At 46.0% G+C, this 70,870-nt stretch overlaps 3 protein-coding genes across 7 annotated transcripts in view; 1 reads left to right on the top strand and 2 right to left on the bottom strand.

Moving 5' to 3' along the window:
* Window positions 1-16,630, bottom strand: part of arhgef15b (Rho guanine nucleotide exchange factor 15b) — a 25,457-nt gene extending 8,827 nt beyond the window's left edge. Inside the window, exons 1-6 of the mRNA XM_042298294.1 lie at window positions 15,949-16,630; window positions 8,919-9,482; window positions 1,937-2,917; window positions 1,763-1,817; window positions 1,098-1,159; window positions 62-339 (exon numbers count right to left, since the gene is read on the bottom strand). Coding sequence (XP_042154228.1) covers window positions 62-339; window positions 1,098-1,159; window positions 1,763-1,817; window positions 1,937-2,917; window positions 8,919-9,378 — 1,836 coding nt within the window. The 5' untranslated portion in view covers window positions 9,379-9,482; window positions 15,949-16,630. The remainder of the gene's footprint in view (window positions 1-61; window positions 340-1,097; window positions 1,160-1,762; window positions 1,818-1,936; window positions 2,918-8,918; window positions 9,483-15,948) is intronic.
* A 1,100-nt stretch (window positions 16,631-17,730) lies between these two features.
* hdlbpb (high density lipoprotein binding protein b) lies at window positions 17,731-36,194 on the top strand. 2 transcript variants are annotated; one of them, XM_042298291.1, is made up of 28 exons: window positions 17,731-17,979; window positions 19,205-19,284; window positions 19,777-19,870; window positions 20,235-20,389; window positions 20,487-20,705; window positions 20,991-21,197; window positions 21,707-21,922; window positions 22,672-22,878; window positions 23,049-23,156; window positions 23,589-23,693; window positions 23,957-24,035; window positions 24,121-24,260; window positions 24,380-24,484; window positions 24,586-24,699; window positions 24,787-24,873; window positions 25,010-25,141; window positions 25,860-26,078; window positions 26,280-26,501; window positions 26,796-27,014; window positions 32,330-32,474; window positions 32,900-33,069; window positions 33,245-33,349; window positions 33,673-33,807; window positions 33,878-34,021; window positions 34,614-34,793; window positions 35,033-35,149; window positions 35,539-35,685; window positions 35,826-36,194. In XM_042298291.1, the coding sequence occupies exons 3-28, from the start codon at window positions 19,795-19,797 to the stop codon at window positions 35,916-35,918; spliced, it is 3,846 nt and encodes a 1,281-aa protein (XP_042154225.1). In that variant the 5' UTR covers window positions 17,731-17,979; window positions 19,205-19,284; window positions 19,777-19,794; the 3' UTR covers window positions 35,919-36,194. The 2 variants fall into 2 exon arrangements, with proteins under 2 accessions (XP_042154225.1, XP_042154226.1); XM_042298292.1 differs by having other exon boundaries at window positions 17,748-17,979; window positions 32,945-33,069.
* Window positions 36,195-40,921: 4,727 nt separating this feature from the next.
* Window positions 40,922-68,465, bottom strand: LOC112214690 (neuralized-like protein 4). 4 transcript variants are annotated; one of them, XM_042298289.1, is made up of 30 exons: window positions 68,281-68,465; window positions 61,352-61,555; window positions 60,784-61,066; window positions 60,575-60,640; window positions 60,011-60,441; window positions 59,373-59,484; window positions 59,145-59,233; window positions 58,997-59,069; window positions 58,353-58,626; window positions 57,664-57,866; window positions 56,910-56,995; window positions 56,544-56,706; window positions 56,132-56,342; window positions 55,926-56,017; window positions 55,750-55,828; window positions 55,408-55,583; window positions 53,434-53,562; window positions 53,152-53,297; window positions 51,150-51,368; window positions 50,700-50,798; window positions 50,365-50,508; window positions 49,914-50,084; window positions 49,613-49,771; window positions 49,276-49,455; window positions 48,581-48,674; window positions 48,234-48,341; window positions 44,953-45,097; window positions 44,570-44,682; window positions 43,772-43,949; window positions 40,922-43,434 (listed from the first exon to the last, which is right to left on the bottom strand). In XM_042298289.1, the coding sequence occupies exons 1-30, from the start codon at window positions 68,443-68,445 to the stop codon at window positions 43,230-43,232; spliced, it is 4,797 nt and encodes a 1,598-aa protein (XP_042154223.1). In that variant the 5' UTR covers window positions 68,446-68,465; the 3' UTR covers window positions 40,922-43,229. The 4 variants fall into 4 exon arrangements, with proteins under 4 accessions (XP_042154223.1, XP_042154224.1, XP_024229376.1 ...); XM_042298290.1 differs by having other exon boundaries at window positions 55,941-56,017; XM_024373608.2 differs by having other exon boundaries at window positions 57,685-57,866.
* Between the last annotated feature and the right edge of the window lie 2,405 nt (window positions 68,466-70,870).

Here is a 70,870-nt window from a genome sequence, read left to right as displayed (position 1 = left end):
TTCTCTTTTATTGCTGAATTGCCTCTCACTACCCCTTTTCCTCTTTCCCCCTCTTTCTCACCTCCTGGTACTTGCACTGTTCAGGGCTGAGAGTCTCCAGCACCCCACTGTCCCGTACTCCTGGTATGTCCTGCCACAGGGTGCTCTGGCCCGGGGTGGGCAATGGAATAGTACCACTGCCCACCGCCCCCATGCCACCCGACCCCATGCCCACGCCAACTCGGCGGGCAGTCCAGTCCATGTGGTAGTCGGCACTAGTCTTGCTGATGTTGCGGCACACCGTCTGGCGCCGGATCTCCTTGGTGATGACAGTGGCGCGGTACGTCTGGTACAGAGGCTCTAAGGAGGTCACAGAGGGGTCAAAGGGCAAACAATCTCTTAATACAAATAGATTAGGTATTAATATGTGGGGTATTACTCTATGGGTGACCCTCAAACAATGATGACATACCAAACATTTTCTGTTTCTTTTATACCTACATTTGCATGTCATTTGTCACCTGATTCAGCAGTGTCTGATATTTTGGGTGTGTTATGCTTGTGTCAGGTAACCTTATCATCCTGCAGTCTGGACTCCCAGTCAATATAGGATCCTCTCCTGGTAACCTTACCGTCCTGCAGTCTGGACTCCCAGTCAATATAGAATCCTCTCCTGGTAACCTTACCATCCTACAGTCTGGACTCCCAGTCAATATAGGATCCTGTCCTTGTAACCTTACCATCCTGCAGTCTGGACTCCCAGTCAATACAGTATCCTGTCCTGGTAACCTTACCGTCCTGCAGTCTGGACTCCCAGTCAATATAGGATCCTGTCCTGGTAACCTTACCATCCTGCAGTCTGGACTCCCAGTCAATACAGTATCCTCTCCTGGTAACCTTACCATCCTACAGTCTGGACTCCCAGTCAATATAGGATCCTGTCCTTGTAACCTTACCATCCTGCAGTCTGGACTCCCAGTCAATACAGTATCCTGTCCTGGTAACCTTACCGTCCTGCAGTCTGGACTCCCAGTCAATATAGGATCCTCTCCTGGTAACCTTACCGTCCTGCAGTCTGGACTCCCAGTCAATATAGGATCCTCTCCTGGTAACCTTACCGTCCTGCAGTCTGGACTCCCAGTCAATATAGGATCCTCTCCTGGGTGGGGCTACAGGCGTACTGGGACAGGAAAGAAGGGCAGGATGTTAGATAACTGACTAAGCTGGGAAAGTGTTAATTAGTGAAACATAGGCCCGGTTCTAACTCTTTGGAGGCGAAAGAAACGCACACCTTTTTAGGCGAGGTACTGGCTATCGGAGTAGAGCACGTGAAAAAGAAAAGGAGAGCCGCACACTCTAGGAGGTCAGATGCAATAATTGAATAACGTTTCTCATCAACGTATAATGACAAACTCTGCGGGTCACCCGTTTATATAGTTTGAAAAGACACACAGGTGTCTGTAATCATGGCCGGCTGTGGCTTGATTTAATTGGTTGATTTACAGATATCAATAGAACATCTAAAAAAGCATGAATGGAGAATATATGATCATAGATACAACATGGCTAAATGCATCCTTCTTCCTTTCCTTCCATGAGGTAATCACTGATATGTGATTGGATAAGTGATACCCTATCACCTCCATTGATCCAACCCACACTGATCTGTGGTAACTTACAGGAAGGGAGGAAGTAAGATTTTCAACAGGGCCAAAACAAAGACATATGAGATGAGAGTAGAAGAGGAAAGATGGACGTCAACAGAAGAGAGACAAGAACTTACCAGTCTTCCTCTTTGTCCTCCTTCTCTCCTTTAGTGCGTCCATCCTCCTCTTGTTCTAGAGGGAAACACAAAAGAATGAACAATATACCCTTCCTTTTATATTGTATATATCTGACCTCTCACGAGAAAAGATGCTAGAAAACAGGTTTATTGCATGTTTACTTTTATACCAACCTTTTATAGCTTGGTTGATGGAATGGCCGGAGATGTTACTGAGTCTCCTGTCGTCCCTGCCCGTTTTGGGGGGCTGAGGTGGGGGGACTCTGTGGGGCAGCAGGGGGCTGGTGGGGGGTGGAGGGGCCACCCGGTGGGGTACTATGGGGCTAGAGGAATGGTTGGGGGATGAGGGGTGCAGGGAGCGCCACTCCTCCGCGGTGGGCTGAGGTAAGGCGATACCCCCCCTGTGAACAGGCGTTAGGTTGTGGCCAGGTGTTTTGGACTTGTCCTGGGCAAGGGGTACCCGAGGTGGGATGGCCGGAGGGGCGTCCTCGGTAGTCTGGGTTTGGGATGGGTCCGAATCGGACTGGATCGAATTGTTTTCCTCAGAGTTGCTAGAGGACAGTTTTGACCAACGGACCGGTTTCTTAATGTCCAATTCTTGACAGATCTTTCTGGGTGTTGGCTCCACCATTAGTAGAGTAGCTTCATATATAGAGTCCTCCTCCTCTATGAAGGCATTCAAATGGCTTGGGGGAGATTGGGTTCTTTTAGGAGGGATTGGGGGTGACTGGGAGCGTTTTAAGGCCAAGGAGGCCAGAATGACCTGGGATCCTGGGTCTGACCTTCTACGGTTCCCTTTAGCTATCATCACATCCAGAACCTGGTTAAACTTTGCCTTCTTGAATCTCTGCCCCGCCCGTTCCTCACTCAACAAACCGCTCCCCCCCTCCTCCTCCTCCTCATCCCCTGCCTCGCTCTCCCCCTCCCTTCCTCTCTCCTCCTCCTCTGTTTCCTCTTCCAGAACAATCTCCTCCTCCTCCTCCTCTTCTTCCTTGTTGATGGGAACCCATATCAGCTTCATGCCGGGCCGGTGGAGGTGGCACACACAACTGCAGTCCTGGTCGCAGCATGGGCTAAGGGGCGTGCCTGAACCGTGCTCCGGCTCAACTTCCACTCCTCCAATCAGCTGAAGCTCTACCTCTTTTCCGTCAGGTGCTGGGGGAGAGGGAGGGACACAGAGTTAGATGGTTTGGGAGGCCATAACATGTCACTAACATAACCCATCCCTTTTAACATCCACTGCCCCATTTTTGCTTATATGTTCGCAGTAACAGGAAATTAATAAAGCATCAGAAAGACACATTTTTTGTTCTGTTTCATTTGGCTTTTATGTTACCAAGAACTCCAAGACTTTGGGATTACTTACTCCATTCCAGGCCTGTATTGACCCTTGAACCTTGGCAGATTGAGTTCACTGATCATTGTGGTTGCTTCCTGTCTAGTCTGGTCCTGTGGTAACAGGACATATCACTTTCACTGTGTGTGTGTGTGTGTGTGTCCTAATTGACCTCAGTTTTAGGAAAGGTCAACATTAAGCCTTAGGCATTAAACACAAACTGGACTGACCAGTCAGCACAAGTGCAATGCAAATAGAGGAAGTCTCCAGTGCCTTGACAGTAAAGACTTGACAAGGTAAAAGCTGTCTGATGAGCATGCCATAAAATATTTATGGAAATGGAATGCACATCAGTCAAATCGTGTGTGTGTGTGTATGAGAGAGAGAGAGAAACTTCACTGTTTAGGCAAATTAACATGCAACCTTCCTATTTTTATAATACTTTCAATTGTTGCTCCTACTTTCATGATTTGTTTTTTGCTTTGTCACAAACTTGGGGAAGAATTCTTAAGTTGTTTAGCCTGATGAGTGTTTAATACTACATCTATTTTGATATTTGTTTGTTCTTTTCTGCAGTCAGAAATGCTACTAGTTCCTGTTCCTTATTTTTCTTGCAGTTTTGGACATGAACCCTCTCGCTTTCTCTCAGTCAGCTCTCCCCCTCTTTCTTTCTCTACCACTCTTCTAGATTTCTACTCAGCCTCTTCCTCTCTTTGCCATTCACTCACACACATACATGCACGCACAACCACACGAACGGACGGACGGACAGACGCCCGCGTGGGATATGTTTATTTATTTTTTCCTTTACTTAACCTGGTTAGTATCATTGATGAGTTAGACGCTGTCTGATGACCATGCCATAAAATGCTCATCAATCGTTATCTGGCAGAGTTACTCCACCTCAAGAATTCCATTTGGTAAATCACTCGGCACACGCATACTCAGGCTGACTGGCTCTCGTTCAGGCAAGTAGTATTGATGTCTCTGAGGGGTCTTTGGCCTGGTTTACTAACTACCTCCCTCAAAGAGTGCAGGGTATAAAGTCAGAACATCTGCTATCTCAGCCACTGCCTGTCACCAAGGGAGTACCCAAAGGTTCGATCGTAGGTCCCACATTCTTCTCAATTTACATCAACAACATAGCTCAAGCAGTAGGAAGCTCTCTCATCCATTTATATTTGTTGTTGTTTTATTGTTTAAAAAAAAACTTTTTACCCATTTTTCCTCCCCAATTTTGTGGTATCCAATCGGTAGTTACAGTCTTGTCTCATCGCTGCAACTCCCAAACGGACTTGGGAGAGGCGAAGGTCGAGAGCCATGCATCCTCCAAAATAGGACCCAACCAAGCTGAACTGCTTCTTGACACAATGCCCGCTTAACCCGGAAGCCATCCCCACCAATGTGTCGGAAGAAACAGCGTACACCTGGCGACCGTGTCAGCATGTATGTGCCCGGCACTCCACAGGAGTCACTAGAGCACGATGGGACAACGACATATGTGCCGGCCAAACCCTCCCTTAACCTGGACGACGGTGGGCCAATTGGGAGCCACCCCATGGGTCTCCCAGTTGTGGCCGGCTACGACAGAGCCTGGACTCGAACCAGGATCTCTAGTGGCACAGCTAGACCAATGCGCCACTCGGGAGGCCCCTATCATCCATTTATATGCAGATGATACAGTCTTATACTCAGCTGGCCCCTCCCCGGATTTAATGTTAAACGCTCTACAACAAAGCTTTCTTAGTGTCCAACAAACTTTCTCTGCCTTGAACGTTGTTCTGAACACCTCCAAAACAAAGGGCATGTGGTTTGGTAAGAAGAATGTGTGATTACTACCTCGGAGGGTTTGATTACTACCTCTGAGGGTTTAGAGCATGAGGTAGTCACCTCATACAAGTACGTGGGAGTATGGCTAGATGGTGCACTGTCCTTCTCTCAGCACATATCAAAGCTGCGGGCTAAGGTTAAATCTAGACTTGGTTTCATCTATCGTAATCGCTCCCCTTTCACCCCAGCTGCCAAACTAACCCTGATTCAGATGACCATCCTACCCATGCTAGATTACGGAGACGTAATTTATAGATCGGCAGGCAACGGTGCTCTCCAGCGGCTAGATGTTCTTTACCATTCGGCCATCAGATTTGCCACCAATGAGGCTTCCCGTGTGGCGCAGTGGGCTGTGCCACCAGAGACTCTGGGTTCGCGCCCAGGCTCTGTCGCAGCCAGCCGCAACCGGGAGGTCCATGGGGCGATGCACAATTGGCCTAGCGTCGTCCGGGTTAGGGAGGGTTTGGCCGGTAGGGATATCCTTGTCTCATCGCGCACTAGCGACTCCTGTGGCGGGCCGGGAGCAGTCACGCTAACCAGGTCGCCAGGTGCACGGTGTTTCCTCCGACACATTGGTGCGGCTGGCTTCTGAGTTGGATGCGCACTGGTTTAAGAAGCAGTTCGGCTTGGTTGGGTTGTGTTTCGGAGGACGCATGGCTTTCGACCTTCGTCTCTCCCGAGCCTGTACGGGTTGTAGCGGTGAGACAAGATAGTAACTACCACGAAATTGGGGAGATAAGGGGGTAAAAAAAAAAATTCAACAACAACAAGAGATTTGCCAACAATAGGACACAACTGCACTCTATACTACTGTACAAAACTGGTCATCTCTGTACACTACACCCATCGCAATTTTGAAAATGGAGCAGACAGAGAAGATTGCCGTGATTCTAGCTCTCAGGCTTCGGCATCCCTAGCCGCATACTCAGAGAAGACCAGATGGCTGGAGTGTTTACGGATATATTCAATCCCTCCCTATCCCAGTCTACTGTCCCCACATGCTTCAAGATGTCCACCATTGTTCCTGAACCCAAGAAAGCAAAGGTAACTGAACTAAATGACTATCACCCCATAGCACTCACTTCTGTCATCATGAAGTGCTTTGAGAGACTAGTCAAGGATCATATCACCTCTACCTTATCTGACACCCTAGACCCACTTCAATTTGCTTTCCGCCCCAATATATCCACAGACAATGCAATCGCCATCGCACTGCCCCATAGCATATGGACAAGAGGAATACCTATGTAAGAATGCTGTTCATTGACAATAGCTCAGCATTCAACACCATAGTACCCTCCAAGCTCATCATTAAGCTTGTGTTCTTGGGTCTAAACCCTTCCCTGTGCAACTTGGTCCTGTACATCCTGACGGGCCGCCCCCCAGGTGGTGTAGGTAGAAAAAAATCACCTACACTCCGCTGATACTCAACACTGGGGCCCCACAAGGATGCGTGCTCAGCCCCTTCCTGTACTCCTTGTTCCCCCATAACTGCGTGGCCTCGCACGCCTCCAACTCAATCATCAAGTTTGCAGATGACAACAGTAGTAGGCCTGATTACCAAAAATGACAAGACAGCCTACAGGGAGGAGGTGAGAGCCCTGGAAGTGTGGTGCCAGGAAAATAACCTCTCACCCAAGGTCAACAATACAAAGGAGTTGATCATGGACTTCAGGAAACAGCAGAGGGAGCACCACCCTATCCACATCGACGGGACCGCAGTGGAGAAGGTAGAAAGCTTCAAGTTCCTCGACGTACACATCCCTGACAAACTTAAATGGTCCACACACACAGACAGTGTGGTGAAGAAGGAGCAACAGCACCTCTTTAACCTCAGGTGGCTGAAGAAATTTGGCTTGGCACCTAAAACCCTCCAACTTTTACAGATGCAAAATTGAGAGCATCCTGTCTCGCTGTATGGTACGGCAACTCTGTACCAGACGGTCTGCCCAACGCATTGCCGGGGGCAAACTACCTGCCCTCCAGGACAGATACAGAACCCAATGTCACAGGAAGGCCAAAAAGATAATTGAGGACAACAACCACCCGAGCCACCGCCTGTTCACCCCGCTATCATCCAGAAAGCGAGGCCAGTACAGGTGCATCAAATCTGGGACAGAGAGACTGATATGTATCTACTGTATTCTATCCTATTAAACTGTAACTAAGTCTATGTCGCTCTGACATTGCTCACCCAATATTTATATATTATTCATTCCTTTACTTTAAATGTGTGTGTATTGTTGTGAAATTGTTAGATATTACTGCACTGTTGGAGCAAGAAACACAAACATTTCGCTATACCCGCAATAACATCTGCTAAACACGTGTATGTGACAAATCAAATTTGATTTGAAGACCCACTGGATGATGCTTATTTATAAAACCTTCTTAGGCCTCACTCCCCCTATCTGAGATACCTACTGCAGCCCTCATTCTGCCAATCACATTCTGTTAAAGGTCCCCAAAGCACACATACATCCCTGGGTCGCGGCTCTTTTTAGTTTGCTGCAGCTAGCGACTGGAACAAGCTGCAAAAAACACTCAAACTGGACCGTTTTATCTCCATCTCTTCATTCAAAGACTCAATAATGGACACGCTTACTGACAGTTGTGGCCGCTTCGCGTTATGCATTATTGTCTCTACCTTATGGCCCTTTGTGCTGTTGTCTGTGCCCATTAATGCTTGTACCATGTTTTGTGCTGCTACCATGTTGTGTTGCTACCATGCTGTGTTGTCATGTGTTGCTGCCATGCTATGTTGTCATCTTAGGTCTCTCTTTATGTAGTGTTGTGGTGTCTCTCTTGTCGTGATGTGTGTTTTGTCCTATATTTTTTTTATATTTTTAATCCCAGCCCCCGACCCCGCAGGAGGCCTTTTGCCTCTTGGTAGGCCGTCATTGTAAATAATAATGTGTTCTTAACTGACTTTCCTAGTTCAATAAATATAAAAATAAAAGAAATTGAGATAAAACACCATTCAAGGGAAACCGGTTTACCTATACAGGTGCACTGACAGAACCGGTTTCGGGCTGTTTACGGTAGTCGGTTTGTCTCTGGGTAAAGGGGAAACGTGTCACCCTCTAGGCCTCAGGAATGAGGCAACACACCTGAGCACAGATTCCGCTCTCAAAGGAACATACCGCACATACTGCACTCGCATGTGGCATGCTGCATATGGTATCAAACTGGCAAAGAAACGTGTCAATGTTTGTAACACTCAGATACCGGACAGATTTTTTTTCTTAACTTGCCACCCTAGGGCTTGTTGGGTTGGGTTGGGTTGGGACGACTGTTAGCGCTTCCTGATGATTAGGTCATGTGTTACCGTTGGCAACACTTGATTAACGGGCATCCGTGGGAAAGCTGACCTGTAGAAATACAATTCATTTTGTTGCCCTGTCTGCATTGCTTGCCTTAGTAGATAGGTATGCTACATTGCTAATCATAACAAATGATCAGTCCCTATCATAACATAGTTTTTTCGAGAGGACATTAATACTGATTCATGAATTGATCAATCGATATACTGACTGGCTGGGTCCAAAATCCGTTTTGCCTACAACTTACTAAAACTACATACTGTGTACTAATCGTACTACATACTATTTAGAATGTACTGTTTAGTAAAAACTAATACAGTAAGCAACAAATATCAGCCTGCTAGTCTCATCCTACTGAGAATGCATCATCTAATACACAGTTGTGTTGATTCCCTCCATTCCTTCATTTGGTACAGAGCATCCCCTCAGCTGATTATCAGCTGTTGTTGTCATGACGACTCTCTTCCTCAATATTGTGCAGTGAATTCTACTAGATAAAAAGCAGAAATTAGTATGACATCCTGGCATTTAAAGTATACTACATTTTTTTAAATGTCATATACTAGAAAACATATTTTTTGCATACCTAAAATGCCTACTATTTAGAATGCAAGTACAGATATTTCAGACACGGCCACTATCTGATTGCATTGAAAACAAACTCCACCTGATCGACTGGCTGGGATGCCCTCCTCTCCTCCAGGGGTGTCCCTGTTGGCCTGGTCGCTCTGCTGCCGCAGGATCCGGCTCCTCTTCATGGGCAGTGGAGGGGCCTGGTCTGGACTCGCAGACTGCTGGATGGAGGCACGGGACGGTTTGGGCTTGACCGTGGGGGCCCTCCTGGGCCCTCGGGTCCGGAGAGGAGGATTGACGGTGGTGCCATTGGCAGTTGGTGTAGCATATCCTCTGGTGGTAGGTGTAGTCTCCGGGTGACTGAACTTGCTCACTATGCTCTTGACTTTACCTCTGGAATTGCTGCCTGTGCTGCCCCTCTCCCCAAGTTGGGAGGGGGTGGAGGGGGATCCGTTGGAGGGAGGGGGTTTCCTAGAGATGGGGGGCCGGGGTTTGGCCTCTGGTCTGGGGGGTAAGGGGGACGTGGGGCGTATGGAAGGTTCCGGGAGGGACATATTGGAGGGTGGTCTGTATTTCCGGGAGTATTCCAATCTGAGCTCTGACCTGTCAGGAGGTCAGGCTTTCAGGTCAAAGGTCAGTTTGGGTGTGACATTTTCACCTGGAGAGGACAAAGGGAGAGAGAGAGGGAGAGAGAGAGACTGAATACAGCAAGTCTGAATGAGGACAGTCTGACAGAGACTAGTTTCACACTACTAGTGTCATTATACTGTTTTATGTTCTCAGGTCTAATATGCGGTAATACAACCATTATAAGTATTTAATATGACAGTAATAAAACTTCACACACATCATAAAACACAGCGCATCCATTAGCAATCAAATCCAAATAATTGAATAGAGTTCTCTTAGCTATGTCGCTGCATTAAAGATCCCTAAGACAGGAAAGGTAACTTTGTCCTGGTGAGAGAGAGGACTGGAACTTTGGACTGGAAGGAGGAGACACACCTTCGAAGACATACAGCTAACCACAGATGAGGAACCATGAATCCAGTCAATTCAGTGAGTGCCATGTCCCCCAGGCATGGCGTAATTTTGAACGTATTGCAAGCATGCCACCTAGAATAATAAATATACGGTTTCCATCTCGGGAAAACAGGTTACGTAATGCGTTTCACAACAGGAAGCTCAACAACAACAGAGCAAATCTCCTTAATGCTTTATACCAGAGTCCATTCAGACATTTCAAGTTTGTTAATGAACGACAGCAAAGTAACGGGGAGAGAGAGAGAGAGACAGAGAGAGAGGCAGAGAGAGAATTATATTTGGAGGGGAATGGGGAGGGAGATAAGGAAAACGATTGGAAACCGGGAAATTACTGTACCGTTTTGGAATGGCTCATGTGGTCAAATCAAAATGCATTCATCACATGCTTTGTAAACAACAGGTGTAGACTAACAATGAAATGTTGACTTACTTACGGGCCCTTCCCAACAATACAGAGAGAAAGAAAATAGAGAAATATTTGAAAAGTAAAACATGTAATAATAAAAGTAATAATAAATACACAATGAGTAACGATAACTTGGCTATATACACGGGGTACCCGTACTGAGTCGATGTGCAGGGGTACAAGGCAATGGAGGTAGATATGTACATACTCTATAACTAGGAATAAAGTCACATATCGTAAACAATTAAAAAAACAGCATATGTGATAAGTCAAAAAAGTTAGCGCAAAAAGGGTCGATGCAGATAGTTAAATAGTCCAGGTAGCAATTTGGTTAACTATTTCGTAGTCTTATGCCTTGGGAGTAGAAACTGTTCAGGGTCTTGTTGGTTCCAGACTTGGTGCATCGGTACCACTTGCTGTGCGGTAGCAGGGAGAACAGTCTATGACTTAGGTGGCTGGAGTCTTTGATTCCGCCTAGTATAGAGGTCCTGGGTGGCAGGGAGCTCAGCCCCAGTGATGTCCTGGGCCGTACGCACTACCCTCTGTAGCGCCTTGTGGTCGGATGCCAAGCAGTTGCCATACCAAGCGGTGATGCAGCCAGTCAAGATGTTCTCGATGGTGCAGCTGTAGAACCTTTTGAGGATCAGAGGGTCCATACCAAATCTTTTCAGCCTCCTGAGGGAGAAAAGGCGTTGTCGTGCCCTCTTCATGACTGTGTTGGTGTGTTTGGACCATGATAGATCCTTAATGATGTGGACACCGAGGAACTTGAAACTCTCGACCCGCTCCACTACAGCCCTGTCGATGTGAATGGGGACGTGCTCGGCCCAAAATTTCCTGTAGTCCACGATAAGCTCATTTGTCTTGCTGACAGGGAGAGGTTGTTGTCCTGGCACCACACTGCTAGGTCTCTTTCCCATAGGCTGTTTCATTGTCGTCATGATCAGGCCTACCACCGTTGTGTCGTTGGCAAACTTGTTGATGTTGGAGTTGTGCGCGCCCACGCAGTACTGGGTGAACAGGGAGTCCATGAGGGAATGAAGTACGCACCCCTGAGGGGCCACCCGTGTTGAGGGTCAGCGTGGCAGATGTGTTGTTAACTACCTTCGCCCCCTGGGGGCATCCCATCAGTAAGTACAGGATCTGCAGCGGGAGGTGTTCATTCCCAGGGTCCTTGGCTAAGTGATGAGCTTGGAGGGCACTGTGGTGTTGAACGCAGAGCTGTCGCCAATGAAAAGCATTCTCACATAGGTGTACCTTTTGAACAAGTGGGAAAGGGCGGGTGTGGAGTGCAATAGAGATTGTATCACCTGTGGATCTGTTGGAGCGGTATGTGAATTGGGAGTCATGCGCTTTGGCCAATAAAAAGCTAACACACTGAAGACATTACAGTTCCATGCAGTCAATGCACTCTGAAGCGATCTTCACCAGCACGTGGTAAGTTACAGCAAATTTTATCAGCATATCGATTGCGCAACCAGGGGTGGAAAGACCTTGGATCATTGTTACTCTAACTTCCGCGACGCATATAAGGCCCTGCCCCGCCCCCCTTTCGGAAAAGCTGACCACGACTCCATTTTGTTGATCCCTGCCTACAGACAGAAACTAAAACAAGAGGCTCCCACGCTGAGGTCTGTCCAACGCTGGTCTGACCAAGCTGACTCCACACTCCAAGACTGCTTCCATCACGTGGACTGGGAGATGTTTCGTATTGCGTCAGACAACAACATTGACGAAGACGCTGATTCGGTGTGCGAGTTCATTAGAACGTGCGTTGAAGATGTCGTTCCCATAGCAACGATTAAAACATTCCCAAACCAGAAACCGTGGATTGATGGCAGCATTCGTGTGAAACTGAAAGCGCGAACCACTGCTTTTAATCAGGGCAAGGTGTCTGGTAACATGACTGAATACAAACAGTGCAGCTATTCCCTCCGCAAGGCTATCAAACAAGCTAAGCGTCAGTATAGAGACAAAGTAGAATCTCAATTCAACGGCTCAGACACAAGAGGCATGTGGCAGGGTCTACAGTCAATCACGGACTACAGGAAGAAACCCAGCCCAGTCACGGACCAGGATGTCTTGCTCCCAGGCAGACTAAATAACTTTTTGTCCGCTTTGGGGACAATACAGTGCCACTGACACGGCCTGCAATGAAAACATGCGGTCTCTCCTTCACTGCAGCCGAGGTGAGTAAGACATTTAAACGTGTTAACCCTCGCAAGGCTGCAGGCCCAGACGGCATCCCCAGCCGCGCCCTCAGAGCATGCGCAGACCAGCTGGCCGGTGTGTTTACGGACATATTCAATCAATCCCTATACCAGTCTGCTGTTCCCACATGCTTCAAGAGGGCCACCATTGTTCCTGTTCCCAAGAAAGCTAAGGTAACTGAGCTAAACGACTACCGCCCCGTAGCACTCACATCCGTCATCATGAAGTGCTTTGAGAGACTAGTCAAGGACCATATCACCTCCACCCTACCTGACACCCTAGACCCACTCCAATTTGCTTACCGCCCAAATAGGTCCACAGACGATGCAATCTCAACCACACTGCACACTGCCCTAACCCACCTGGACAAGAGGAATACCTATGTGAGAATGCTGTTCATCGACTACAGCTCGGCATTCAACACCATAGTTCTCTCCAAGCTCGTCATCAAGCTCGAGACCCTGGGTCTCGACCCCGCCCTGTGCAACTGGGTACTGGACTTCCTGACGGGCCGCCCCCAGGTGGTGAGGGTAGGCAACAACATCTCCTCCCCGCTGATCCTCAACACTGGGGCCCCACAAGGGTGTGTTCTGAGCCCTCTCCTGTACTCCCTGTTCACCCACGACTGCGTGGCCACGCACGCCTCCAACTCAATTATCAAGTTTGCGGACGACACAACAGTGGTAGGCTTGATTACCAACAACGACGAGACGGCCTACAGGGAGGAGGTGAGGGCCCTCGGAGTGTGGTGTCAGGAAAATAACCTCACACTCAACGTCAACAAAACTAAGGAGATGATTGTGGACTTCAGGAAACAGCAGAGGGAACACCCCCCTATCCACATCGATGGAACAGTAGTGGAGAGGGTAGCAAGTTTTAAGTTCCTCGGCATACACATCACAGACAAACTGAATTGGTCCACTCACACAGACAGCATCGTGAAGAAGGCGCAGCAGCGCCTCTTCAACCTCAGGAGGCTGAAGAAATTCGGCTTGTCACCAAAAGCACTCACAAACTTCTACAGATGCACAATCGAGAGCATCCTGGCGGGCTGTATCACCGCCTGGTACGGCAACTGCTCCGCCCTCAACCGTAAGGCTCTCCAGAGGGTAGTGAGGTCTGCACAACGCATCACCGGGGCAAACTACCTGCCCTCCAGGACACCTACACCACCCGATGTTACAGGAAGGCCATAAAGATCATCAAGGACATCAACCACCCGAGCCACTGCCTGTTCACCCCGCTATCATCCAGAAGGCGAGGTCAGTACAGGTGCATCAAAGCTGGGACCGAGAGACTGAAAAACAGTTTCTATCTCAAGGCCATCAGACTGTTAAACAGCCACCACTAACATTGAATGGCTGCTGCCAACACACTGACAATGACACTGACTCAACTCCAGCCACTTTAATAATGGGAATTGATGGGAAATGATGTAAATATAAACAATGCTACCTTATTTAATGTTACTTACCCTACATTATTCATCTCATATGCATACGTATATACTGTACTCTATATCATCGACTGCATCCTTATGTAATACATGTATCACTAGCCACTTTAACTATGCCACTTTGTTTACATACTCATCTCATATGTATATACTGTACTCGATATCAGCTACTGTATCTTGCCTATGCTGCTCTGTACCATCACTCATTCATATATCCTTATGTACATATTCTTTATCCCCTTACACTGTGTATAAGACAGTAGTTTTGGAATTGTTAGTTAGATTACTTGTTGGTTATTACTGCATTGTCGGAACTAGAAGCACAAGCATTTCGCTACACTCGCATTAACATCTGCTAACCATGTGTATGTGACAAATAAAATTTGATTTGATTTGATTTGATTTAAGAGCTCTTTTATCTCGGTGAGACATGATCAAGTGTAACGCTGTAAGAATGTAAGTCATATGTGCACAATGTGAATGCTTGCTAAGGGTGTGTGCAGCGCAGACATTCTGAACAGATGATCTGGCATCCCATCTGATACTCTGTACGAGCTCGGAACATGACATTCAATACCCTTCATTCGTTGCATTCACTCCATTCATACAAAACAGCCGAGGGAAGTGGACCTCCTTTTCTAGTTCCCTTCCTTCTATAAAAAAAGGGGAAAAAGTTGATGTCATGAACAAACTATTCATTTCATTGCGAGGTCATTCAAAAATAGACACTAAAACGGCAGGTCGATAGCCACAGCGCTTGCTGTATTAAACCAAAAGAGAGATTAGGTTAGTCACCATACCAATACTCATCCCCCTATACAGCAAGGCTTCTCTATAGGGAGGTTATTGCATTGCTCTCTGTAACTGCAGAAGTGAGATCATACATCTGTACAGATTCCAATGGCACACCTGTATCCATATTTCTGCATGAACGATTGACTATGGCACACTTTCACACTTGACTCAAAAAACCCAGAGACTCCTTCACCACATAACACCAACTTGGACTTGTTAACGACTTTCAGCTTGATGCGTCAGTGTGGGTCAATTCTGGTTCCAGTTTTAGCCTCAGGTTTTGATTAACAATGTAAGTACGGGTGGCTGCTTGTTGGTTGTGAACATACACAAAGAACTCATAGACAATGCAGTATGCATTATGTCTCCTTAAGTGTACAACCCCCTCTGCCTGTTTATGACCAACCATCAGTATGGATAACTATTGTCCACCCTTGCTTTCTGACCTGTTTCAGTCAATAGCAGCGTTCTTCTGTGTTTCAGGCAGGCAGGCAGACAGGCTACATGCTATCATGTCTAGGTCACTAGGCCAGTCTTTCACTCTGTCAAAACGTTCAGCCATTGTATCTCTCAATCAATCCTGGAGAGCCCCAGTGTGCACCGACCCACTCAGTTTTTTAAGATTGATTTTCATTGTGTTATCCATCCAGTTTGGCAGTCCAGCTGACGATCCTAAGTGCTTTAGTGGACCTTCATCCATTAACTACAGGCATGTGTGTGTGTGTGTGTGTGTGTGTGTGTGTGTGTGTGTGTGTGTGTCTCTATTTGGCCATCTGCTCTTAAGTGTCACAGGACGGGGGCTTTAGGAAGAGAAATCTAGAGCACTGGACACAGCGTCTAGGGAAGAACTGACAATAGCCATTATAAACAATATCGTCTCTCTATGTCTGTTTGTCAGGAAGAGCGGAAAAAGGTGTGTTTTGACAGGAAACACACACACACAAACACTGCCTCGTAGTTGCATTTTTACACCCCCCAAAAATATTCATATTCATGTTTCAGACCTTTAAGTTTATGAAAATTGTTAATTAATGAAAAACTGTAAAAGAAAAACATATATATACTGTGTTGGACCATGTATACAATAAAATCTTGCAATCTGAACTGAAGTTCCACAAATGTAACTACAACATTTGATATGTCAATTGATTTTGTCAAACTACTGTCAAAATCGTAGGCAGCCAGACAGTGAATCAAGTGCATGCTACTCACCAGTAGATTCGCATCCACGTCCGTAAACAATCATCCAACGACAATCCAGTTCATGTAAAATCGTTGCCTTGACAAAACCCCTGTCAACGATTATAAATCGTCCTCCTCCGATTAAAAAAACAAGTATATTTAATCAGTCGCGGCTACACTAGTCAGGTTATGCATCAACTTCACTAGTTCAACAAAAATGGGAAATCCATAAAATACAATGTAGTCTAAACATACACGATAATAATAACACAACGAACGATAGTGTTCTTTGAGTCTTTATTGTTTCGCTGTAGATCCTAGTATGCGGTTCGGGAGCGATTTCATCATTGCCAGTTCTTTGTTTCCTGCTTGCGTTCGCGTGCGTGGGCCTGCCGGTGTGGGGTTGTGCCCCCCCGAGATTTCTCCACCCTCTCTTTCCTCTGTCTCCCTCTCATCTCACACAACACAAACTGAACACAACTCGCTCGCTTTCAAGAGTAAACGCCCTTTCAAAACAACACACTGACACACTGGTGGAGAGATATTATAATAGAAGTGCTTGAGAAGCATTGTCAGGAATTACTAAATAGCCTAACTCCTTTTAAATAGCCCTACTTTTTATAATATTGATCTTCTCTTTCTTTTTGTATGACTATAGGTCTCTTATTGCCATAATTCAGAATTACATAGACGCAGATGATTTACTGTGTAACGCTTATTCATTTCCTTCCATACAGGTGCACAAATTGACAGGTGCTCAAGAGGGAGTTCCTCGTGACAGTGTCTGTCTCTTGTCCCGCCCCTCGACATTGTCTTTAGCCACGATTAATTTTTTGTTTTGTTTACTACTCTCTTCTAGCGACAATTTTTTGAAACAATTCAATAATCTGGCGTCTGTAGAAACGTTTACACTGTACACTGTTTACACGTTTGACTGTCAAATCATACTCATAATAATCTATTGGGTTATAGTCCAGTCTTGGTCTTGTTTTTTTTTTATTGAATAGCCATTACACTTGTTATTGTCACACTTTAAACATTGAAACCATGTTTTCCAAATATTACAGTGCTATTAATTTATGCATTTTGTGTTTCAAATAAAAGACCGTTTGCCATGAATGAGAAGTAGATCCGGTCACTTACAAAGCAATCTGAATGTGGATGCAAAGCATCTCTACATAAAGTGCTGTGGGATTTGTGCATTTTCCTAATCATAAATGATTTGATCACATACATTGTATATGCAATGGATAATTTATGAATGGAGAGTGAAAATGCAATACGTAGCCTAGTACGTATGTAATGCATTTTTTCCATTGCATAGAATAAAATACGTAGTTAGGCAGAGAAGGGTCTATTTAACTAGCGTAGCTACTCCTGCCGCGAGAAGATACTGCGGCTTTTCAGTGGTGAGGGAGTGGTGTTTACTTTGGTTTGACGTTGTGTGCGTGAAAGGAAAAGTCTAAACGGCATTCTTGGGACGTCCCAACTCTGACGTCACTCCTTTGAAGTTGACGTTTAAAACGGTTACGTTAGGGTTACGGTTCAAGGTGTTATTTAAGCAATAAAGCCCGAGGAGGTGTGGTATATGGCCAATATACCACGGCTAAAAGCTGTTCTTATGCACGATGCAATACAGAGCGCATGGATACAGACCTTAGCCGTGGTATATTGGCCATATACCACCTTATTGCTGTTATGAACTGGTTACCAACGTAATTAGAGCAGTACACATAAAATGTGTGTAATACCCGTGGTATACGGTCTAATATACCACGTCTGTCAGCCAATCGGCATTCTGGGCTCGAACCACCTTGCTTATAATGTTAGGATAAGGTTTAGGGCAAGGGTAACGATAAGGGTTAGGGCAATGATAGGGGCAAGGGTACGGTTAGGGTTAGGGTAAGGACGTCCCAATGATTCCTTATAGCACTAACCGTACGTGGAAACCCCTCCGCCGCTAGGGAAACGCTTTCAGACCAATCAGTGGTTGAATGTGTGAGGAAGCGTGTGTTTACTTCACCCGTCAATTTGAAGAGCATTTAAATTTCGTCTTACAAGGTACGATTACTTACATGTTAGAATATGTGTGTTGTTATACAATATGCCATTTCAATGTAAGAGATTGCAAGTATTGTGGAGAACATGATCACAACAGTACAGTACAGTACAGTAGCTATAAAATGTGTAACAACACCAGCTATAGTTAGCTAGCCAGCTAAAGTAACAGTACAGCTAGCGATGCAAAATACTGTTACCGTTATCTGTCTGGCTAGCTAGCTAGCTAGCTAATGGTAGCTAGCTAATCCATATACATTATAGCAGGCTTGTTAGCCGATTATCAGTCAACGTTAGCCAGTCAGCCTGACTGTTAGTTCGCTGAATGCCTAACGTTAGTTACTGTAGCTAGCTTATGTTCATTATTTGGCTAGCTATCGTGGATGAAACAATAAATGCTTAGTTATGCGCATTATTCAGCAATGTACTAGTTCACTATCCACTGCGTGCGTGTGTGTGTGTGTTACACGTACTGAACAATGTGTTTTGTGTTGTTGGTTGGGTTTATCATGACCCCAATCCTGTTTGTTAACTCTGTTTGCATGTCAACAATTCTGTTGATCAGGTTTAAGTTTAAAGCTCAGAGCTGTGTGTGTGTGTGTGTGTGTGTGTGTGTGTGTGTGTGTGTGTGTGTGTGTGTGTGTGTGTGTGTGTGTGTGTGTGCACTGTGAGTCTCATCCCAGCGGAAGGTAGTTGGTGCTCCTTTCTGCTCCCAGGCAGAGGGGCCAATTAGGCTGTCAGGTCTTCAGGGCACACACACACACACACGCACAGGTGTCCAGGGAAGGAACCAGAACAGGGGGAGAAGAGAGCGGGAGTCTATCCATAGTACCATCTATTTACTGCTGCTCCTGCCGGCCCCTGGACATGAACCACCACAGCAGGGGCCTGGTTCCTACTCTTGAGGGCTAACAAAGTCACTGGGGTTGTGGGGTGAGGGAGCTTGTTGTTTTGGTGTGTGTGTCTGAGAGAGAGAGAGAGAGAGAGAGAGAGAGAGAGAGAGAGAGACACAGAGAGAGAGAGAGAGACAGAGAGAGAGAGATGGGGAAAGAGAGAGAGAGATGGGGAAAGAGAAGGGACTAAGCCAAAGAGGAAGATGAAAGGTGTATTTGATAAATCTTTGCTTGTCAGTGTTTTCCCCTCTGTGTTTGTTAGTACTGTTTTGACCAGCCCCCACACTGGGCTTTTGATTGTTCTTTCCTCTGTATGTCTCTGTCTTTCCCTCCAGGACCAAACCCGCAGACTTGCACTGAAGCGATTACGGTAGCCACCAACAGGACGGACTCTCTGGTAACCGACCTTTTGCAGGTGAGTGCCGGTCTCTCTGGCCAGGAAAGGTGGATAGCTATTGGCACAAAGTTTAAATGCATGTCTTCCCATTATACGTTATCTCTGTTTTGAGATCGAAATCGTAAATCTGTTGTAACTCAAGGTTTAGCCTATAGATGTGTTGTAGTCGATGTATTTTCCATCAAGGTGTATGTGGTTTTAATTGGTGCTGAATCTCAGGTGCTAAACCACTACCCTAGTGGGAGTCGCTCTCTCTTCTGGGACTAGTAACCCACTGAGGATATAATACTGGAGAAGGAACCGTAGGCCTAAATTATAAAGAGAGTGCAGTATATGAGGAGAGGGGTGGTCTAGAGAGAACTCTTATCAGGCTATTAATGATCAAATAATTGTCTCCAGTCGGTATTTATGGTAGGCTGTCACACTTGAGGAAGCAGTTTGGGACCACAAACGTATGGCTCAGCGTTTAATACTATCCTCTTTCGGTGTCTCCTTCACCTTCTCTTCCAGTGGAATAACTCTTGAACCATGAGCTCTGTGGCTGTGTTGACCCCGGAGAGCTTTGCCGAGCACCTCAGCGGAATCAAAGACCAGGAGATGACAGGTATTATACTGGTCTGGGACCAGTGGATAGAGTTCTATTTACTCACCCTTATTGGAGTTGCCTACAACCGAATGCGTCCGGTTTTCAGGGATACAGCATTCTTCAACCAAGCTTCCTTTTCCGCTTAAAACAGAATGTGGGAACTTTCTTTTACACTTTCTACGTTAGGAATGTAACCTCTGGTCAAGAAAACGCTTTAAGGCTATAGCTAAGTCTGTATGGATTTTGGATTGTGTTTTGAGTGTCGGTTTGGCATTTTCTGCCTTTGAGGTTGCATTAATCTCTCTTTCTGCCTTTGTTTCTACCCCTCTATTTCCATGTCTCTGTCGCTCTCACCGTCCATCCATCCCTCCGCTCCTTCAAGGCGGTGTACCCGAGGATGAGGCCTATATCCCCACCTACCTGGAGGCCTTCCCTCCGCTCCCGGAGAATAAGGGAGCTCCGGGGGACAAGTCTGGAGAGCCTGCCGGGGCGTGGGGCTCCAAGATCAGACCCATCAAAGCCTCTGTCATCACCCAGGTAACGGGCACATATGTCGAAGCACACGTACAACACAGTCTGTTGTGGTCTCAGCATCACACCACCTTCTCCCCCCTCCTCCCTCTCCTTCTCCCAGGTGTTCAACGTGCCCCTGGAGGAGCGGCGCTACAAGGACAACAGCCAGTTTGGTGACGGGGGCGAGGAGGCCAAGGTGTGCCTGGACATCATGCAGAGGACGGGGGCTCACATCGAGCTGTCGCTGGCCAAGGACCAGGGCCTCTCCATCATGGTCACTGGGAAACTGGACTCTGTCATGAAGGCCCGTAAGGAGATCGTGTCTCGGCTGCAGACACAGGTTCAGATTTTAGTTTTTCAATTTTAGTTTTTCAATCCAATCTCCATTCCCAGGGGCATAACGTTATAAAGGCTCTCCATGTTCAGTGTAGGGTTGGACGATATATCAAATGTCATACCGATCATATTTATTGTTATTGCGATATACATTTGTGTTTCTCCCTCCCTCCCTCCCTCCCTCCCTCCCTCCCTCCCTCCCTCCCTCCCTCCCTCCCTCCCTCCCTCGCTCCCTCCCTCGCTCCCTCCCTCGCTCCCTCCCTCGCTCCCTCCCCTCCCTTGTTCACAGGCTTCGGCCACGGTGGCCATCCCCAAGGAGCACCACCGGTTTGTGATCGGTAAGAACGGTGAGAAACTCCAGGAGCTGGAGCTGAAAACGGCCACGAAGATCGCCATCCCCCGACCTGACGACCCCAGCCTCAACATCAGAATCACAGGCACCAAGGAGGGCATCGAGAAGGCTCGTCACGAGATACTGCTGATATCAGCCGAACAGGTCAGAGGGGGCCAGGGGTCAAAGGGAAAAATGATGATGATGATGATGATGACAGAGACGCTTCAGCTTTGAGCGATATGTTCATTATTTTTTTACATACTAATTATTAGGGCCGGGACGATGCCAGTATCGCAATACTTGTTAGTATCGTGGACAGGAAACAGAACACGAAGCGGCTTTAACTTTTTTATGAAAACAGCCCTAATGTTGGAAACAAACATCATTATGTTGTCATCTAGAGTCACGTTTATTTACATATTAGCACACAATATTTTACATACAGCAGGTTTTTAAAGGACAAGAAAGAGAATGGTCCACGTCGTGTTTTCATTTTTTGCCATGGAATAAAATTGCGTTATCGTCACAGCCCTACGAATGATATGGTATGAAACCCAGACAAAAAGACCCATGTTGATATGGTTACGTATGGTGTAGATATGTGTGTGTGTGTGTGTGTGTGTGTGTGTGTGTGTCATACAATACATTTTTCTCCATCTCCTCTCCTCCAGGACAAGCGAGCAGTGGAGCGTCTCTCCCTGGAGAAGGTGTTCCACCCGTTCATCGCTGGGGCCTACAACCGTCTGGTCCAGGAACTGTGTCAAGAGACGGGGGCCCGCGTCAGCATCCCCCCGCCCAGCCTGCACAAGGACGAGATCGTCATCACCGGGGAGAAGGAGGCTGTCGCCCTCGCCATCAGCCGCATACGGGCCATCTACGACGAGAAGGTGTGTGTGTGTGAGAGCGAGAGCTGACCCGAACCCGACGTCTTCACATAATATCCAAGCAAATGTATCGCTGAATGACATTGACTTACCTTTTGTCAGTGTTTGATGTCAAGGTTGGGTTTGAGAGGGAGCGGGTTGCTTAGGAACCACTATACAATAAACTACACAGGCGTGCTAGCTAAACACTGTAGGAACCTACAAAACAGCAGTCAATCACAGAACATCAACACTAACGGATTCCCCCCCTCTGTGTGTGCCTGTGTGCGCACAGCCTGGGGGTGTTGTGGTTGACGCTGGACTGTATGGATTTGTGCGTCTTAGACACGATTTCACAGAAGCAGACGGTGTTAGACAATAGAGGTTCATGGTGAGGGAAAGTGAGTGTGTAAAGGATGGATGGAGGACCGTGCAGAGAACCATAGAGAGGACGAAGAGAAGGAGACATTGTGCTACAGTGGAGCCGTTTGTGGGTTGGTGATACAGAGCAGGCAGAGATAATGGGTATGGATTCTAGTGGAAGGGAAAGACAATAGGATGGGAATGCTAATGGTACTTTACTGCATAATACTGTACTGTACCTGAGACTCTCTACTCTCCACTCTCTCTCTCCACTCTCTCTCACTCTCTCTTTCTCTCATGCACACTTTGTCTCTTTTTTTGTCTGCCTCTTTCCTTTCCCCTCTGTCACCCCTCCCCTTTCCTCTCCCTTCCTCTTCCTCCCCCTTCCTCACCTTCCCCACGTCCTCCAGAAGAGAAAGACCACCACCATCTCAGTGGAGGTGAAGAAGTCGCAGCACAAGTACATTGTGGGGCCTAAAGGCAACAGCCTGCATGAGATCATGGAGACCACCGGGGTTTCTGTGGAGATGCCCCCACTGGACTCCTGCTCGGAGACCATCATCCTGAGGGGCGAGCCGGACAAGCTGGGCCCTGCACTCACACAGGTCTACGCCAAGGTGATTGGAGGAGGAGGAGGAAGTGGGGAGAGGAGAGGAGCGATTGTCTTGTTTGCTGATTTGTTGTCTGCTTTTAATCAACAAGTCAAGTAGTTTATTAATCACGTTGTGTGTGTGTGAGAGAGATATACAGCGTGTGTGTCTGGTCCTGATTGCCTCTCTGTCTGCAGGCCAAGAGTGTGATGGTGGTGGAGGTGACGGCCCCGGCCTGGCTCCATCGCTTCATCATCGGAAAGAAGGGACAGAACATCGGACGCATCACACAGCAGCTACCCAAGGTGTGTGAGAGTGAGAGGTCAACATGAGAGAGTGAGAGACGGGATAGGGTGGGACAGGGGAGAGAGAGAGAATTGGGGAGAGAGGCGGGATAGGGGGAGAGATGGAGCGAGGGATATGGCAAAATATTTGGTTGCAGACAGAAACATTAGTTTATATGTTTAGGTGGTTAACAACAACACTCACCCGCCTGGGAAGTGCTTGGCTCAGACACATGTCTGTCAGTAGCGCCAACCAATCCCTGTATAGTGCACTACTTATGGATTACTCTTAAAAAGCCTGATATACCTGCTGTACTCCAGGGATTCAAGCTCTTTACCTCCCTAGCTACATTGAGACACACTTAGCTCACTGAGCTGACATGTGGAGGGAGCCAGAACCAGATGACCCCTTTAAGTGGCTTGACCCCTGACCTTTAACCCCTGTGTGTTTAGGTTCACATTGAGTTCACAGACGGCGAGGAGCGGATATCCCTGGAGGGCCCCACGGAGGAGGTGGAGCAGGCCCAGGTTCAGATACAAGACATCATCAGAGATCTGGTGAGTTCGGGCCCCCACCGCGGAGCTGCGTGACGGCACCTCGTTCCCACCGCAGAGCTGCCTGTCGCCGTCTCACACACACACAACTGATCAATATCGATGTATCGCTCAATACGTTTTGTTCAAATGACACCTTTTCCAAATGCATTAACAGCAGCCCAGTCCTAACCCACCAACGTACAGAAACTCCCTAGATATGAGGACATCTTGCAAGGAACCAGGCCGTCTACTCTAACATGTAAACCCTGTTTCCTGGTGTTAAGCTGGTGAGGATGGACTACACTGACGTCAACATAGACCAGCGCTTTCACAGACACCTCATCGGCAAGAACGGAGCCAACAGTGAGTAAGCACACACACGCACAAACGCACACACACACACTCTTTCTAATATATAGCCATGTAAATCCCATGCTGTGTTTTTCAGTTAACCGGATTAAAGAGCAGTACAAGGTGTCGGTGTGGATCCCACAGGAGCCGGATCGAAGCGGCCTGGTCCGGATCGAGGGTGACCCCAAGGGGGTGCAGCTGGCACGCAGGGAGCTGATGGAAATGGCACAGAGGATGGTGAGGACTGCGGGGGGGGGGGGTGTGCCATCCTCTCCCATTAATTTGGTATAATGGCCCGGCAACTTGGATGGAGTCCATATTCAATGGTGACAACTGTTCTTTCCCCACCTGGGCAGGAGAACGAGCGTACCAAAGACTTGATTGTCGAGCAGAAGTTCCACCGCGCCATCATCGGCCAGAAAGGGGAGAAGATCAAAGAGGTCCGGGATAAGTTCCCAGAGGTAACAAGGTTCAACTTTTTTTTTTATCCCTTTATGATATTAGGAGTATAACTTCCCATTCTAGTGTGAAATCGGACTTATTTTGGACGCTCTCTTTTCAGGTCATGATCAATTTCCCCGACCCGGCTCAGAAGAGTGACATTGTGCAGCTGAGAGGGCCCAAGAACGAGGTGGAGAAGTGTGCCAAGTTTCTGGCAAAACTCATCGCAGACCTGGTACGACCTCACTGATTCATGCATTACTTCCTGTTTACAATGGACCACTTCCTGGTTACTCACCGCTCCTTTTTGTTTTTCTCTCAGATGGAGAACAGCTTCTCCCTCTCCATCCCCATCTTCAAACAGTTCCACAAAAACATCATCGGCAAAGGAGGCGCCAACATCAAAAAGGTACGAGATGAAATGTGTGAAGAGTAGGACAAAAAATTGGTCTAACTTTAAAGTGTTGACACATGCTTGTAACTAATAACCTCCATTTAAAATGTATGCCATTCTTATGATGTGTGTTTGTGCGTGTGTCCCACAGATCCGTGAGGAGACCACCACTAAGATTGACCTGCCCACAGAGAACAGTAACAGTGAGATGATAGTGATCACTGGGAGGAAGAACCACTGTGAAGCAGCCAGAGACAGGATCCTAGCCATCCAGAGAGAACTGGTGAGAGAACACTGTGTGTGTGTGTGTGTGTGTGTGTCTCTCTCAAGTGTCTCTCAAGTGTCTCTCTCTCTCTCCAGTGTCTCTCTCTCTCCAGTGTCTCTCTCTCTCTCCAGTGTCTCTCTCTCTCTCTCTCTCTCTCTCTCAGTGTCTCTCTCTCTCTCTCCAGTGTCTCTCTCTCTCTCTCCAATGTCTCTCTCTCTCTCTCCAATGTCTCTCTCTCTCTCTCTCCAATGTCTCTCTCTCTCAATGTCTCTCTCTCTCTCTCTCTCCAATGTCTCTCTCTCTCTCTCTCCAATGTCTCTCTCTCTCCAATGTCTCTCTCTCTCTCCCAGTGTCTCTCTGTCTCTCTCTCTCTCAGTGTCTCTCTGTCTCTCTCTCTCCAGTGTCTCTCTCTCTCTCTCTCTCTCTCTCCAGTGTCTCTCTCTCTCTCTCTCTCTCTCTCCAGTGTCTCTCTCTCTCTCTCTCTCTCTCAGTGTCTCTCTCTCTCTCTCTCTCTCTCCAGTGTCTCTCTCTCTCTCTCTCTCCAGTGTCTCTCTCTCTCTCTCTCTCTCTCTCTCTCTCTGTCTCTCTCTCTCTGTCTCTCTCTCTGTCACTCTCTCTTTCTCTCTGTGTCTCTCTCTCTGTCGCCCTCTCTTTCTCTCTGTCGCTCTCTCTCTCGATGATTCAACCATTCCCCCTCCCTCCCTTCCTTCCTTCCTTCCTTTCTCTCTCTCTCCAGGCCAACATCAAGGAGTCAGATGTGACCATCCCGGCCAAGCTCCACAACTCTCTGATAGGCTCTAAGGGCTGCCTGGTGCGGGCCGTCATGGAGGACTGTGGCGGGGTGCACATCCACTTCCCCTCTGAGGGCTCCGGGTCAGACAGGGTGACCGTCAGAGGGCCCGCCGGGGAGGTGGAGAGGGCCAAGAGACAGCTACTACAACTGGCTGAAGAGAAGGTGAGGGAGGAGGAGGTAGAGGAGAAATGGCAAGGAGGTCTGTCCCCCACCACCACCACCCCCGTCCTCCCCGCCTTCATGAATTAGGCAGAATGTGGAAGAATCGGTTTCACATTTTTGGGTTTAATTGAATAGCACCAGTCTCTTACACCTCCTTTTTTTCTCTCCTCTCTTTCTCTCCTCTTTCTCCTCGTTTTACAGCAAGTGAACAACTTCACGGCGGAGCTGCAGGCCAAGCCGGAGTACCACAAGTTCCTGATCGGAAAGGGCGGGGTGAACATCCGTGGTGTGCGGGACAGGACGGGCGCTCGCATCATCTTCCCGTCTCCCGACGAACCGGAGCAGGAGCTCATCACCATCATAGGCAGGGAGGAGGCTGTCAGACTGGCCCAGAAAGAACTGGAGACACTCGTCAAAAACCTGGTACTAGTCCGGATGATTTCTGTTGGAACAGATTCCTGTTCAGTAGGTAGAAAGAGAAGCAAAAGCTTTTAAACAGAGGCGCTCGTCTAGTAACTTAACATGTTCAAGATTTGAAACTGTGGATATTAACAGCATAGAGAAAAGCATATATTTTTCGTTTTTTTGTTGGTCTGTAATTTACGAAGCTCAGAGGGGTCACATTTTTTTCTACCTCTGTTTTACTGATCCCCCATCTTCCTACTCCCCCACCCCCTCCTCTGCTCCTCCCTGCCCCTTCTCCCCCCTCTCTCTCAGGACGACGTGGTGGAGGACAGCATGGTTGTGGAGACGCGGCACCACCGGTACTTTGTCTGCCGGCGAGGCCAGGTGTTGAGGGAGCTGGCGGAGGAATACGGCGGCGTGGCGGTCAGCTTCCCCCGCACCGGGACTCACAGCGACCGCATCACACTGAAGGGGGCCAAGGACTGTGTGGAGGCAGCCAAACGAAGAATCCAGGAGATCATAGAGGATCTGGTAGGTTGGTGTGTGTGGGGAGTGTGTGTGGGGGTCTGGGGTGGTGTGTTCCATTCTGTTTATGTGTTCTGAAGTGTGTAGTCTTATATTGACTCAAGCCAATGCGTGATATGTAAAATAGTTTGTAATAACTTGTGAATAACAACTCAACTCTATGCAGTAATGACAACTACTCTATACAGTAATGACAACTACTCTATACAGTAATGACAACTCTATGCAGTAATGACAACAACTCTATACAGTAATGACAACTCTATGCAAATCAAATCAAATTTATTTATATAGCCCTTCGTACATCAGCTGATATCTCAAAGTGCTGTACAGAAACGCAGCCTAAAACCCCAAACAGCAAGCAATGCAGGTGTAGAAGCACGGTGGCTAGGAAAAACTCCCTAGAAAGGCCAAAACCTAGGAAGAAATCTAGAGAGGAACCAGGCTATGTGGGGTGGCCAGTCCTCTTCTGGCTGTGCCGGGTGGAGATTATAACAGAACATGGCCAAGACGTTCAAATGTTCATAAATGACCAGAATGGTCGTATAATAATAAGGCAGAACAGTTGAAACTGGAGCAGCAGCACGGTCAGATGGACTGGGGACAGCAAGGAGTCATCATGTCAGGTAGTCCTGGGGCATGGTCCTAGGGCTCAGGTCCTCCGAGAGAGAGAAAGAAAGAGAGAAGGAGAGAATTAGAGAACGCACACTTAGATTCACACAGGACACCGAATAGGACAGGAGAAGTACTCCAGATATAACAAACTGACCCTAGCCCCCCGACACATAAACTACTGTAGCATAAATACTGGAGGCTGAGACAGGAGGGGTCAGGAGACACTGTGGACCCATCCGAGGACACCCCCGGACAGGGCCAAACAGGAAGAATATAACCCCACCCACTTTGCCAAAGCACAGCCCCCACACCACTAGAGGGATATCTTCAACCACCAACTTATAGCCCACAAAGATCAGTTATGCAGTAATGACAACTACTCTATGCAGTAATGACAACAACTCTATGCAGTAATGACAACAACTCTATGCAGTAATGACAACAACTCTATACAGTAATGACAACTCTATGCAGTAATGACGACAACTCTATGCAGTAATGACAACAACTCTATACTGTAATGACAACAACTCTATGCAGTAATGACAACAACTCTATACAGTAATGACAACAACTCTATACAGTAATGACAACAACTCTATGCAGTAATGACAACAACTCTATGCATTAATGACAACAACTCTATACAGTAATGACAACAACTCTATACAGTAATGACAACAACTCTATGCAGTAGACAACAACTCTATACAGTAATGACAACAACTCTATGCATTAATGACAACAACTCTATGCAGTAATGACAACAACTCTATGTAGTAATGACAACAACTCTATGCAGTAATGACAACAACTCTATGCAGTAATGACAACAACTCTATACAGTAATGACAACAACTCTATGCAGTAATGACAACAACTCTATGCAGTAATGACAACAACTCTATGCAGTAATGACAACAACTCTATACAGTAATGACAACAACTCTGTGTAGTAATGACAACAACTCTATGCAGTAATGACAACAACTCTATACAGTAATGACAACTCTATACAGTAATGACAACTCTATACAGTAATGACAACAACTCTGTGTAGTAATGACAACAACTCTATACAGTAATGACAACAACTCTATGCAGTAATGACAACTCTATACAGTAATGACAACAACTCTATGCAGTAATGACAACAACTCTATACAGTAATGACAACAACTCTATGCAGTAATGACAACAACTCTATGCAGTAATGACAACTCTATACAGTAATGACAACAACTCTATGCAGTAATGACAACAACTCTATACAGTAATGACAACAACTCTATGCAGTAATGACAACAACTCTATGCAGTAATGACAACAACTCTATACAGTAATGACAACAACTCTATGCAGTAATGACAACTCTATACAGTAATGACAACAACTCTATGTAGTAATGACAACAACTCTATACAGTAATGACAACTCTATGCAGTAATGACAACAACTCTATGCAGTAATGACAACAACTCTATGCAGTAATGACAACTCTATACAGTAATGACAACAACTCTATGCAGTAATGACAACAACTCTATGCAGTAATGACAACAACTCTATGCAGTAATGACAACAACTCTATGCAGTAATGACAACAACTCTATGCAGTAATGACAACAACTCTATGTAGTAATGACAACAACTCTATGCATTAATGACAACAACTCTATACAGTAATGACAACAACTCTATGTAGTAATGACAACAACTCTATGCAGTAATGACAACAACTCTATGCAGTAATGACAACTCTATACAGTAATGACAACAAATCTATGCAGTAATGACAACAACTCTATGCAGTAATGACAACAACTCTATGCAGTAATGACAACAACTCTATGCAGTAATGACAACAACTCTATACATTAATGACAACAACTCTATGCATTAATGACAACAACTCTATGCAGTAATGACAACAACTCTATGCATTAATGACAACAACTCTATGCATTAATGACAACAACTCTATACAGTAATGACAACAACTCTATACAGTAATGACAACAACTCTATGCAGTAATGACAACAACTCTATGCAGTAATGACAACAACTCTATGCAGTAATGACAACAACTCTATGCATTAATGACAACAACTCTATGCAGTAATGACAGCAACTCTATGCAGTAATGACAACAACTCTATGCATTAATGACAACAACTCTATACAGTAATGACAACAACTCTATGTAGTAATGACAACAACTCTATGCAGTAATGACAACAACTCTATGCAGTAATGACAACAACTCTATGCAGTAATGACAACTCTATACAGTAATGACAACAACTCTATGTAGTAGACAACAACTCTATACAGTAATGACAACAACTCTATACAGTAATGACAACAACTCTATGCATTAATGACAACAACTCTATGCATTAATGACAACAACTCTATGCATTAATGACAACAACTCTATGCAGTAATGACAACAACTCTATGCAGTAATGACAACAACTCTATGCTGCAGACATTTTTTTGGTACCCTTCCCCAGATCTGTGCCTCAACATAATCCTGTCTCAGAACTCTACGGACAATTCCTTCAACCTCGTGGTTTGGTTTTTACTCTGACATGCACTGTTAACTGTGGGCCTTATATTGAAATCCTGTTTTTGCTTTGTCATTATTAGAGGTCGACCGATTATGATTTTTCAACGCCGATACCGATTATTGGAGGGCCCAAAAAAAAGCCGATACCGATTAATCGGCCATTTAATTTTTTTTTAATGTATTTGTAATAATGACTATTACAACAATACTGAATGAACACTTATTTCAACTTAATATAATACATCAATAAAATCAATTTAGCCTCAAGTAAATAATGAAACATGTTCAATTTGGTTTAAATAATGCAAAAACAAAGTGTTGGAGAAGAAAGTAAAAGTGCAATATGTGCTATGTAAGAAAGCTAACGTTTAAGTTCCTTGCTCAGAACATGAGAACATATGAAAGCTGGTGGTTCCTTTTAACATGAGTCTTCAATATTCCCAGGTAAGAAGTTTTAGGTTGTAGTTATTATAGGAATTATAGGACTATTTCCCTCTATACCATTCGTATTTAATTAACCGTTGACTATTGGATGTTCTTATTGTCACTTTAGTATTGGCAGTGTAACAGTATAGCTTCCGTCCCTCTCCTCGCTCCTCCCTGGGCTCGAACCAGCAACACAACGACAACAGCCACCACATCGAAGCAGCGTTACCCATGCAGAGCAAGGGAAACAACCACCCCAAGGCTCGGAGCGAGTAGCGCGTGCTAACTAGCCAGCCATTTCACTTCGGTTACACCAGCCTCATCTCGGGAGTTGATAGGCTTGAAGTCATAAACAGCGCAATGCTTGACGCACAATGAAGAGCTGCTGGCAAAACGCACGAGAGTGCTGTTTGAATGAATGTTTACGCGCCTGCTTCTGCCTACCACCGCTCAGTCAGATACTTAGATACTTGTATGCTTGTATGCTCAGTCAGATTATATGCAACGCAGGACACGCTAGATAATATCTAGAAATATCATTAACCACATGTAGTTAACTAGTGATTAGAATTGATTGTTTTTTATAAGATAAGTTTAATGCTAGCTAGCAACTTACCTTGGCTTACTGCATTTGCGTAACAGGCATTGTGGAGTGCAACGAGAGAGAGGCAGGTCGTATTGCGTTGGACTAGTTAACTGTAAGGTTGCAAGATTGGATCCCCCGAGCTGACAAGGTGAAAATCTGTCGTTCTGCCCCTGAACGAGGCGGTTAACCCACCGTTTCTAGGCCGTCATTGAAAATAAGAATGTGTTCTTGCCAAGTTAAATAAAGATTAAATTAAGGTGTAAAAAAATTAAAAAATAATCGGCAAATCGGTGCCCAAAAATACCGATTTCCGATTGGTATGAAAACTTGAAATCGGCCCTAATTAATCGGCCATTCCGATTAATTGGCCGACCTCTAGTCATTATGGTGTATTGTGTAGGTTGATGAGGAAAAACATGAATTTAATCCATTTTAGAATAAGGCTGTAACGTAACAAAATGGGGAAAAATTCAAGGGGCCTGAATACTTTCCGAATTCACTGTAAATATACTGTGTGTACAAAACATTAAGGACACCTCCCTAATATTGAGTTGTACCCCCTTTTGCCCTCAAAACATCCCCAATTCATCGGGGCATGGACTCTACCAGGTGTCGAAAGCGTTCCACAGCGATGCTGGCCCATATTGACTCCAATTCTTCCCACAGTTGTGTCAAGTTAGCTGGATGTCCTTTTGGCGGTGGACCATTCTTGATTCACACGGGAAACTGTTGAACGTGAAAAACCCAGCAGCGTTGCAGTTCTCGACACAAACCGGTGCGCCTGGCACCTACTGCCACACCCCGTTCAAAGGCACTTACATTTTGCTGTCTTGCCCACTCACAATCCACGTCTCAAGACTTAACCTGTCTCCTCCCCTTCATCTACACGGATCGAAGTGGATTTAACAAGTGACATCAATAAGGGGTCACAGCTTTAACTACAACTAAAGACACTCATTGACACATTTGAAATGATATAGCAGTGTGATGCCTGACGGCACCGTTGGTGACGTGGCACGCATCCCTTGGTTGACGTAATGCAACGCCTGCGCTTCTAGTCGGGGCAGGAAGTCGACCATTGTGTAGTCTGTTTTGATGACCGTCTCCCTCCCTCCCTCCAGGAGGCCCAGGTGAGTGTTGAGGTGGCGGTCCCCCAGCGGTACCACAGGGCTGTGATGGGGCCTAAAGGCGTCAGGATCCAGCAGATCACCAGAGATTACGAGGTGCAGGTCAAGTTCCCGGAGAGAGACGACAACAACACAGCAGGTCAGCCAAGGCAGTCTGGAAATGAATGGAAGTACTGTGTATATGGAGGCTGGGGGGGTGTGTGTGTCTGTTGTTTCATGTAGTGACTCTGTTATTCAATGTGTTTGCATGGGCTAATAGCAGTAAGGTCAACAACAAAAAATGTAATCCAATATGTATTGATTTTTTTTTTGTATACATCCAGGGGCCTTAAAATTCCAAATCAAATAGCTAAATGATCCTTGGTATGACCTTAATAAAATCCATATAGTTTAGTAGAACCCCCCCCCCCACCTCTCCCCTGGTTTAGACAGGGCTTAGACTGTAATGGGTTAACCTACACCTATCCGGCACCTTCATTTCTACCTAAAAAAAAACATGACCCCATTTTTGTTGTTTGGTTCAAAACACGTCATCTTGAAATTGAACATCCGGAGTTTCACCAGAAACTCCAAAAAAGCCAAGTTCTTGTTGCCATGGTGACGCTGCAGGACAGGAGCCCCCTCAGGAGAACGGTGACGCCAGCCCGGAGGCGGAGTTTGTCCTTCGCAAGTGTGACGTCATCACCATCTCAGGGAGGACGGAGAAGTGTGAGCTGGCAAAGATCGCCCTACTGGTATAAACTGTTAAGATGTTAACTTTTCACACTCTGTTGGGAGAGTGTTGTGTCCTTTATTTTTTCCCTCACACTCTTTCTCTCCTCTCTTTCTCTCTTTCTCTCCTCTCTTACTCACTCACTCACTCGCTCACTCACTCACTCACTCACACACACACACACACACACCCTCCAGGCTCTGGTCCCCGTCACGGAGGATGTTGAGGTGTCCTTTGAGCTACACCGTTACATCATTGGTCAGAAGGGCAGTGGCATCAGGAAGATGATGGAGGAGTATGAGGTATGGAGCTCCATCGCCCTCCTTTGGTGGACGTGTAGAACTGCAGCTCTGATGTTCAATCTTGATGTACTGCACACTGCATTTGCTCATCATAGCCTTTTTGACACGCAAACTACTGTCGTCCCTGATATTCAATTCTGCAAATAATTTATATTTTAGTGCGTTAAGTCATGTTAAGTTGGTCTTGATCAGATTGCCGTCAAACTGATAGTTGTTCTACTGTGCCTTCTCAAAGAAACCGTGGGAAAATCGGACTAAATTTGACTCTGTACTGTAACTCCCTGTGTGTGTCTCTGTGTGTTTGTGTGTGTGTTTGTGTGTAGGTGAACATCTGGGTACCCCAGCCGGAGCAGCAGTCGGATGTGATCAAGGTGACAGGTCAGGTGGCCAACGTAGAGCGAGCCAAGTCAGGCCTGCTGGAGAGAGTCAAAGAACTACAGGCTGAACAGGAGGACAGGGTAGGAACACACACTAAATAGGGAGACACACACACACAGTACTGACTAGTTTATCTCCCTGTCCCTCCAGGCCTTGAGGAGCTTCAAGGTCTCCATCTCAGTAGATCCTAAGTTCCACCCCAAGATCATTGGCCGGAAGGGAGCGGTCATCTCTCAGATCCGCAAAGACCACGACGTCAACGTCCAGTTCCCAGATAAAGGGGACGAACTGCAGGTCAGGAGAGTGTGTGTCTTGCTCTTTTCTGTTGTTCTCTCTCTCGCTCTCTTCCACCACTCCCTCTCATCTTTCCTTTGTCATTTTTGTGTGTTTACAGTTCTTCTCTCTCTTCTCGCCCTGCCATGTCCTCTTCTCCTCTCTGTTCTTTCTTGTGTTCTCATCCCTCCCCGTCTCATCCTCTCCCCTCTTGTTTCTAAACTCCACACCTCCCTCCTGCACCTAATTCTCCTCTACATCTCCCGTGCTGTCTTTCTCATTTACACATCCACTCTCTTATTCTCTTTTTCCCCCTCCTCTCCCAGGTGATCTCTCTCTGTTATCCCTCTGTTCTCTCTCTCTCTCCCAGGATGTGATAGTGTTCTTTCTCTGTTCTCTCTCTCTCTCCCAGGATGTGATAGTGATCTCTCTCTGTTCTCTCTCTCTCTCCCAGGATGTGATAGTGATCTCTCTCTGTTCTCTCTCTCTCTCTGCCAGGATGTGATAGTGATCTCTTTCTTTTCTCTCTCTCTCTGCCAGGATGTGATAGTGATCTCTCTCTCTCTTCCAGGATGTGATAGTGATCTCTCTCTGTTCTCTCTCTCTCTTCCAGGATGTGATAGTGATCTCTGGGTATGAGCGTAACACAGAAGAGGCGCGGTCAGCCATCGAGCTGCTGGTGTCAACGCTGCAGGAGATGGTCAGCCATGATGTGCACCTGGACCCCCGCACACACGCACGCATCATCGGGGCCCGCGGCAAGGCCGTCCGCAAGACCATGGAAGAGTTCAAGGTACGGGCGTGGGGGCGGTGATTGAACCCCAGGGTTCACAGCGACGCACGACATCAGTTTGTTTTGTTTTTAGAGGGAGACTTTTTTTCTTTTTCTGTGGCAGTACCTCCGGGAGTCCGTTTGTCAGGCCCTTTATTTTGAAATGTTAACAACTACAGTATGTTGTGGATGCAAATAAAGCCGTGTTTGTGACACACTCTGACGTGGCATGGTTTCTCTCCTCTGTCGTGTATGTTTAGGTGGACATCCGGTTTCCCCAGCCGGGTTCAGAGGACCCAGGCAGGGTGACAGTGACTGGACTACCAGAGAGTGTGGACAACGCCGTCGACCACCTCCTCAATCTGGAGGAGGAATATGTGAGTGATGGACGAGAGACAATTATCAGCATATGGAGTAAACGTGACAAACTGTGCCTCGGCCTATGCCGTCATGCAACGTGTCTCTCTCTGTCTCTCTCTCTGTCTGTCTGTCTCTCTGTCTGTCTGTCTCTCTGTCTGTCTGCCTCTCTGTCTGTCTGCCTCTCTGTCTGTCTCTCTCTCTCTGTCTGTCTGTCTCTGTCTGTCTCTCTCTGTCTGTCTCTCTCTGTCTCTGTCTGTCTCTCTCTGTCTGTCTGTCTCTCTCTGTCTGTCTGTCTCTCTCTGTCTGTCTGTCTCTATCTGTCTCTCTCTCTTTGTCTCTCTCTTCTGCTACTATCTTACTTTCTCCCTTCTTATTTGACTACTGTCTCTCCAACATTCCATGCTAGATGTTGAGTGTGACAGAGACCGAGACGATGGCTGCCTACATGAAGCCCCCGTCCCGCTATGGAGGGGGGGAGGGAGTTGGGGGTGGCGACATCAGCGGGGGGGCAGCCAAGGGCTTTGTGGTGCGGGACGCCCCCTGGAACGACAAGGTGTGTGTCTTGATTCTCGTCCTAATTCTTTGTGTCATCTTTATCAGTATCCTCCTCGTCATCAATAGTCATTATCATGTAGGCCTATATCTTCGTCATCGTGAGGTTGTTCTGACGTTGTGTGTTGTTGTGTGTCTCAGGCTCCTGATATGAGTAATGCTGAGGACTTCCCCACCTTCGGCGCAGGCCTGGCCCCAAAACAGACCTCCGCCTGGGGCCCCAAGAAGTTTTGAGACATCTGGGAAAACGAGAGAGGAGAGGGAGAGAACAAACACTGGACAAATCGCTACTCGCCTTCGCCTCCTCCCCCCTTTTCATTTTTTTGCTCTTTCGCAGCTGTTACCCTCAACCAGCAACCCAGGAAGGCCAGAGGAAAAAAGAGCACGTCCTTATCTCTTCTCCATCTCTCCTCTATCCCCTTCTCTCCATCGCTCTTCCATCCCCTTCTCTCCATCTCTCCTCTATCCCCTTCTCTCCATCTCTCCTCTATCCCCTTCTCTCCATCTCTCCTCTATCCCCTTCTCTCCATCTCTCCTCTATCCCCTTCTCTCCATCTCTCTTCCATCCCCTTCTCTCCATCTCTCCTCCATCCCCTTCTCTCCATCTCTCCTCCATCCCCTTCTCTCCATCTCTCCTCTATTCCCTTCTCTCCATCTCTCCTCCATCCCCTTCTCTCCATCTCTCTTCCATCTCCCTCTCCCCATCTCTTCTCCATCTCTCCTCTATCCCCTTCTCTCCATCTCTCTTCCATCCCCTTCTCTCCATCTCTCCTCTATCCCCTTCTCTCCATCTCTCCTCTATCCCCTTCTCTCCATCTCTCCTCCATCCCCTTCTCTCCATCTCTCTTCCATCTCCGTCTCCCCATCTCTTCTCCATCTCTCCTCTATCCCCTTCTCTCCATCTCTCTTCCATCCCCTTCTCTCCATCTCTCCTCTATCCCCTTCTCTCCATCTCTCTTCTATCCCCTTCTCTCCATCTCTCCTCTATCCCCTTCTCTCCATCTCTCTTCTATCCCCTTCTCTCCATCTCTCTTCTATCCCCTTCTCTCCATCTCTCCTCTATCCCCTTCTCTCCATCTCTCCTCTATCCCCTTCTCTCCATCTCTCCTCTATCCCCTTCTCTCCATCTCTCCTCCATCCCCTTCTCTCCATCTCTCTTCTATCCCCTTCTCTCCATCTCTCCTCTATCCCCTTCTCTCCATCTCTCCTCTATCCCCTTCTCTCCATCTCTCCTCTATCCCCTCCTCTCCATCTCTCTTCTATCCCCTTCTCTCCATCTCTCTTCCATCCCCTTCTCTCCTTCTCTCCTCTATCCCCTTCTCTCATCTCTCCTCTATCCCCTTCTCTCCATCTCTCTTCTATTCCCTTCTCTCCATCTCTCCTCTATCCCCTTCTCTCCATCTCTCCTCCATCCCCTTCTCTCCTCTATCCCCTTCTCTCCATCTCTCCTCTATCCCCTTCTCTCCATCTCTCCTCTATCCCCTTCTCTCCATCTCTCTTCCTTCTCCCTCTCCCCATCTCTCCTCTATCCCCTTCTCTCCATCTCTCCTCTATCCCCTCCTCTCCATCTCTCCTCTATCCCTTTCTCTCCATCTCTCTTCCTTCTCCCTCTCCCCATCTCTCCTCTCCATCTCTCCTCTATCCCCTTCTCTCCTCTATCCCCTTCTCTCCATCTCTCCTCTATCCCCTCCTCTCCATCTCTCCTCTATCCCCTCCTCTCCATCTCTCCTCTATCCCCTCCTCTCCATCTCTCTTCCATCCCCTTCTCTCCATCTCTCCTCCATCCCCTTCTCTCCATCTCTCCTCTATCCCCTTCTCTCCATCTCTCTTCCATCCCCATCTCTCCATCTCTCCTCTATCCCCTTCTCTCCATCTCTCTTCCATCCCCCTCGCCTCCATTGGGGGAAAGACGTTCCCTCTCTTGTTTTCTTGCTTTGTCTTGCCTCACCACGTCACTTCAACATCGCTGGAGTTGTCGTTGCATTTTAAAGGACTTGTTTTAGTCAGTGGACCCCACTGCCAAACCCCAAACCGACAGCCCAGGCATCTTGTAACGGTCCTTTGAACCAACTTAACCCAGCAAGTAGTGAAACTGGAGAGCACCAGCCAACCAACAGCCCTCTTTACAAGACCAGAGGGATGTGGAGGATTTTAGGTTCACAGGGTGGCAGAACTAAACCACGAGTTGGAAAGCGAACACTGCTTAATTTTTGCGGTTTTGGTGATGAAAGGAGATTTTAATGTTCTACTGTGCGAGCTGAGTTTTTAAACGACATACTCCTACGATGTTTTCCGGTGTTTTTTTAAAAACCTGTGTCTGTTACTAGCTGATCCAAGTCCGTTATTACTGAAACTCGTCAGAGTTAGCTTCCATAGTTTTTTTCATGGTGAGTCATCTTTTAAGTCTTAACCGTGTGAGTCCTGTGAGGTCTGTGTACCGCAGGTTGTTTATTTAAGCAACAAGGCACAAGGGGGTGTGGTATATGGCCAGTATACCGCGGCTAAGCTCTGTTCTTAGGCACAACGTAACGTGGACTGCCTGGATACAGCCCTTAGCCGTGGTAAATTGGCCATATACCACAAACTCCTGAGTTGCCTTAGTGCTATTATAAACTGGTTACCAACATACTTAGAGCAGTAACAATAAATGTTGTGTCATACCCGTGGTATACGGTCAGATATACCACGGCTGTCAGCCAATCAGCATTCAGGGCTCGAACCACCCAGTTTATAATTCTTGTTATTTATGTTTTTGTTTATTTATAACCCGTTTTATTTATTGACATTTCTGTGATCTGGCGTTTTCATAAAGCACATAGCAGAAGTGGAATGTGTGTATGTGGGAGGGAGGGGGACCATTTGGTTATGTACTAGTATGTTGTTGTACTAGTATGTTGTTGTGGACAATTTAAGAAGTTGTTTCTATTTTATTTTTCTTCCTCACTTCATTTGAAAGACTGTATGTGTGTGCGTAAGGTGTACGTTCGAACGAAGCTTGACCAATCTTTTACTCCCTCTTATCAGTAACTTTCTTTGTGTTTGTCTTATTTCCAGCTCCGTCGCTCTCCTTTCCCTTTCTATGCCCGACCCCTCCGTTCCGCCACCTGGTGTAGTTTGACTCCATCCATTTGAAAAATAATATATTTCAACTCCCCCAAATACTTGTGCACTCGCAAGTAGTAGCTCAACTTGTGTATCAGTGGAGGCTGCTGAGGGGAGGACGACGACTCATCATAACGGCTGGAACGGCGCACATGGAACGGTACCAAACGCATGGGAATGTGTTTGATGTATTTGATACCATTCCGCTTCAGCCATCACCACGAGCCTGTCCTCCCCAATTAAGGTGCCACCAACCTCCTGTGTTGTGTATTGCTGGGAGAATAGGACTCCAAAGCTCTGCTGAATCAAAACGTTGCACTTATTTATATCATTTGTAGCACAAACTGTTTTTACTTGTCTATTTATTTGACCACCCACTGGCCCTTCCCTCATTCCGCGACCGAGTCGGGGTGGTGTTATTGATCAGGATGACTTTCGTTCCATTGAGGCCCCTTTTGCTCTACTGTAGTTAGAAACTGACCGAGGATCAGATATCCATGCATAACAAACTCGCCCATTGTACCTACTTGGAATGAGAACTTGTAGTTCCAGAAGTGAGCTGGTTTTAACTTCCATGTGCCTGTTGTCGCCGTACAAATAGATTGACTAGGATGGGGGGGGGAGCCCCTCAGACCATGTTGGCTTGAATGGGAATTACCGTTCTAGTTATTGTATTTCTGTGGTCGTCTCCTGTATGCTGATGTGAAGGACAGGAGGACTGGTGCAGAACAGCCTGTAGATTTGTTTTATTTCCCTCCGAGGATGGACTAGTTAACAAACGACAGACAATTCAACCCAACTGGAAGAATAGATTGTTTTTACGTGTACACGGAGGTGTACAAAACCATTAGGAACACCTCCCTAATATTGAGTTGCACCCACTTTTGCCCTCAGAACAGCCTCAATTCGTTGGGGCGTGGACTCTACAAGGTGCCGAAAGCATTCCACAGGGATGCTGGCCCATGTTGACTCCAATGCTTCCCACAGTTCTGTCAAGTTGGCTCGATGTCCTTTGGGTGGTGGGCCATTTCTTGATACACACAGGAAACTGTTGAGTGTGAAAAACCCAACAGTGTTGCAGTTCTTGACACACTCAAACTGGTGCGCCTGTCACCTACCATACTCCGTTCAAAGGCACTTCAATCTTTTGTCTTGCCCATTCACCCTCTGAATGGCACACACACAATGTTTATCTCATAGCTTAAAAAACATTTTTTGGCCTGTCTCCTCCCCTTCCTCTACACTGATTGAAGTGGATTTAACAAGTGACATCAATAAGGGATCATAGCCTTCACCTGGTCAGTCTGTCATGGGAAGAGGTGTTCCTCATGTTTTGTACACTAAGTATGTACTGTAAATGTGTCACCAGTTTAAGCTTTGTGGGAAAGCAACTCATTTCTGTTGCACTACTTTTTATTTGTTAAACACTCCTTTGTTTAACCTTTGAACTTTCACCACACTGTCACTGGATCGCTGAGGTCAGACATTTTATATTGACATTACAGATGTGGGTAGGTGTGTCACTACCCGTCGGCAAGGCAATGGAGCCAGAGTCTGCCTGTGTTTTTTTTTTGGGGGGGGGGGCTGAATTTATTGGCCTTAAGAAATAATTCTTAGGAATAATTTAGAAAGAAAGTGTGAGTAAATATGCAACACTGCACTATGTCAGTGACTGGATTTTTTTTCCTACTCTGAATAAAATTTTAAAACTAAAAACAGCCTCGATCTTGTCTTTTTGATTGGTATAAATTAAGTATATTGTACTTAAGGCTTTTCTCTCCTTGGATTAAGGGGCTCCTCAGCAGTTGCTACATCCATTTTGACTTAAATTATATGTACCCAATCAATGCTTCTTGAATATAATTTAAATGACTGATGAGCTTAGTTCAACTGTCGTCAGAATCTTAGATGTAAGCTTGTTTTTCTCAATGTTTGAGCAAACACTATATAGCCTCAACATGAATAAAACTAATATCATGGATGGTCAGTCCTTGCATCCATAGCTCTGTCTATGAATGTGTTTACACTCCTCCAGCTGAATTCCTCAGCCTTTTACCAAAAACAGGTGGGGAAAATGCTTTGCTGCGACTGCTGATTGCCACTTTAAAAAGAAACACAAAGCCAGTCCAGAGTCATCATGTGCATACTCTGTCCATTTATTTTTTACAAATCAGGAAGATATGATTTCATGTTATGTAACAGCCTGTACAAATGCAACATACAGAAAAAATGTAGTATCATAAAAAGCAGCACTGGGCCTTTAAATAACCCCATATAATTTTTCACATTTTGATTGGACGTTGCAAGCAAGTTTTTTTTTTTTTTTTTTCCTTCTTCAAAGCCCACTTTTTTTGTTGCAATAAATTAGGTTATACACAGTTGTGTGTGAGGAAAGTCAACTGAACCTTGGATCTTGACTCAACCTGTTTTTCTCCTCTGTCAAAATAATGACTTGGCAAGATGGCGCGGCTATGTATGAATGTAAGTCATACATCAGATTGGCAACAAAATACATGGTTAAAAGAAGATATGCTTTAGTCGTCGTCCACATAAAATCAAATATTTGGGGAAGGAATGAATGAACCAGTGTTAATCTTTTTTAAATGTAATATGTCAAATGAAGGGTGTTAGTTTCAACGTAAACGGACCACAAAAAACTAAATGACAAAAACCCTAATGAATTACATTCACAATGTAAACACCAGCATCAGGGCCTGCATTTCGTTAAATACTGCATTTCCCAAGAGTATTTGCACGGACACACCAATGTGAGTACACACCCCAATAAGGATTGGCTCTGAACATTTCTCCCTGTTAAAACAATGACCATAGAGTTCTATAGAGGACTCCAGTGTCCAGAAGCAAGTTTGAGCATGGGCAGTGCCATTAGGGACTTCACAATTATTAAGTAGTCAACTGGGTGGGCCTTCCTATGGGTTAAGGAAGTGTCATAAAATTCCATCCAGGGATCAGCCAATGAATTATACTCGTAAGCAAACATTCCATTACTGCAGGTGGCTGTAAAATAGCCAACCTTGGCTTTATACCTGTTCAAACAACACACTAGGTGGCAGTGCACACCCTTTCAGTTTGTTAACCAACTCAGAAGTAGAAGAAAATGTATGAGTTTAAAAATGGAGATGGCCTCACTGACACTGCCCGTACGCTCACCGACGCCCTAATGGGACAGATACGTTACAATCTTTAAAGACTTGAACGCAACTCTAGTGTAAACGACGACGTGTGAAGACAGGCACGTTCAGCAGGCCACAACATTGTGTAAAGTTCAGATAGTACTATGTTATGAAGAACAAACATGCCTATCTGGTACAGAATCATGTCCGCTCTATTCATTACATGTCTATCTGCTCCTTTCCTTCAGATCAGTGCAGGTGAAGGAAAGGAGATGAGGACTAAGGAGAGGAAGCCACTTCACACTATTCAAGTTGCAGATAGCTTTGTCAGTGAAACAGACAGAAATTGAATAGACCCTCCCCCACCCCCCCACAAGAAACAGTGTATATATCTATACCTCTGCAACGTGGGAACGAGAAAGTACACTTGTCTTAGGGAAGCGCTTTCCACTAACGAAGAATTTAAAAAAATCTAGGACAGGTGTGAGTAGAGGGGAGGGAGATGGAGAGTCTTACTCATACATGTAGACAGACAGTGGTTAGCGTTACACCTGTAAACATTTTCTTCCAGGTTTTTTTTTTGTTCCTCCCTCTAAAAAAGGTGCTCTCAGGTCCTCCTGTTCAGGGATATTTCCAGTCTTTCTCCTCCTCCATTGACACGCAGTTAAGTCTTTAGTTTATAAAGTCCAATAGTCAGTGACCGTTCTGAGCAGCAGGTGATGGGGGGGGGGGCGGTCAACATTGCGAGGAGGTTTAAGTCTTGGAACGTGACCGGTTCCGGTTGTGCACTCAGCCTTGAGAACTGAGGAGAACCATCCCCCCCCCTGTACTTGAGAACCAAAAAGAGAGTGAGGAGAGTGATCAGGCTAGGATAAAAGGTGATAAAAACAAGAGCTAGAGAGGACAACAGTGCTAAAAGAATAACTGCGGTGACCAAAAACGAGTGTTGTATTGTGAATGATAAGTAGATTGTTTTTTACATATATATTTTTTTTTAAATAGCCCAAAGTGTTCAAAACATAAAGTGCAGGCAGTGTCAGTCTTGTTGTTCTTCTCTGAATCCACCAAAGCCCCACCCTGTTAAAATAATTCCAAAACAAACAAAAATGTACTTTGTCCAAAATAAACTAAAATAATGCTGAACTGTCAATGTCAACAATCCCCCCCAGGAAACAGGAGGGAAATGACCCAAATTCCAAAGAGTCTCAAAGTCTGGAATTTGGTTGATGGAGTAGAGGTTTTGGAGGCACCGCTGGGATAGAGAAGCTCCCTTATCTCCACTCTATCCATCCCACTGTTCATCCCTCCCTCACTCCACCCGTATGAGTAGGCCGTAGAGGAGGGTGCCCCCCTGCTCCTTGGTGATCCACTCGATTTCTGTGTTGCTAAAGCGGGGGTCAAGGGGCTCGCTGGCTCCAAGGTTCTGGGGCCCCACCTTATAAGAGCCTGGCCGCACACACACCTGGAAACCCACCTGGGCCTGGTGACAACAGTGAGAACGAGGGTCCCGGAATCTGGAGGGAGAGAGGTGAGCAGGAGTCATGGGAATAAGAATGAAAGAACAAAAGCAGCGTAAGGCAGAGGAGACCAAGACAGCATAACAATTTCATGGTATACAGTATATTCAGTGGCCAGTTTATCAGGTACACCCATCTAGTACCGGGTCAATCAAAAACAGTAACGGAATGCCTCAATGCCTGTCTGCCTGCTTTATATAACAAGCCACGGCCACGTGACTCACGGTCTGTAGGAGTGAACGGGGTGGTGTACCTAATAAACTGAGTATAAACTTCAATAGGCAGATAAAAAGCAAGGGCATGAGAGAGACAACAATAGAGATTTGACACGTACTGCACTTTAGGGGCGAACATCTCCAGGCCGGAATAGCGCATGGTGGGGGACAGCTGTACCCGGGGAACCTCCTTGTCCCTTTCCCTGTCGGGGAGGCTGTTGCTGTTCTCCTCTGGCTCAATGTAGCCGTTAGGACCCTCCATCTTTGCCGGAGACACAGAGAAGATGGACGAAGTCCCTGAAACACCAAGACAACATGGGTTTGTTCATTTACATCACCGTCATGATTCTTTAATCATTAGGGAAAATGTTTGTGATGGAAATGGTTCTGGAAATCAACCATACGTTTCAAAAGGATAGATTAGTGCTTTGGGAGAGAAACAACCCCTTGAGGTTATATGCACATCAAAATAAAGGTGACCTGTGGTCAATTCACTATTTTTAGGGGTCCAAAAAAGTGGACCCCTAAACAATTGGCCTAGCGTCGTCCGGGTTAGGGAGGGTTTGCCCGGGAGGGATATCCTTGTCTCATTGCACACTAGCGACTCCTGTGGCAGGCCGGGCGCCGTGCACGCTAACCAGGTCGCTAGGGGCACGGTGTTTCCTCCGACACATTGGTGCGGCTGGCTTCCGGGTTGGATGCGCGCTGTGTTAAGAAGCAGTGCGGCTTGGTTGGGTTGTGTATTGGAGGACGCATGACTCTCGACCTTAGTCTCTCCCGAGCCCATATGGGAGTTGTAGCGATGAGACAAGACAGTAACTACTAACAATTGGATACCACGAAATTGGGGAGAAAAGGGGTACAATTATTTATTTTTTTAAACAAAAGTGGATAAGGAAACAAATGCTGCGTCGTACCAGAGAGCAGCTGAGCATGGTCCAGAGTGCGTCTCAGAGCCCCTACACTGGTGCCGTGGTAGGCTATGTGCCACTTCTTAAACGCACTAGACACCTCACAGTGGGCCTTGATCCTATAGGGGAGGTAGTACACGCACACAATCACACACAAAATTGTTAGATAAACCCTCTCCATCTGTATCTTGTGTCCTAGGACATTGATACTCAAAGCCAGTACTCAAAGTTTAAACTGTATACTATTTTTATTCACATTCTCCCCGTATCTTTCGCCAAGGTGGGAATAGGTCAGATCTAGTAATCCATTTGTTAATTGAACTAGATTATACTCATTGGTTGAAGACAGTTTTCGCAGTCCACTTGACTGGCTGTTTGCGACCTCTGACCTCAGTGCGAAGCGGCACCAGCCGAAGGGCAGGGCGTAGTCCCGGGGGGGCTCCCCTCTCTTGTAGTAGGACTCGTCTCCGCGCAGCTTGTGGCAAGACTCACAGTAACACAGGTTATACTTGGCATCCTCGTTGAAGTAGCCATCTGAGAGAGATGGATAGGCGGAGAGAGTGAGAGAACAACAAAGATGGAGTTATGACTCAGCCAAGGATACTCAACTGGATAGCATAACCCCCCCACACCAACAGAAAAGCACCCCCCTCCACCATTGAGACCAACAAGACAGCTGGAGTACGCAGAAGAGGCACGAAGAACAGAGCACCCCCCGGCTGCAGCCGAGCTAAACCAGACGAGGCATCTGCTGAAAACAACCTGCTCAAAAACCATTCATTCCTTCTTTGTTATTATCAGAAATAGAATTATCCAATGATTAAATGGATAACAAGATGATAGTTGGAGCTGTATTGTTAGATTTCAGTGCAGCCTTTGAAGTTATAGATCATCATTCGTTACTGAAAAACAAAAAAAACGAACTTATGGCTTTACATCACCTGCCATCACACGATTGGAGTGTTACGTATCCAATAGAACCCAGAGAGTGCGCTCTAGTTATGCTAAAGTGGACAAACAGAAGGGAAATGACAACATCGAACTATCATATTTGTGTATTGAAGATCTAATAATTTAAGAGGATTGCCGTTTTGAATTTGGTCAAAATTGCCGTTTTGAAGTTTGTGCCAAGAAGGATAAGCCACCTGGTATAGAGTACAACAGCATGAGTCATAAGACTCAGTCAAACAAGGAAATGGTTCCAATCGTTTTTCCATCAGAAATCTTTCTCCATAGGGGATTTTAGAAACACTTAAAATAAGGGCCGTGTTTAGTGTAGGCTTACCCTGGTGCGACATTTTTATAAGTGTAAATCTCTCTAGGACAAGATGACTTATCAATATATATATATTCGCATGTATTTATCACCCAAAAATTAAATGCTAATTAGCTGCTAATGTGGCTATCATAAAGAACTACAAAATGCCATGATCTGGACGAGACGGCCGAATCAAAAGTTAGGATCTCTGGATTAACTATCTAATGTTAGCTAAATTTAGTAAATAATAAATTGGCTAAATGGCTTTAAAATGGTCAATTCTGTGAACTGTCTTGTGCAAGTTTTAAATTGAAACAATACCTGTTAGCAAAGGACTAGAGACGTCGTGCAGGTGCTTGCAGGGATTTGTAGTCTTGTATGACGTCTACTTTGATGCTAACCATCATTTTCGAATAGAGCGGAATACATTGATAAAAAGTCACCTTGTCCGACAGACATGGTTATCAAAACGTCACACTAGGGTAAGGCTACAAGAAACACTGCCCTTGTTTTAAGCTCTTCTAAAATTCAAGCAACATTAGATGGTCAGTTATTATGGTCAAGTCATATTGACATAGTTGTTGTGAAGATGGGGAGAGGTAGGCAGTGGTCTAAGACACTGCGTCTCAGTGCAAGAGGAGTCACGACAGTCCCTGGTTCGATTCCAGGCTGTATCACAGTCGGCCGTGATTGGGAGTTCCATAAGGCGGTGCACAATTGGTCCAGCGTCGTCCGGGTTTGGTCAGGGTAGGCCGTCATTGTAAATAAGAATTTGTTCTTAACTGACTTGCCTCGTTAAATAATATTTTTTGGGATTGTTTTTATATATATACACACACACACACACACACACACACAAGTATGTGGACACCCCTTCAAATTAGTGGATTCGGCTACGTCAGCCACACACGTTGCTGACAGGTGTATAAAATCAAGTATACAGCCATGAAATCTCCATAGACAAACATTGGCAGTAAAATGGCCTTACTGAAGAGCTCAGTGACTTTCAGCGTGGCACCGTCATAGGATGCCACCTTTCCAACAAGTCAGTTCGTTAAATTTCTGCCCTGGTCAAGCGTAAGGGCTGTTATTGTGAAATTGAAACGTCTAGGAGCAACAACGGCTCGGCCGCAAAGTAGTAGGCCACACAAGCTCACAAAACAGAACTTCTGTCCTAGGTTGCAACAGAGTTCCAAACTGCCTCTGTAAGCAACGTCAGCAGAAGAACTGTTCATGGGAGATTCACAAAATGGGTTTCCATGGCCGAGCAGCCACCCAAGTCCAAGATCACCATGCGCAATGCCAAGTGTCGGCTGCAGTGGTGTAAAGCTTGCGTCTGGAGCAGTGGAAACATGTTCTCTGGAGTGATGAACCACGCTTCACAATCTGATAGTACGATGACCTATCCGGGTTTGGTGGATGCCAGGAGAACGCTGCCTGCTCCAATGCATAGTGCCAACTGTAAAGTTTGGTGGAGGAGGAATAATGGTCTGGGCTTGCTTTCATGGTTCGGGCTAGGCCCCTTTTTTCCCAGTGCAGGGAAATCTTAATGCTACAGCATTCAATGACATTCAAGACAATTCTGTGCTTCCAACTTTGTGGCAAAAGGATTTGGGGAAGGCCCTTCCCTGTTTTAGAATAACAATGCCCCTGTGCACAAAGCGAGGTCCATACAGAAATGGTTTGTTGAGATCGGCGTGGAAGAACTTGACTGGCCTGCACAGAGCCCTGACCCGAATTGGAACGCTGACTGCGAGCCAGGCCTAAATTGCCCAACATCAGTGCCCGACCTCACTAATGCTCTTGTGGCTGAATGGAACCAAGTCCCCGCAGCAACATTCCAACATCTAGTGAAAAGCCTTCCCAGAAGATTGGAGGCTGTTATAGCAGCAAAGGGAGGACCAACTCCATATTAATGCCCATGATTTCAGAATTAGATGTTCTGCGTTTTTGGCACAAAGATCAACTGTACAAGTTGTTAAGGCTCTGGTCTTGTCCCATGTTGATTACTGTCCACTAATATGGTCAGGCACAGCTAAGAAATACCTAGCAAAGCTGTAGCTGGCTCACAACCAAGCAGAATGCCTTGCCCTTAACTGCGCACACAGAACTAACAACCACATGCATCATAGTCTTTCATGGTTGAGGGGAAATTGACTACTTCTCTTCCAGTCTTTTTAAATTAACCACTTGTCTAATCTATTGCGTACACTTCAAAACAGACATACATACTCCACCAGACAGGCCACTATGGGTTCTTCACTGTACCCAAAACAAAAAACAGATTTAATGCGTTGTTCAGTTATGTATCGAGCCATGTCATCATGGAATGCTCTGCCACCAGAGGTTAATCAGGCAAAAAGAAAGTTTAGCTTTAAAAAAAAAAATGTAAAAAGTGTGTCGGGTACTCACCTGGCAGCGTGAGCAGGTCCTTGAAGCGCGAGCACAGGGCCTGATATTCACAGGTCTTGTTGGGGTTGACCTCTGGAGGGGGCGTCCAGCACACACTCTCTTTGATCCCTGGAGGTCAGATAGCAAAGGTCAAAGGGTAGCACCGGTTGAGGCCAATAAGAGATGTATACAGAGCTTGATATTACTTAGAAGTCAAAACGTTTTACTGTCAAAGAACGTGATGCCAACAAGGACAATAACTTGGTCAACTTTGCATCTACAGAACACATGAAAGTAACTTTTAATATGAAAGACATTTTGAACATCAACTGTAAAAGGCCTGCGATGAGTTGACATCGTCTTCTCACCGTCAACCATGTCCGCCTTCTCCATGTCGCCTTGGCAACGCGCCTCGCCGCTCTCCCCTCCCACGGTTGGCACGTTGTTAGTCACGATTGTAACCTGCCAACGACATCAGAGCGTGTCACTGACTTGACTTCAGTCGGCCCTCAGGAAGTGTGACAACCGATTACGTTGTACAGGGCCAGGCCGGGCGACAGATTATTAAACCCAGCCCGGCGGGGGGCCTGGGATTAGAGTTACAAACCTACTGAGGGATGGAGTGTCTAAATGAGATTGGGATTATGACTTCGGCCAGGTGGAAGTATTTCAGGATTAGAGAACATAGAGCAGCATACTAGCAGATTAGTTCCTAGCTACTGATCTAAAAGTGGATCTGAGTAGGACTCGTCTAAAATGGCACCCTACTCCCTTTATAGTGCACTACTACCAGGGGCTATAGGGCTCGGGTCAAAGGTAGTGCACCATATAGGGAACCATTTGGGAAACACCCTGTGTTTGTGTAGAAGTTATTATTTATTTTATTTTTTTAACGCAGAGGGATGCCTGGGTGGCAGTTTGGTTTTCCACTGGGACTGTTAATCATCATTAAAAAAAATGCATTACCGGGGGTTATATCAGTGGCTAGACTAAGCAGGTAGAAATTACCTTCCTCATCCTCTTCAGATTCAGGCGGTTTTGGGTGAGAGGGTGACAGACGTACCTGTTCACACTGCCCGTAGAGGTCTATGAGGGGGTAGCAGGGGGTGGGGATGTCCTGGGCTGCTACCCCCTGGTCCATCCCGTTCACATGGAGGTGCAGACAGCTGTTCCCATCCACTAGTAGACCCAATACTGTACCCTCTGGACAGGTGTCCAGGTTAGGACCATAGTTCTCACAGATCTGGGATGGAGGAAGGGGGGGGTGAAGTGATGGAGGGAAGGGAAAGAGAAAGAGGACTAATCAAACAATCAGGTTATTCATTTGAAATGACAAAATGTTTTCAAAAGTAGAAAGTGAGTTGTGAAGGGAGCTGAGTGAGAGACAGCAACTCCAGTACCTTCAGTGAGTTGTGGAAGACAGAGTCTCTCTGCAGCAGCCAGGCAGAGCGTTTCAGACAGCACGCCGTGGAGGGAAAGTTGAGGCGGTCGGGGGAGTGACCCATCACCCCTAGCGACAAGGACGACGTCCACGACGGGTTCAGGCGGTCGATCTGAAACTATGGCAACAGAGACATTCGGACTGTCAGTCACAAACAATAGCAACAGAAAGCACTATAATATATAATGTGTCCCTAAACAACGACGCTGCCCCAATCAAAAAAATCCAGAAACACACCACACACACACCAGTGTAGCTACCTGGAACAGTTGTTGTCTGGGCAGGGGTTGTGCTGTGACCAGAAGGCCCTGGTTGTAGCTGGAGACACGGGCGGCCGTCAGGTTCTGATTGGACAGCTGGATGTTCTTCCCATGGTTCTCCAGGAAGGCCATGACAGTGTTGGGCACCAGGGCTAGCTTACTGCTCCCAACCTGATGGATAGATGGGAGCGGGGGCGAGAGAGAGGTAAATCAACAAGCTAATGTTTACTTCAGTTGCTCAATTCGTGCTAATCTTAAACCACCTGTGGAGCAAATGCTGGCTTCCTACTGTACTTGGAGATATTTGGTCCAGGCAAAAGCATGCTGTCCAACTGTCTCGCCTTCCCATCCCACTACATCCCTCAGTCTCCCATCCCACTACATCCCTCAGTCTCCCATCCCACTACATCCCTCAGTGTCCCATCCCACTACATCCCTCAGTGTCTCTCACCGGCGTGCTGTCCTCCTCGCCGTCGCTGCAGCTGTCTGAGGAGAGGGAGGGGGCCTTGATGCTTTCTGCATCCTCCAGCACTGAGGAACTGACAATGGACACAGCCGTCACACGACCATACAGGTCCAGCACCGCATAGACATTCTACAGGGAGGGGAGAAAGAGGTGGGGGTTAGTGGGGTGGTGTGGTGTGTGTGTGAGAATTGAACACATATGACGTGTGTGGATGAGAGAACAGTTTGTACGTTCATGAAGTGTTTGTGTGCGTGTTAATTGAACATACTCACACGTGTGTGTGTGTGTGTGTGTGTGTGTGTGTGTGTGTGTGTGTGTACCTTGGCCACAGCGGTAGCAGCTGTTCCCATGTCCTCTCCGTCGATGAGGACGTGCATTGTGTCATCACTGCATCTCTTCACGCCCACGCGGTTCCCCACCTAGACACAGAGGATTCATCTTAGTACCCATCCTATTACCAGTACACACTTGCCAATTTCTGTACTCATCGCGATCCTTCTATCCGTTCCAAATGCACACATTTTTCTAGAGACTATTGGGAGTATAATAATGAACCTTTAAATCAAGTAGCTGCAGGGGAGTTCTTTCTCTGACTATGCTCAGAGATGGATCTCGCCTGAAGCTGCTTGATTATAGGTTCATTATTATACTCCAATAGTCTCTGCCTACTTTTTGGATAGTTTTTCACAACACACTAGTCACCATCTTTACATCCAAGTTCTCTCTGACACGTTGTTCCTTCTCCACTCCCTCCCCTCTCCTTCTCTCACCGTCAATCTGTCCAGGGATGCCCCGTAGTTCTGTCTTTGGAGGACCCCATTGCGTCTGACCTCTGACCCTGCCAGCAGCCAGGTGACCTTGGCGCGGAGCTGTGTGAGGGAGGGGGACAGGCCCGACATGGGGCAGGAGGGCAGCTCTGGGGGGGCCAGGCTAGTCAGACCCATGTGGAGGGAACCAGACCACTGGTTATCTACCTCGTCTATTTTCACCTGGGGGTTGGGATGGTGGGAAAGGAAGAAGAGAGAGGAAGAAGAGGATGAGTACTAGTGATGGCAAAAATGGAGTGATAAAGAATTAACTTGTTTTGCTGGATGGAAATTTTTTTTATTTACAATTCCTCAATTACAAATCACCTACAGTGCATTCGGAAAGTATTCAGACCCCTTGACTTTTTCCACATTTTGTTACAGCCGTATTCTAAAATTGATGAAATTGTTTTTTATTCATTATTCTACACACAATACCCCATAATGACAAAGTAAAAACAGGTTTTTAGTAATTTTAGCAAATGTATTAAAAAATAGATATGAAATATTACATTTACATAAGTATTCAGATCCTTTATTTAGTACTTTGTTAAAGCACCTTTGGCAGCGATAACAGCCTCAAGTCTTCTTGGGTATGACGCTACAAGCTTGGCACACCTGTATTTGGGGAGTTTCTCCCATTCTTCTCTACAGATCCTCTCAAGCTCTGTCAGGTTGGATGGGGAGAGTCACTGCACAGCTATTTTCAGTTCTCTCCAGAGATGTTCGATCGGGTTCAAGTCCGGGCTCTGGCTGGGCTACTCAATGACATTCAGAGACTTTCCCGAAGCCACTCCTGTGCGGTCTTGGCTGTTTGCTTAGGGTCGTTGTCCTGTTGGAAGGTGAACCTTTGCCCCCACCGGAGGTCTGGAGTGCTCTGAAGCAGGTTTTCATCAATGATCTCTTTGTACTTTGCTCCGTTCATCTTTCCCTTGACCCTGACGAGTCTCCCAGTCCCTGCCACTGTAAAACATCCCCACAGCATGATGCTGCCACAATATTTCACCGTAAAGATGGTGCCAGATGTCAAGACGTGATGCTTGGCATTCAGGCCAAAGAGTTCAACCTTGGTTTCATCAGATCAGAGAAACTTGTTTCTTATGGGCCGAGTGTCCTTTAGGTGCCTTTTGGCAAACTCCAAGCGGGCTGTCATGTGACTTTTACTGAGTGGCGGCTTCCGTCTGGCCTGATTGGTAGAGTGTTGTAGAGATCGTTGTCCTTCTGGAAGATTCTCCCATCTCCACAGAGGAACTCTGCAGCTCTGTCAGAGTGACCATCGGGTTCTTGGTCACCTCGCAGACCAAGGCCCTTCTCCCCCCCGATTTCTCAGTTTGTTCCAAACTTCTTCCATGTAAGAATGATGGAGGCCATTGTGTTCTTGGGGACCTTCAATGCTGCAGACATTTTTTTGGTACCCTTCCCCAGATCTGTGCCTCGACACAATCCTGTCTGAGCTCTACGTACAATTCCTTCAACCTCATGGCTTGGTTTTTGCTCTAACATGCACTGTCAACTATGGGACATTATATAGACAGGTGTGTGCCTTTCCAAATTATGTCCAATCAATTGAATTTACCACAGGTAGACTCCAATCAAGTTGTAGAAACATCAAGGATAATCAATGGAAACAGAATTCACCTGAGCTCAATTTCAAGTCTCATGGCAAAGGTATCGGTTCTTGTTTTTTAAATAAATTTGCAAAAATGTCAAAAGAAACTTGTTTTCCCTTTGTCATTATGGGGTATTGTGTAGACTGATGAGGAAAACATTTAATGAATACATTTTAGAATATGGCTGTAACTTAACAAAATGTGGAAAAAGAATCAAGGGGTCTGAATACTTTCCGAAGGCACTGTATAAGAGCTTTAAGAAAAGAAAAAAAAAAAGCGATGCTAAATTCCACCCCAGCAACTCTACTTTCACACCTTGAATACCTCTCCATGGTATTCCCCCTGCCTTGGCTCACCTCAAACAATTCGTCTGTTTTGAGTTCCTTGGCACTGAAGACGATACCATGAGCGTATCCGCCTACCCGGACGGCCTGGCAGCCCTCTCCCAGAAGAACCACGTTCTTACCATGTTTACTGTGAAGCCGGTGGGCCACGCCTGCCACTACACACACACGTACAGAAAGAGACACACGCACAGGGGAAAAGGAGATGTGAGCCAGTTCATTTGCGGTCTGTTGTTTAACAATTTATTTCAATCCGGAACCTGAGAGAAAACAACACACGTCCGTGGTGCGTACCTGGTGAGTGTATGGGGAAGCTCTTCTCTGTTATGTTGCTGGTACACAGACTGTTGTCCAGAGGGCCAGAGGAACTGGTGATGGACACCTGGACACACTGACCGTACAGGTCTATCACCGCATACACCTCTAATGGAGGGAGGGAGGGAAGGAGAGTGTTTTGGAAAGTCTCCCTTGACAAAGACAATTAATCTTAATGAGACGAATATTGACAAATAAAAAGTAAAATAACTAAATAGCAGTGATATTTTAGCATAAAAGAGCTGCTAAGTGTATTTATTCAGAGATGCTTGTGGCAGCTAACTAAAAAGACCCTTAGCAAACAGCCAAGACAGCGCAGGAATGGCTTCAGGACACTATCAATTCCATTTTAATCAATTCATGAGACCCCTAGCACATACAGTGCCGTCGGAAAAGTATTGAGACCCCTTGACTTTCCACATTTCGTTACAGCATTATTCTAAAATGGATTAAAATAGAATCCTCAGCAATCGACACACAATACCCTATAATGACAAAGCAAAAGCAGGTTTAGACATTTTTGCAAATAAAAAAATAGAAATACCTTATTTGCATAAGTATTCAGACCCTTTGCTATGAGACTCGAAATTGAACTCAGCTGCATCCTGTTTCCATTGATCATTCTTGAGATGTTTCTACAACTTGGAGTCCACCTGTGGTAAATTAAATTGATTGGACATGATTTGGAAAGGGGGACAGGTCTATATAAAATGTCCCACAGTTGACGGTGCATGTCAGAGCAAAAACCAAGCCATGAGGTTGAAGGAATTGTCCGTAGAGCTCCGAGACAGGATTGTGTCGAGGCACAGATCTGGGGAAGGGTACCAAAAAATGTCTGCAGCATTGAAAGTCCAAGAACACAGTGGCCTCCATCATTCTTAAATGGAAGAAGTTTGGAACCACCAAGACTCTTCCTAGAACTGGCCGCCCAGCCAAACGGATTCAAATCAGAGAGAATGGCCTTGGTCAGGGAAGTGACCAAGAACCCGATGGTCACTCTGACAGAGCTCTAGAGTTCCTCTGTGGAGATGGGAGAACCTTCCAGAAGGACAACCATCTCTGAAGCACTCCACCAGCCACTCCTTAGTAAAAGACACGACAGCCCGCCTGGAGTTTGCCAAAAGGCACCTAAAGACTCTCAGACCAGAGAAACAAGATTCTCTGGTCTGATGAAATCAAGACTGAACTCTTAGGCCTGAATGCCACGCATCAAGTCTGGAGGACACCTGGCACCATCTGTACGGTGAAGCATGGTGGTGGCAGTGTCGGGATGTTGTTCAGCGGCAGAGACTGGGAGACTAGTCAGGATTGAGGCAAAGACGAACAGAGCAATGTACAGAGAGATCATTGATGAAAACCTGCTCAGGACCTCAGACTGGGGCGAAGGTTCAGCTTCCAACAGGACAACAACCCTAAGCACACAGCCAAGACAATGCAGGAGTGGCTTCGGGACAAGTCTCTGAATGTCCTTGAGTAGCCCAGACTGAGCACGGTCATAAACCCGAACAAACATCTCTGGAGAGACCTAAAAGTAGCTGTCCAGCGACGCTCCACATCCAACATGACAGAGCTTGAGAGGATCTACAGAGAAGAATGGGAGAAACTCACCAAATACAGGTCTGCCAAGCTTGTAATGTCATACCAAAGAAGACTCAATGCTGTAATCACTGCCAAAGGTGCTTCAACAAAGTACTGAGTAAAAGGTCTGAATACGCATGTAAATGCTATCAGTTTTTTTATTTGTAACAAATTAGCAAAAATTTCTAAACCCATTTTTGCTTGGTCATTATGGAGTATTGTGTGTAGATTGATGAGGGGGACAAAACAATTTAATCCATTTTAGAATTAAGGCCGTAAGGTAACAAAATGTGGAAAAAGTCAAGGGGTCTGAATACTTGAGGGCACTGTACATGGGGTTGTGATAAGATGTACATGACAACTGGTTCCACTCACCTTTATCTGGCGGCAGTCCGGTGCAGGCCACACCCTGGTCCACCCCATTGATGTAGTAGTGGAGGTCGCCGGTGGCCGAACGCATCATGCCGATCCTACTGCCCGTGGTCAGGGAGTCCAGGTCACAGCCGTAGTTGTTACGCATGGTGTTGCCGTCCTGCATGATGGCCGTACCACTGGAATGCGGGGGAGAGATAAAACGTTTGAATTACTTTTTCTTCAGGCGTAACAAAGACAGCTAGGTGAACCACACATGTCCAGAGAGACCTGAAAACGTTTCATTAGCTCCCAGGCGCGCAGCAGGACACCTGGGTTTGAACACAAACAAACATAAACCCTTACCTAAGCATCCAGGTGTCGTAGTCTATATCCGTCATGGTGTTAGGAAACTCCAGCTCTTCTGGCCTGATGGAAGTCACACCTGGACAGAACACACACAGACAAACACATCACCCCTCTGCTGTGGGTGTGGATAGGGCTGTGTGAAGTTTGAGAGGGGTAAAATAGAAACGCCTTACCTGCCATTATCTTACCTGCTTCTATTGACCCCGACCAACGGTCCACCATCTTCTGAATGACTATCTCAAAGAGCTCTCCGTCTCGAAGGCACCTAGCAATGGACAACACAGTCTTGACACACACAAGTGATATGTGTGTGTGTGTGTACCTTTTGACCTGTTGGAAATGACGATTGTGTGTGTGTGTGTGTGTGTGTGTCACTGACCTGTTGGAGATGACGATGGCGTCGTTGAACTCGGAGCGACAGTTCTGTCTGAGGGCAGTGCGCCCCCCGTTGGTGATCACGGCGTTGGTGCCGTGCAGCTGGTGGAAGCGCAGGTCGTTGGCACTGTTGCCCCCGGCAACCGAGCATGGGCTGCCGGGCGACATGACGGTGGGGCCCTCCGAGCTGTCCTCTGGGAGAGGGGGGAGGTCCGCTGGAGAGGGGGGAGAGAGAGAGAGAGATGGGTTTAGTCATGAATGGTTGTGGAGACAAAAAGTTAGTTGATACACTAGCAGCCTTTAGAATGTTCTTGTGAACCTCTCTACCTTCCTCCCGCCCGTCTCTCTACCTTCCTCCCGCCCGTCTCTCTACCTTCCTCCCGCCCGTCTCTCTACCCCCCCCCTTTCCCTCTCACCCATGTCGTCCATGATGGTGGCCTGTGCGGCCTGGCCGTAGAGGTCCACCACGGCGTAGACGCTGGGCGGGACGTTCCACGCCGCCGGGCCCTGCGCCACCCCGTTCACAAAGAAGTGGAGGCTCCCGTCCTCCTTACGCACCACGCCCACTGTGTCCCCCGCCTGGGGTGGGGGGGTGGGGAGAGAGAGCTCGGAGTGTTAAATTGACAACTACGAAACACAAGAGGCAGTAAGTAGTAAAATGATAGTGTCATATGTTGATAGTGAGGGAAAGAGTGAGAGCAACAGGGGTAAAAAAAGAGAGAAGGGGGGGGGGGTAGAGTTTGATAATATAAGGCTGACTGTAAAGTAGATTTCCCACTCACTTTGAGTCGGTCCAGGTTGTGTCCATACTCGTCCAGTATGGTGGTTCCGTTGTGCATCACTCCATTCCCGGTCATCATCCACGTCCCTGAGAAACATCATCAGTCAATCTATACCTCTTTCCAAACATACTGTACATTGGAGTATGAAAAAGTAGATGAATAAAGCCCCTATCCATAGACACTGCTCAGAGGGTATGAGGTGGAAACTCAACCTAGCCAAAAAAGAAGAGGTCGGTATTATCTGGGGTGTCTAGGGGGTAAGAGGTCGGTATTATCTGGGGTGTCTAGGGGTGTCTAGGGGGTAAGAGGTAAGAGAGGTCGGTATTATCTGGGGTAAGAGGTTGGTATTATCTGGAGTGTCTAGGGGCACGAGGTCGGTATTATCTGGGGTGTCTAGGGGGTAAGTTGTCGGTATTATCTGGGGTGTCTAGGGGGTAAGAGGTCGGTATTATCTGGGGTGTCTAGGGGGTAAGAGGTCGGTATTATCTGGGGTAAGAGGTTGGTATTATCTGGAGTGTCTAGGGGCACGAGGTCGGTATTATCTGGGGTGTCTAGGGGGTAAGTTGTCGGTATTATCTGGGGTGTCTAGGGGGTAAGAGGTCGGTATTATCTGGGGTGTCTAGGGGGTAAGAGGTCGGTATTATCTGGGGTAAGAGGTTGGTATTATCTGGAGTGTCTAGTGGTAAGAGGATGGTATCTAGGGGTAAGAGGTCGGTATTATCTGGGGTGTCTAGGGGTAAGAGGATGGTATTACCTGAGCGCAGGTTGATATTACCTGAGCGCAGGTTGGTCATGGTGGAGGGCAGCTGCAGGTAGGCGGGGTTGTGCGTGGTCACGCCAATCTCAATGGAGCCCGCCCACTTGTCCACCATCTTGTCGATGCGCACCTGGAACACCTCGTTGGAGCGCAGTGGGCGGCCACTCAGGACCACGCCGTGGTTGAAGTCGTCCGTCGCACTGCCCGAGGAAATATTCACACAATCAAATCAATTTATACATTTATCTATTTAGCAATATATTGTATAAGGCATGTCACCTACATACATACATACATCATTATTGATAAAGGCCCTTTAACATCAGCTAGAGTCAAAAAGTACTTTTACAGTAGCCTGGCCTAGACCCCAAAGAGCAAGCACAATGTCGTCATTGAGTTGGTAATGGACTGCAACGATGTTGCCACGCCTCGGAGGCAGGGTCAGAGGTCATCACATAAGAATAGCTCCTATTTTTGACCTGTGAGAGTGTAATAGGAGTGCACCATTACTTCTAGAGAAAACAAATATCTGTATTTCTGATGTTGAAAATTATATCCTTATCCTAAACTGTCTACGGAGTCAACTGGTCCTTTTCTACAAATACAGAAAGGGCCGTAAACTGACCATTTGAATCTTACAGACAGTTGGTAATAATATTGTTTGGAACAAAGCCATGGTTACGTACTGAGGGCGAAGAGCAGTCCTGCCTTCACTGATGATGGCTGCCTTTTGCCCACAGTTGGTGTGGAAGAGGAGGCGGTCAGTGGCGTCAGGGTCGGAGGTGAGGGAGAGGGCGTGCCGGGGGCGGCCCACGTCGGGGGACAGCGCCCGCATTATGGCGTTGTTGCGACGCAGACGGTCGCTGTGGTTGTGATTGTGGACGATGGTCACCTTGACCGCCATGCCGTAGAGGTCGACCACTCCGTAGACCATGGGCGGTGTCTGGGCCGCCGCCACGCCTAGGGACAGGGTCAGAGGTCAAATTGAGGTCATTGATGAAATATGATAATGATTTGCAATTGTATGCATTTCTTGAAACGACCATGATTTTTTACATTGTACGAGGCAAAAATCAGCACTGCATGACAATTATGTAAGCAATACATCAAATAACAACGAGTATGTAAAACATGAAAATACACATTGTTGAAATGGTTATGAAATAAAATATTTCATGCATTTTCGCTTCATGGTTTGTCTCTCCTTAGGTCGCCGCAAGGTTACTACTATACCAATGGACGAGCACTAAGAGACTATCCCTCCAACGCCACACTACAGCCATTCAATCCCTCGTTACATTGACGGATGCTCCTGGCGTGTCACTCTCACCTTGGTCGATGCCATTGATGTAGAAGTGAAGAGCTCCGCTGGCCTTGTGCATCAGGCCTATGTGATCCCCTTCCTGGAAGACAGTGACACAAGGCATTAGGCTGCGAGTCTCTGTTAGGTTGTGTGTGTGTGTGTGTGTGGTACTGACCTGCAGTTCGTCTAGGCTGAATTCACAGTACTCCCGACGGGTCCCCTTGCCGTTAGTCAGGATCCCACAGCCACTCATCATGATTGTACCTGGGAAGGCAAGAAAAACACACACACACACACACACACACACGTTGCATGAACTTAATAGGTACTGTAACATGATTTATTCCACAAAAAACTGCACACAGAATAATACATCTTGCCGTTCTGTGTGTGTGTTACATACCTGAGCGCAGATTTGTCATTGTGGCAGGGTAGTCCAGGTTGTTGGGGTTGTGTGTTGTCACGCCGATCTCAATCGACCCCGACCACTTGTCCACCAGCTTATCTATACGGATCTGTGGCAACAGAAACCATGGGCGTATTCACTCAAAGCGTTTTGCGACAACAGAAAACGGAAGTAAGCGTTTGTTATTGGACAAGTTTAGGCAGTCGCTCTCAGGTTCAGTCCTTTTGGTGTCTAATGAATTCTCTCACCCTGTATCCTCCAGAATATAGAAACATTCACCAATTTACAATATATTATTCATATCAAGCTGCATTCCAGCAGATTCAAATGCAATTATCTATTCACAGCCTGTGGCAGTAACATCATGAATATTAATTGGCTAATCTGAAGCCTCCAGCTTTATCATATGAAGAGGAGCAGCCTTAAATTGTGATGTAATAGCAAAATGGTGACACTTCACCCCGCCGTCCGAACAGATAAACATTTTGTAAACAGGTATGACAGCGGGTGTCAGCTATACATGCGTTTTATCATTAATATGACAGCACGTGTATTCTTTACTCTTTTCTCTAAACCCCGCGCTTTGTCATTCTAAGCATTCACATCTCAGTATTGAAGCCAGTCATTGGCCGCACCTCAAACATCTCGTTGTGTCGGAGCGGCCGGTTGGTCATGACCACGCCGTTGTTGAACTCATCCAGCGGCCTCCGCCTCTCCGCCGTCTTGTTGTTGTTGCTCAGCTTGATCAGCGTACCGCACTTCTCATGGAACAGCAGCGCGTCATTGGTCATCATCCCGCCCGTCACCGCCCCAAGTCCAGCCCCTCCTGCGGGGCTGTTATTGGTGCTTCCGGTATTGCCGGTCCCGGCCCCGCTGTCACTGTTACTACTGTTACTGTTGACAGCTCCCCCGCCGCTGCTGCTCCCCCTGTCCCCTCTACCTCCTGTCCCAGAGTCTGTCCCTGTTCCTGCCCCCAGGTCTCGTCCTCCGCCGCCCTCGTCCTCTGAGCGGTAGAGGGACACGATCGCATTGTTGAACACGTCAAAGAGCTGGTGCTCCGTCAGAGCTACAGGGGGAGAGAAAGAAAGACAGACAGAAAAGAGAGAAATGGAGAGAAAGAGAAACAGTCAATAATGTGGCATCATTGACCAAATGTAATAGATATTCAGGTAGAGACTTGGGGAGTTTTATTTTCGTACCTGTTTCAGGCTCTATGTTGTTGGGGAACTTGTCAGGTCGGTTGTGAATAGGAGGGAGCTCCAGCACTGACATAGGAACAAGAGGAACAAGAGTGAGAGAGACAGGAGTCAGTCTTTCCCTTTATTTACACTTCTACAACCTTTCACACAATGACACAACGAACCCTATCTTTTAACACATAAACATTGCAAACAAAAACAACTCCTACCTTCCTCTGTCGTCCCGTTTGTCGCTGCTGCCAGATTCACCACTGACGTCAGATCCTCGGTGTCTCCCTCCCGGACCCCGCACACCACCTCCTCATGCCCCTCCACCGTCTCCCTCTCCGTATCTCTCTCCATCGAGGAGGGCGGCTCGCAGCTCACCACCGTCACTTGCGTACACTTGCCGTAGAGGTCCACCACCGCCCAGAGGCGTGTTGGGAGACCGCTGGCAGCTGCACCACAGTCATGCCCGTTCACCCACAGGTGGAGCTCGCCACGGGCGCTCCGCTGAATAGGAGGACAGAAATAAGAATAGCAATATTCAATTTTTAGAGAAAGACATCTCAATCTCCCCAAATACACACACAGAGTTGAGAGGCACAAGGTCAGCCATAGAGCAGCCCCCCTGGATGGAGAGCAATTGTAGAGATTTAGTGCCATCCTCAAGGACACAACGGCAAGGCTCGGTGACCAGTACCCCTCCTGTTACCAATTCAGTGCCCGGCGCAGGGCTTCAACCGGTGGTGTCCTTCCGGCCACTGGTTCGCCTCTCTTAATCACTATCCTACTTACCTGTATGCCCACGCGGTCGCCCTCGGCCAGCTGGTCCAGGTCACGGCCGTACTCCTCGAGAACGGAGCGGCCGTCGCGTAGGACTGAGCAGCCAGAGACGATCCAGGAGCCTCCCTTCAGACCCGTAGCGCTGCTGGGGAAATCGAGACAAGCCGGGTCCAGAGCAGTCACCCCAATCTCTACGGAGCCGCTCCATGAGTTCACCTGCAGAAGAAAGTGACATTTATTTAGGCTTCTAGTTCATCTATTTATTTTTATGTCCCTTTTTAGATCTAGTCAGTAATGTACAATACATTTTATAAACTGGGTGGTACAAGCCCTGAATGATGATTGGCTGACAGTCGTAGTATATCAGACCGTATACCACGGGTATGACAAAAGTTATTTTTACTGTTCTAATAACAGTGGTAAACAGTTTATAATAGGAATAAGGCACCTCGGGGGTTTGTGATATAGCAAATATACCCCAGCTCAGGGCTGTTTCCAGGAACTCTGCGCTGTGTCGTGCATAAGAACTGCCCTTAGCCGTGGTATATTAGCCATATATCACACCTCCTTGGGCCATATTGCTTAAGTATAGCCTTCCAATGTTATTCCAAATAAAATATTGCAATTCTTATATTGTGGCAAGAACAGCTCAAATAAGCAATGAGAAGCGAGATCTCCGCATGTGTCGTTCCCTCCGTGAAGCATGGAGGAGGTGGTGTAACGGTGCTTTGCTGGTGACACTGTCTGATTATTTAGAATTCAAGGCACACATAACCAGCATGGCTACCGCAGCATTCTGCAGCGATACGCCATCCCATCTGTTTGCGCATAGTGGGACTGTCATTTGTTTTTCCAACAGGACAATGACCCAAAACACCTCCAGGCTGTGTAAGGGCTAATTGACCAAGGAGAGTGATGGTGCTGCATCAGAAGACCTGGCCTCCCCAATCACCCGACCTCAACCCAATTGAGATGGTTTGGGGATGGGTTGCACCGCAAAGTGAAGGAAAAGCAACCAACAAGTGCTCAGCATGTGGGAACTTCTTCAAGACTGTTGGAAAAGCATTCCAGGTGAAGTTGGTTGAGAGAATGCCAAGAGTGAGCAAAGCTGTCATCAAGGTAAAGGGTGGCAACTTTGACGAATATAAAATATATTATTTTGTTTAACTCTTTTTTGGATGACTACATGATTCCATATGTGCTATTCCATAGTTTTGATGTCTTCACTATTATTCTACAAAGTAGAAAACAGTAAAAATAAAAAATAAACCTTGAATGAGTAGTTGTGTCCAAACTTTTGAAAGGTACTGTGTATGTATGTATGTATGTATGTATGTATGTATGTATGTATGTATGTATGTATGCATGCATGTATGTATGTACAGTTGAAGTCGGAAGTTTACATACACCTTAGCCAAATACATTTAATCTCAGTATTTCACAATTCCTGACATTTAATCCTAGTAATAAATTCCCTGTCTTCGGTCAGTTAGGATCACCACTTTATTTTAAGAATGTGAAATGTCAGAATAATAGTAGAGAATAATAATTTATTTCAGCTTTTATTTCTTTCATCACATTCCCAGTGGGTCAGAAGTTTATATACACTAAATTAGTATTTGGAAGCATTGCCTTTAAATTGTTAAACTTGGGTCAAATGTTTTGGGTAGCATTCCACAAGCTTCCCACAATAAGTTGGGTGAATTTTGGTCCATTCCTCCTGACAGAGCTGGTGTAACTGAGTCATGTTTGTAGGCCTCCTTGTTCACACACGCCTTTTCAGTTCTGCCCACAAATGTTCTATAGGATTAAGGTCAGGGCTTTGTGATGGCCACTCCAATACCTTGACTTTGTTGTCCTTAAGCCATTTTGCCACAACTTTGGAAGTATGCTTGGTCATTGTCCATTTGGAAGACCCATTTGTGACCAAGCTTTAACTTCCTGACTGATGTCTTGAGATGTTGCTTCAATATATCCACATCATGTGTTTCCCTCCCTCATGATGCCATCTATTGTGTGAAGTGCACCAGTCCCTCCTGCAGCAAAGCTCCCCCACAACATGATGCGTCGGCTTGCACGCCACCCCCTTTTTACTCCAAACATAATGGTCATTATGGCCAAACTGTTCTATTTTCGTTTCATCAGACCAGAGGACATTTCTCTGAAAAGTCTGATCTTTGTCCCCACGTGCAGTTGCAAACCGTAGTATGGTTTTTTTATGGAGGTTTTGGAGCAATGGCTTCTTCCTTGCTGAGCGTCCTTTCAGGATGTCATTATAGGACTCGTTTTACTGTGGATATAGATACTTTTGTACCCGTTTCCTCCAGCATCTTAACGAGGTCCTTTGCTGCTGTTCTGGGATTGTTTTGCACTTTTCGCACCAAAGTACGTTCATCTCTAGGAGACAGAAGGCGTCTCCCTCCTGAGCAGTATGACGGCTGCGTGGTCCCATGGTGTTTATACTTGCATACTTTTGTTTGTTCAGATGAATGTGGTACCTTCAGGCATTTCGAAATTGCTCCCAAGGATGAACCAGACTTGTGGAGGTCTACAAAAAAAAATTCTGAGGTCTTGGCTGATTTCTTTTGATTTTCCCATGATGTCAAACAAAGAGGCACTGAGTTTGAAGGTAGGCCTTGAAATACATACACAGATACAACTCCAATTGACTCAAATCATGTCAATTAGCCTATCAGAAGCTTATAAAGCCATGACACCATTTTCTGGAATTTTCCAAGCTGTTTAACCTCTCTCGGGTATGTGGGATGCTAGCGTCCCACCTGGCCAACATCCAGTCAGATTGCAGAGCGCCAAATTCAAATACAGAAATACTCATTATAAAAATTCAGAAAAGATACAACTATTTTACATAGGTTTAAAGATTAACTTCTTGTGAATCCAACCACGGTGTCAGATTTTAAAAATGCTTTACGGCAAAAGCATACCTTACAATTATTTGAGAACATAGCCCAGCAGACAAATCATTAGGAACAGTAACCAGCCAAGTAGAAGAGTTACACAAGTCAGAAATAGATTAAATTAATCACTTACCTTTGATGATCTTAGTTTGCTCTCAGAAGGTGTTCCTTTTGTTCGATAAAGTCTCTATTTCCAAAAACCTCTGTTTTGTTCGCACGTTTTCTTCAATAATCCACAGGCTCAAACGCAGTCACAACAGGCAGAAAAAAATCCAAATTGTATCCGTAAAGTTCATAGAAACATGTCAAACAATGTTTATATTCAATCCTCAGGTTGTTTTTAACCTAAATAATCGAAAATATTTCAACCAGACAATAACGTCGTCAATATAAAAAGGTAAACAATTAAGGCACTCTCTCGTTCGCGTGCATGAAAAAGCTCTGTGACACGGCAGAGTCCACTCATTCAGACTGCTCTTACTCCTTCATTTTTCAGAATACAAGCCTGAAACAATTTCTAAAGACTGTTGACATCTAGTGGAAGGCATAGGAACTGCAATTTGAGTCCTAAATCAATGGATACTATCATAGCATTGAATAGAAAACTACATCAACAAAAAAAAAATCATACAGTTTTGGAAACTTTAGAGTGTTTTCTATCCAAATCTACCAATTATATGCATATCCTATCTTCTGGGCCTGAGTAGAAGGCAGTGTAATTTGGGCACGCTTTTCATGCAAAATTCCAAATGCTGCCCCCTACCTTAGAGAAGTTAAAGGCACAGTCAACTTAGTGTATGTAAACATCTGACCCACTGGAATTGTGATACAGTGAAATCTGTTAACAATTATTGGAAAAGTTTTAATGATGCCAACCTAAGTGTATGTAAATTTCCGACTTCAACTGTACATACATACATACATACATTTGTATGTACAGTTGAAGTCGGAAGTTTACATACACTTAGGTTGGCGTCATTAAAACTTTTCCAATAATTGTTTACAGATTATTTCTGTCAGAAGTTGTTTACATACACTAAATTGACTGTGCCTTTAAACAGCTTGGAAAATTCCAGAAAATTATGGCACCAGCTCTGTCAGGAGGAATGGGCCAAAATTCACCCAACTTATTGTGGGAAGCTTGTGGAAGGCTACCCGAAACATTTGACGCAAGTTAAACAATTTAAAGGCAATGCTACCAAATACTAATAGTGCACATTCTGTGAACAACAAACTCACATTTGACTTGAAGACCAAAAAGCAGAGTAAAGTCCATCAAATTAAAACAAGTCAGTAAATGTATCACAGTAGGCTTACAGATAGCGAGGACAGGAGAAGGCAGGTCAGAGAATACAAGCGGTTGAGCTGGGTTAAAGACAGACAAAGAGTAAATAATATACTGTAAATTGAGGCAGAGGAATTCAATTTAGAGCAGGGCTCTACAGTGCAAACATTCTACTCACATATGTGCCTAAATATTTTGCTATGGGACCTGGAATCTTAATTTAGGAGCCTCACTGCTCCTAAATGTATTTTTGTGCGCCTACATTTTTCAACTTTGGCACACACGTCTCCTTGTAAAAAAAGGTCAGCTGAATGCTGTAACGCCAGATGTTGTAATTTTCAGTATCACAAAATGTGATGACTTTGGCCTACACATTTGGTGATACTGAAAATCACATCTGTTATTGAGGTATTCATCCTTGCAAGCACATTCTAAATCTGATGTAGACCCTCTCTCACACACTAAAATGCTGCATCCATCTCTCGGTCTCTCTACCCAGCACACATACACACAAATCTGCAAACGAATGCATAGACAAACACATCTGTGAATACAAGCTGCTGCTGCTCCTTATCTCTCTCTGACACACACACACACACACACACAACAAAGACCAGCAGCCAGGGGGAGAGGCAGGCACATACTACACTAGTGCTTACCAAACGACCATTCCGCATAATATGCTACTGTCACTATTACCAACAAACACCATCATATTCCACGCCGAACAAGCTGTCGTATATCAATCTAGCAGCTTGGTTTTGGTGCATTTGCCTGTTGTCCGATTGCAGGACAAGACACAAGCTCTATCAATGTCTATAATTAGCATTACTGTAGCAACAATGCCAAGTTTGTTGCACTGACTGTACAGCACAGATATTGATTTCCGCCATGCAATTACGGATAGCGGTCCATTATAGCTTTGATACATGAGATGATACTGGCCATGAAACTATCGCCAGTGAGAAAATGGGTAACTCACTGCCGGGAGGGATATAGGCCTATCTGTTGTTAATGTTATCCATCTAGTTAGCTATGCTCTTCATGTGAAAGCTTGTTGTGCAAGTTTGTTATTCATGTGACAAGCTAGTGATTTCTAGAGCGGCATTACAAGTGGTTGAAGGATACACCCTCTATACATGTTCGTTGAGCTGTGTGCTACCCCAGTTGGGCTAAAATGGCATTGGAAGAGACAGTACTAGTGCCCTCTGCCAAAAACCCACAGGTGTGAGGGCCGGCAGACCGATAATCATGGCTATCTTCGCTAAAATGAGATAACAGGCAAACTAGGTGCTGCGGTCGGCATAGAGATAAGAAGTCTAAATGTTGCATAGGCAGGCAGACCTTTTAACAGAAACAGTAACTAACGGTTGGCTCAAAACATTGGCCGTGTTGGAGAGCATCAAATCATTATACATTGTGGGTAAATGGTGAATGATTGATCTACAAATAATAATAAGTAGTTATTTATGATGCAAGGTGATTTGTAGATCAGTCACTTTGAACAAGCCCAATGGCTATGTTTACACAGGCAGCACAATTGAGTTTTTGCCAAATTATTGGCAAAAGATCTAATCTGATTAGTCAAAACATCAGTTAGAGAAAAAAGATTGGAATTAGGCTGCCTGTGTAAACACAGTGATACCAATGTGTATCACAAAGAGGCCCAATAATCCAGATAAACTACAGCTATGCTTTTCAGGAATGAGCCTATTCAGAGTAGAGTGAGGTTTCCCCCTAACCACTGACACAGGGTCAGTTGTTTTGTCAACTTCGGTCTTGAGTTGACCATACACCAATTAGGACACAACTGATATCTGCTTTGCCTTTATTTTGCTTATCAAGACCAGACCATATGGGGTTCTATATCTTTGGTCAAGACCACAGTATTGACATATGGCCTACCTGACAGACAGGTTAACTTGACTCAACCAGTTGGCTTCTCTCGTCTAGCTGTAGGTAGTAGACCTCTGTGACTAGCTAGACGTCAACAACTGAAAAATGCTGCTGCCTGTGTGCGGTCAACCAAGTGACTGTTGCTAGTTAGCTAACTTAGAGATATAGCTAACGTTACCTAGCGACAGTAGCTCGCTACCTTACATTTCAAACATGCAAACTCATGGCTAACTAAACGAGCTAACGTTGGTATACAGTAGTGAATCTATCAGGCTAAATGTTGTTCGTGGTAATAATATGTCATTCATTTGGCTAGCAATAGCTAGTTAGTTAGCCGTTGAAAGCTAACGTTACCGTGTTTTGACAGAGCGAGGCACTTACTGGTTCGATCCACACACGAAAAGATCTCTAGTATGGCTAACATTAGCTATAGTATGGCTAACATCAGCTATAGCTTAGCTAACGGTACTGTAAAGTTAGCCTTGCAATTGGTAGCGAAGATGTCGCTAGTTGACTTTACCTTCGTAAAAAGAGTATACACTGTATATGGACTGGACCACACAGAGCTAGCTAGCTAGCTAATTGTGTTGAACAAGTGTTGTTGTCAATGTGCCAATGCAAATGTGTTGCAGTACATTTTGGACAGGATATGGCTAAAACGATCGCTAGTAAACCTAAACTGTACTGCTTGATTGTCAAACTGCGCACGCCCAAAGAGGACTGAATAAGACACGAGCACCACTGCGGACAACAGAGACTCCGTCCCACTGGCACGGGATGCACTCTCTCCTCGCATTCCCATCTCTCTCCCCCACCGAGCTGAAAGTGACAGCTATGTTTACCTTATTGTCAATACGGACGGTGAATACATCCCGGTCCCTCAGAGGCTCTCTGCTTAGAACCAACCCGTGGTTAAATTCTTGGACTGGTTGGTTTCGCTGAGCGGTTCTGTTCGAATTCGACAGTCCGATCAGTTTTCCGCTGCGCGGGTGCAGCTCAGCCGCCATCTTCACTGGGGCGGCGTGCTTCGCGACACATGGGTTTGCGACAATATGAAAGCTCTGGCTTTAAATCCAAATCGAAATACGCGCCCACATTTTTTAAGATTAACGGCAGAAGGTCAAGTAAGCAAAATTGCTTTATGGCAGTGTGGTCCGCTTTCTGTCCAGGCAGAATCAATCAATAGAACATTTATCACAGATTTACAAGAATGAGCAGTGTTTTATATGCATTTATCTGCCATATATACCTCAACTCTTTGAAACCAAGCATTAAAAGCTCATGTAACTACATGGTTCATTCAGCAGCACACTATATAAAGCATGCATTATGCTTCAATTTTACTATTCATTAATAATACATAGACATTAAAATATAGATAAATACATTGTTTGCAGTGCGCGAGTCAGCTGGTTATTGCAAATCCACGTTGTTATGAGTAGATGCCTTGCTCACTGAATGGGACCTTTTTAATTGCTGTGCATTAAGATATGAATTATGTTATGGCAATAATTGCACCAAAATTGTGCTATGAAGAAAACATTTTTACACCGAAAAACTATTTCCTTCGTTATTTCGATGGCCCTTTCAGAGATCATGCACACTACAAGACGGAACACTAGAGGGCGCATGAGGCTAATGGAGGGACGGAGTTTTGACATCCAATACAGCAGGTGGCAGTAATGATAATGCACAGCAATAGAGCTCGCCAGCTTGTAGTTCCTTACTATATGTCAATATTGTAGTCCAAAAACCCGGAAATGAGTTACCTCAGGTTCGTTTAGTGATCCCTATGGGAAAAAAATAATGGGCAAAGAATAGGGTTTTGGAAGAAACACAGAAAATAAGGTCAGACGTTCACACAGGTTTAGGAGATCTTTGACTGCAGTCAACTGCAAGTTTTTGCAGTGGGAGCATGGCGGACGGAGGTCAAGAGACATAAATGAAAAGTAGTAGTGGAAAAGAATGGAACATGGAGTCCGACAGTGAAAGTGATAAGGATTCTAATGGAAGTATATTTCCAGGCTTGGGGTCAATGAGATGGAAGGAAGTAGGTTACGAGTTTGAATCCAATGAAGCTAGCAACATCGAGGGAGACAGTGTGTAGAGGAAGATTGGCGTCCAGTACAAACCGAATGAGCTGTACTCCAGTACCTCTGGAGGTGAATTGGAAGATAATGAAAATAAATTACCTGTGCTGGCAAGTGTGGTTAAGAGCCTTGCACCGATAGTCATGATAAATATGAATCTGGTACAGTAGGTGTTGTGGGATTCTGTATTTTACATTATAGCCATTACCATATATATGATTACATATTATCTGAATTTGGTTGTGTGAGGTATCTGCATTTGTGCACTGGAGCATCATGAGATTAAACAACTGCGTGCTACTTGCCTGTTTGTGTGTGTGACAAGAACTGAGTAACATGGTGTGACCTGCGTGTTGCAAAACTGTAGATAACAGCCCAGCAGATGATGGGCTTGTGATTATTAGCTTTTCCCACTGTTATATAAATAATAATATCAAGCATCACTAACAGACCAAAGCTCTGGTTAAACCGGATGCCCTCAGATAACTCTGGACCCAGTGTCCTCAGTCAAGTCTAGAGCCTGTGTGCAATAACATGATTATCCGAAGGACACACAGCTGCCATCACGCAAATATACTCCCCTGTAAAACTACAAAGAGCAGCCTGCAACACTAACGAGCTTAGAAGTGCCAAGCTATCTCACTGACATTGAACCCTACATGCACTCCTGCATAAACAGGAAACACCTGAGCCTAAAGCAGACATTACCAGTCCCTAAAATCCACGCTTTCCTTGACACACACACATCTCATGAAGCACTGTACACTCACACTCTACCCCCCCCCCTACTGGTCGGGTGCCAAGAGCAAAGGACTTTGCTGTGCACCAATGGGGCCTGCTCTGGCTAGAGCAAGGCCCGCCTCCAACTCTTCAGGACCAGTCAGAAGATCAACACGACGAGACTCCACCTACATTATTCTGTGTATACATTCTGTTGTAAACTCTGGCTGAGCAGCCTAATTATTCTGACTCCTCACAGAGTCACATTCCTTAGGTCCGTGCACGATGTAGAACAAGATAACTTTGACCAATAAACTGCCTTTTTGATACACCTGATTCCACTCTGTCCAGCGTCGTTGTTTTGCATTCCCTCTCCAGTATGAAACACTAACAAAATGGTAGCAAGAGGATGGTTATTCCTGGATTCGATCTATGATAAGTTAGTGTGAGAGGACGAAACAGATCAACGGCTCAAAATCAGACGGAAGTGTGACCTGTCCCAGAGACAATCAGCCATTCGTCTTGCCTCAGGAAATCTGATCGCAGCGCTCTACTTAAAAGGTGAGCAGAGCCTGTTAAATCGAAATCTGCATATTGTATTATAGTCTAAACCAAATTTTGA

The sequence above is a fragment of the Oncorhynchus tshawytscha genome, linkage group LG15 (assembly GCF_018296145.1).
Source record: "Oncorhynchus tshawytscha isolate Ot180627B linkage group LG15, Otsh_v2.0, whole genome shotgun sequence".
Lineage (NCBI taxonomy): Eukaryota > Metazoa > Chordata > Actinopteri > Salmoniformes > Salmonidae > Oncorhynchus > Oncorhynchus tshawytscha.
This window is presented reverse-complemented; position numbering and strand designations above follow the sequence as displayed.

Excerpts from the sequence above, each read along its gene's own strand:
- hdlbpb (XM_042298291.1), top strand. The coding sequence starts at position 19,795 with ATGAGCTCTGTGGCTGTGTTGACCCCGGAGAGCTTTGCCGAGCACCTC. Across the intron at positions 33,808-33,877 it reads AGGCTGAACAGGAGGACAGG|GCCTTGAGGAGCTTCAAGGT; the intron begins GTAGGAACACAC and ends CTGTCCCTCCAG. Across the intron at positions 34,794-35,032 it reads AGACCATGGAAGAGTTCAAG|GTGGACATCCGGTTTCCCCA; the intron begins GTACGGGCGTGG and ends GTGTATGTTTAG.
- LOC112214690 (XM_042298289.1), bottom strand. The coding sequence starts at position 68,445 with ATGGCGGCTGAGCTGCACCCGCGCAGCGGAAAACTGATCGGACTGTCG. Across the intron at positions 59,485-60,010 it reads GACACAACGAGATGTTTGAG|ATCCGTATAGATAAGCTGGT; the intron begins GTGCGGCCAATG and ends CTGTTGCCACAG. Across the intron at positions 48,342-48,580 it reads GAAGGCGGACATGGTTGACG|GGATCAAAGAGAGTGTGTGC; the intron begins GTGAGAAGACGA and ends TCTGACCTCCAG.